The 63,353-nt window shown below is 49.8% G+C and overlaps 2 protein-coding genes across 3 annotated transcripts; both read left to right on the top strand.

Moving 5' to 3' along the window:
• Nucleotides 1-5,087: 5,087 nt before the first annotated feature.
• NSUN4 (NOP2/Sun RNA methyltransferase 4) lies at nt 5,088-15,176 on the top strand. 2 transcript variants are annotated; one of them, XM_038760282.1, is made up of 6 exons: nt 5,088-5,184; nt 10,009-10,382; nt 11,929-12,083; nt 13,429-13,589; nt 14,041-14,165; nt 14,626-15,176. In XM_038760282.1, exons 1-6 carry the CDS (start codon nt 5,089-5,091, stop codon nt 14,900-14,902), a joined length of 1,188 nt encoding a protein of 395 aa, XP_038616210.1. In that variant the 5' UTR covers nt 5,088; the 3' UTR covers nt 14,903-15,176. The 2 variants fall into 2 exon arrangements, with proteins under 2 accessions (XP_038616210.1, XP_038616211.1); XM_038760283.1 differs by having other exon boundaries at nt 5,109-5,180.
• A 9,875-nt stretch (nt 15,177-25,051) lies between these two features.
• FAAH (fatty acid amide hydrolase) lies at nt 25,052-53,624 on the top strand. The gene is made up of 16 exons (XM_038760144.1): nt 25,052-25,199; nt 25,352-25,488; nt 33,034-33,147; nt 39,143-39,286; nt 40,348-40,481; nt 40,567-40,773; nt 42,026-42,066; nt 42,716-42,840; nt 43,872-43,997; nt 45,668-45,765; nt 47,496-47,595; nt 48,790-48,830; nt 49,649-49,688; nt 50,650-50,758; nt 52,097-52,242; nt 52,694-53,624. The coding sequence occupies exons 1-16, from the start codon at nt 25,052-25,054 to the stop codon at nt 52,820-52,822; spliced, it is 1,839 nt and encodes a 612-aa protein (XP_038616072.1). The 3' UTR covers nt 52,823-53,624.
• Nucleotides 53,625-63,353: the final 9,729 nt, after the last annotated feature.

Raw genomic sequence — 63,353 nt, 5'->3', positions numbered from 1 at the left:
TCATGGGTTCTAATCCCGGCTCCGCCACCTGTCAGCTGGGTGACTTTGGGCAAGTCGCTTCACTTCTCTGGGCCTCAGTTCCCTCATCTGTAAAATGGGGATGAAGACTGTGAGCCCCACGTATCCCCCCAGCGCTTAGAACAGTGATTTGCACACAGTAAGCGCCTAACAAATGCCATCATTATTATTATATCACAATTATTATTATTAGTGTTAAATTGCCAAGTGCCCAGGGCCTGAATTCTTTATTCCTTTCCCCCAAGTCACCTCTCTGTGCCTCAGTTACCTCATATTTGAAATGGGAATTGCGGCTATGAGCCCCATATGGTACAGGGACTGTGTCCACCCTGCTTAACTTTTCCTACCCTAGTGCTCAATCAATCAATCGTATTTATTGAGCGCTTACTGTGTGCAGAGCACTGTACTAAGCGCTTGGGAAGTACAAGTTGGCAACATATAGAGACAGTCCCTACCCAACAGTGGGCTCACAGTCTAGGAGGGGGAGAGAGAGAACAAAACGAAACATATTAAAAAAATAAAATAGAATAGATATGTACAAGATAAATAAATAGAGTAATAAATATGTACAAACATATATACATATATACAGGTGCTGTGGGGAAGGGAAGGAGGTAAGATGGGATGGAGAGGGGGGAGAGGGAGAGTGGTTGACATAATAAGCTTTTAACAAGTACCATAATGATTTTATTATTATTTTTACTGACCCCCACCTTTACAGCTAGAGTAGAAGCACCTGCCAACAGGGTTGAGAAGCAGCGTGGCTCACTGGGTAGAGCACGGGCCTGGGAGTGAGAAGGTCATGGGTTCTAATTCTGCTCTGCCACATGTCTGCTGTGTGACCTTGACCAAGCCACTTCACTTCTCTGGGCCTCAGTTCCCTCATCTGTAAAATGGGGGGGCGAAGACTGTGAGCCCCACGTGGGACAACCTGATCACCTTGTATCTATCCCAGCGCTTAGAACAGTGAGTGGCACATAAGAAGCCCTTGACAAACGCTATGATTATTATTCTTGACCGTGAGCCCGTTGTTGGGTAGGGACCGTCTCTATATGTTGCCAACTTGTACTTCCCAAGCGCTTAGTACAGAGTACAGTACAGAGCACACAGTAAGCGCTCAATAAATATGATTGAATGAATGAATAGAAGGGGGAGAAAGAGAACAAAACCAAACATTAACAAAATAAAATACATAGAATAAATATGTACAAATAGAGTAATAAATATGTACAAACATATACAGGTGCTGTGGGGAGGGGATTTATTTGTACATATTCTATTTATTTTATTTTGTTAATATGTTCTGTCTTCTTGTCTGTCTCCCCCTTCTAGACTGTGAGCCCGCTGTTGGGTAGGGACCGTCTCTAGATGTTGCCAACTTGGACTTTCCAAGCGCTTAGTCTAGTGCTCTGCACACAGTAAGCGCTCAATAAATACGATTGAATGAATGAATGAATGAATGAAAGTATGAATGAAAATATGAGTGAATGAATGCTCTGCGCCGAGTAAGGACGTTGTCTGTCTCCCCCTTCTAAACTGTGAGCCTGTTGTTGGGTAGGGACCGTCTCTATATGTTGCCAACTTGGATTTCCCAAGCGCTTAGTCCAGTGCTCTGCACAAAGTAAGCGCTCAATTAATACGATTGAATGAATGAATGACAATGGACTGACTGACTGACTGACTGACTGACTGACTGACTGAATGAATGATGAGGTGGGCCAGTCCTGGCTGAGGGGATGTGCTCTATTACTCTATTTTATTTGTACATGCTTATTCTATTTATTTTATTTTGTTAATATGTTTTGTTGTCTGTCTCCCCCTTCTAGACTGTGAGCCCACTGTTGGGTAGGGACCGTCTCTAGATGTTGCCAACTTGGACTTCCCAAGCACTTAGTCCAGTGCTCTGCACACAGTAAGCGCTCAATAAATACGATTGAATGAATGAATGAAAATACGAATGAACGAAAATATGAATGAATGAATGTAAATATGAATGAATGAATGCTCTGCGCCCAGTAAGGACGTTGTCTGTCTCCCCCTTCTAGATTGTGAGCCCGCAGTTGGGTAGGGACCGTCTCTCTGTGTTGCCAACTTGGACTTCCCAAGCGCTTAGTTCAGTGCTCCGCACCCAGTAAGCGCTCAATAAATATGAATGAATGAATGAATGAGTGAATGAATGGATGGATGGATGGATATATGTTTGTAAATATTTATTACTCTATTTTACTTGCACATATCTATTCTATTTATTTTATTTTGTTAGTACGTTTGGTTTTGTTCTCTGTCTCCCCCTTTTAGACTGTGAGCCCACTGTCGGGTAGGGACTGTCTCTAGATGTTGCCAGCTTGTACTTCCCAAGCGCTTAGTCCAGTGCTCTGCACACAGTAAGCACTCAATAAATACGATTGATTGATTGATTTTGTCTCCCCCTTCTAGACTGTGAGCCCGCTGTCGGGTAGGGACCGTCTCTAGATGTGGCCAACTTGGACTTCCCAAGCGCTTAGTCCAGTGCTCTGCACACAGTAAGCACTCAATAAATATGAATGAATGAATAATAATAATGATAATGATGGCATTTATTAAGCGCTTACTATGTGCAAAGCACTGTCCTAAGCGCTGGGGAGGTTACAAGGCGATCCGGTTGTCCCTCGGGGGGCTCCCAGTCTTAATCCCCATTTTACAGATGAGGTAAGTGAGGCCCAGAGAAGTTAAGTGACTTACCTAAAGTCACACAGCTGACAATTGGCAGAGCCGGGATTCGAACCCACAACCTCGGACTCCAAAGCCCGGGCTCTTTTCCACGGAGCCACGCTGCTGAATGAATGAATATGAATGAATGAATGACGGAGAAGCAGCGTGGCTCCGTGGAAAAGAGCCCGGGCTTTGGAGTCAGAGGTCCTGGGTTCAAATCCCAGCTCCGCCACTTGTCAGTTGGGTGACTTTGGGCAAGTCACTTCACTTCTCTGGGCCTCAGTTCCCTCATCTGGAAAATGGGGATGAAGACTGGGAGCCCCGCGTGGGACAACCTCATGACCTTGTATCCCCCCAGCGCTTAGAACAGTGCTTTGCATATAGTAAGCGCTTAATAAATGCCATTATTATTATTATTATTATTATTATTATTATTATTATTATGATGATGATGATGACGATAGACTGACTGCTGAGGCGGGCCCGGCCCGGCTGAGGGGATGCGCTCCCCTTCCGGTGCGCGGCCCTCAGCCTTCCCCCGGAACTTCCGTGCCGGATTATGATCACCTTGGAGGCTCCCAGGCGCTTAATAAATGAAATTATTATTATTATTATTATTATTATTAATAAATGCGATTGAATGAATTAATGACTGATGAGGCGGGCCCGGGCCGGCTGAGGGGATGCGCTCCCCTTCCGGTGCGCGGCCCTCAGCCTTCCCCCGGAACTTCCGGGCCGGATTATGATCACCTTGGAGGCTCCCAGGCGCTTAATAAATGAAATTATTATTATTATTATTATTATTAATAATAAATGCGATTGAATGAATTAATGACTGATGAGGCGGGCCCGGGCCTGCTGAGGGGATGCGCTCCCCTTCCGGTGCGCGGCCCTCAGCCTTCCCCCGGAACTTCCGGGCCGGAATAATAATAATAATAATAATAATAATAATAATAAATGCGATTGAATGAATTAATGACTGATGAGGCGGGCCCGGGCCTGCTGAGGGGATGCGCTCCCCTTCCGGTGCGCGGCCCTCAGCCTTCCCCCGGAACTTCCGTGCCGGATTATGATCACCTTGGAGGCTCCCAGGAGCTTAATAAATGAAATTATTATTATTATTATTATTATTATTAATAAATGCGATTGAATGAATTAATGACTGATGAGGCGGGCCCGGGCCGGCTGAGGGGATGCGCTCCCCTTCCGGTGCGCGTCCCTCAGCCTTCCCCCGGAACGTCCGGGCGCCGGAACGTCCGCGCGCGGGGAGCGGTTTCCGGGCGCGCGGCCCCTTCTCCATCACCCGCGGGCCGGGCCGGGTAACGATCACCTTGGAACCTCCCCAGCGCTTAGAGCAGTGCTTTGCACGTAGTAAGCGCTTAGTAAATGCCATCGTTATCATTATTATTAATAAATCCGATTGAATGACTGACTGATGAGGCGGGCCCGGCCCGGCTGAGGGGATGCGCTCCCCTTCCGGCGCGCGGCCCTCAGCCTTCCCCCGGAACTTCCGGGCCGGATAACGATCACCTTGGAGCCTCCCCAGCGCTTAATAAATGCAATTATTATTATTATTATTATTATTATTGTTATTATTATTAAATACGATTGAATGAATGAATAACTGATGAGGCGGGCCCGGGCCGGCTGAGGGGATGCGCTCCCCTTCCGGCGCGCGGCCCTCAGCCTTCCCCCGGAACTTCCGGGCCGGATAACGATCACCTTGGCACCTCCCCAGCGCTTAATAAATGCCATTATTATTATTATTATTAATTATTAATGACTGATGAGGTGGGCCCGGCTGAAGGGATGCGCTCCCCTTCCGGTCCGCGGCGCTCTGCCTTCCCCCGGAACGTCCGTGCGCGGGGCGCGGTTTCCGGGGGGCGCGGTTTCCGGGCGCGCGGCCCCTTCTCCATCACCCCGCGGGCCGGGCCGGATAACGGTCACCTTGGAGCCTCCCCGGCGCTTAATAAATGCCATCATCATCATCATTATTATTATTAAATACGATTGAATGAATTAATGAGTGATGAGGCGGGCCCGGCCCCGCTGAGGGGATGCGCTCCCCTTCCGGTCCGCGGCGCTCAGCCTTCCCCCGGAACGTCCGGGCCGGGTAATGATCACCTTGGAGCCTCCCCAGCGCTTAATAAATGCTATCATCATCATCATTATTATTAATAAATACGATTGAATGACTGACTGATGGAGTGGGCCCGCCCCGGCTTGGGGGATGCGCTCCCCTTCCGGTCCGCCGTGCTCAGCCGTCCCCCGGAACGTCCGCGCGCGGGGCGCGGTTTCCGGGCGGCGTTTCCGGTCGGGCGCGCGCATGCGCGCGCGGCCCCTTCTTCCTCAGCCCGAGGGCAGGGAACAATGGCGGCCATGGCCGCCATGGCGGGGGTGGGCCTCAGCCGGCCCTGGCTGAGCCCCGCGGGGCCGGCGCTGCTCCTGCGCAGGCTCCGGCACAAGAAGAAGTGGGTGAGGAGCGCAGCGGAACCCCGGCAATCCATCCATCAATCAATTAATCAATCAATTAATCAATCAATCGTATTTATTGAGCGCTTACCGTGCGCAGAGCACTGGACTAAGCGCTTGGGAAGTCCAAGTTGGCAGCATAGAGAGACGGTCCCCACCCAACATTGGGCTCACAGTCTAAAAGGGGGAGACAGACAACAAAACAAAACATACTAACAAAATAAAATAAATAGAATAGATATGGACAAGTAAAGTAAATAAATAAATAGAGTAATAAATGTGTACAAACATATTTCGAAGGCCTTCCGCCCCCCTTCTTTGCATTTATTAAGCGCTCACTGTGTGCCAAGCACCGTCCTGAGCGCTGGGATAATAATAATAATAATAATAATAATATCATTTATTAAGCGCTTACTGTGTGCCAAGCACCGTCCTAAGCGCTGGGATAATAATAATAATAATAATAATGGCATTTATTAAGCGCTTACTGTGTGCCAAGCACCGTCTTATGCGCTGGGATAATAATAATAATAATAATAATGGCATTTATTAAGCGCTTACTGTGTGCCAAGCACCGTCTTATGCCTGGGATAATAATAATAATAATAATCATGGCATTTATTAAGCGCTTACTGTGTGCCAAGCACCGTCCTAAGCGCTGGGATAATAATAATAATAATAATGGCATTTATTAAGCGCTTACTGTGTGCCAAGCACCGTCCTATGCGCTGGGATAATAATAATAATAATAATAATAATAATGGCATTTATTAAGCGCTTACTGTGTGCCAAGCACCGTCTTATGCCTGGGATAATAATAATAATAATAATCATGGCATTTATTAAGCGCTTACTGTGTGCCAAGCACCGTCCTAAGCGCTGGGATAATAATAATAATAATAATGGCATTTATTAAGCGCTTACTGTGTGCCAAGCACCGTCCTAAGCGCTGGGATAATAATAATAATAATAATGGCATTTATTAAGCGCTTACTGCGTGCCAAGCACCGTCCTAAGCGCTGGGATAATAATAATAATAATAATAATAATAATGACATTTATTAAGCGCTTACTGTGTGCCAAGCACCGTCCTAAGCGCTGGGTAATAATAATAATAATAATAGTGGCATTTATTAAGCGCTTACTGTGTGCCAAGCACCGTCCTAAGCGCTGGGATAATAATAATAATAATAATAATCATGGCATTTATTAAGCGCTTACTGTGTGCCAAGCACCGTCCTAAGCGCTGGGATAATAATAATAATAATAATGGCATTTATTAAGCGCTTACTGTGTGCCAAGCACCGTCCTAAGCGCTGGGATAATAATAATAATAATAATGGCATTTATTAAGCGCTTACTGCGTGCCAAGCACCGTCCTAAGCGCTGGGATAATAATAATAATAATAATAATAATAATGACATTTATTAAGCGCTTACTGTGTGCCAAGCACCGTCCTAAGCGCTGGGTAATAATAATAATAATAATAGTGGCATTTATTAAGCGCTTACTGTGTGCCAAGCACCGTCCTAAGCGCTGGGATAATAATAATAATAATAATAATAATGATAATATTAATAATGGCATTTATTAAGCGCTTACTGTGTGCCAAGCACCGTCCTAAGCGCTGGGATAATAATAATAATAATGGCATTTATTAAGCGCTTACTGTGTGCCAAGCACCGTCCTAAGCACTGGGATAATAATAATAATAATAATGGCATTTATTAAGCGCTTACTGTGTGCCAAGCACCGTCCTAAGCGCTGGGATAATAATAATAATAATAATGGCATTTATTAAGCGCTTACTGTGTGCCAAGCACTGTCCTAAGCGCTGGGATAATAATAATAATAATAATGGCATTTATTAAGTGCTTACTGTGTGCCAAGCACCGTCCTAAGCGCTGGGATAATAATAATAATAATAATAATAGCATTTATTAAGCGCTTACTGTGTGCCAAGCACCATTCTAAGCGCTGGGATAATAATAATAATAATAATAATGGCATTTATTAAGTGCTTACTATACGCCAAGCACTGTTCCAAGCGCTGGGGAGGTTACACGGTGATCAGGTTGCCCCATGAGGGCCTCACCGTCTTCACCCCCATTTTGCAGATGGGGGAACTGAGGCCCAGAGAAGTAACTTGCGCAGAGTCGCCCAGCTGACAAGTGGCGGGGCCGAGATTAGAAGCCATAATAATAATGGCATTTATTGAGCGCTTATTATGTGCTAAGCAGAGGTCATGGGTTCTAATCCCGGCTCCGCCACTTATCAGCTGTGTGACTTTGGGCAAGTCACTTCACTAGTGAGAAGCAGCATGGCTCAGCGGAAAGAGCCCGGGCTTTGGAGTCAGAGGTCATGGGTTCGAATCCTGGCTCCACCACATGTCTGCTGTGTGACCTTGGGCAAGTCACTTCACTTTTCTGAGCCTCAGTTACCTCATCTGTAAAATGGGGATGAAGACTGTGAGCCCCATGTGGGATAACCTGATCACCTTGTATCCTCCCCAGTGCTCAGAACAGTGCTTTGCACATAGTAAGCGCTTAACAAAATGCCAGAATTATTATTATTATTATTATTATTATTATTATTATTATTATTCACTTCTCTGGGCCTCAGTTACCTCATCTGGGAAATGGGGATTGAGACTGGGAGCCCCACATAGGACAACCTGATTACCTTGTATCTCCCACAGTGCTTAGAACAGTGCTTGGCACATAGCAAGCGCTTAAATACCAAAATTATAATTATTATTATTCTAAGTGTTGGCATGGACACAAAGGGCATCAAGTTGTCCCACGTGGGACTCACAGCCTTCATCCCCATTTTACAGATGAGGGAACTGAGGCTCAGAGAAGTGAAGTGGCTTGGCCAAAGTCACCCAGCTGACAGGTGGGGGAGCCGGGATTCGAACCCATGACCTCCGACTCCCAAGCCTGGGCTCTTTCCACTGAGCCACACTGCTTCTTCCTTCGAACCTCTTCCTCATTCATTCATTAGAGAACTCATTCATTCATTTATTCATTCTCCCCCTCCCAGACTGTGAGCCCCTTGTTGGGTAGGTACCGTCTCTATCTGTTGCCAACTTTTACTTCCCAAGCGCTTAGTCCAGTGCTCTGCACACAGTAAGCGCTCAATAAATATGACAATGAATGAATAAATGAGAAGCAGCGTGCTTCAGTGGCAAGAACCCGGGCTTGGGAGTCAGAGGTCATGGGTTCTAATCCCAACTCTGCCACTTGTCTGCTGGGTGACTTCGGGCAAGTCACTTCGCTTTTCCGGGCCTCAGTGACCTTATCTGTAAAATGGGGATGAAGACTGTGAGTCCCATGTGGGACACCTTGATGACCTTTGTGTCCATGCCAGCACTTAGAATAATAATTATTATAATTTTGGTGCCCCGTGTGGGACAACCTGATTACCTTGTATCCCCCCTCAGTGCTTAGAACAGTGCTTGGAACATAGTAAGCGCTTAACAAATGCCATCACTATTATTATTCAATCGTATTTATCGAGCGCTTACTGTGTGCAGAGTGCTGTACTAAGCGCTTGGAAAGTGCAATTCCGCAACAGATAGAGCGTCCCCAAAGTGCTCTCACCTCCCCCCCCCCCCGTCCCCTGAGGAGCCCGACTGTCCCTTCTGACTTCTTCCTCCCCACTCAGGGTCCCCAGAGTGCCTCCCCTCCCCTGAGGAGCACGAGTCTCCCTTCTAACCTCTTCCTCCCCACTCAGGGTCCCCAGAGTGCTCCCCCACCCCCCGAGGAGCACGTCCCGCCATCGACCCCCGGCCCACGTCCTCCCCCGGGCCCGGAATGCCCCCAATCCCTCTGCCCATCCGCCAAGCCAGCTCTCTTCCTCCCTTCAAGGCCCTACTGAGAGCTCACCTCCTCCAGGAGGCCTTCCCACACTGAGCCCCTTCCTTCCTCTCCCCCTCGTCCCCCTCTCCACCCCCCCATCTTACCTCCTTCCCTCCCCCACACCACCTGTATATATGTATATAGGTTTATACATATTTATTACTCTATTTATTTTACTTGTACACATCTATTTATCTTATTTTGTTAGTATGTTTGGTTTTGTTTTCTGTCTCCCCCTTTCAGACTGTGAGCCCACTGTTGGGCAGGGACTGTCTCTAGATGTTGCCAATTTGTACTTCCCAAGCGCTTAGTACAGTGCTCTGCACATAGTAAGCGCTCAATTAATACAATTGATGATGATGATGATTCTCCCTTCTAACCTCTTCCTTCCCCCCTCAGGCCCCCAAAGTGCACCCCCCCTTCAATCCCCACCTCCCGAGGAGCACATTTCTCCATTCTGACCCCTTCCTCCCCACCCAGGGTCCCCAAAGTGCCTTCCCCCTCCTCCCGGGGAGCACATTTCTCTCTTCCAACTCCCCACGGAGGGTCCCTGAAGTGCTCCCCCTTCCCTCATACCCTCCCCACGAGCAGCATGATTCTCCCTTCTCACCCCTTCCTCCCCACTAAACCTTTCCCTCGTCTCCCCCAGCACCTCCCCAACCGAGGAGCACGATTCTCCCTTCTAATCCTCGCCTTCCCACTGAATGTGCCCAAAATGTGTTCCTCTTCCCTAGTCCCCCCCGTCCACCCTGCACCGACAGAACTTGTCTCCCTTCCGAGAGTCTCTGTGATTTCCCTCTCCACCTCCAGTATCCTTTGAAGCCCCGTCCTTTCCCTCCAGTCATGGTCCCTCCTGCTCACATTAGGGAGGGCAGGTTGTGCTGCAACCCCAGGAAACCCCACACTACCTCCCCCCCCGACCCGTCCCGAGTCGCGGCCCTGAGCCCGATAACCTCTCCTCCGCAGGCGACCACGGATTTCAAGTTCCCCTCCACCAAGCTGGCGCTCCAGAACTTCGACATGAACTACAGCGTCCAGTTCGGGGACCTGTGGCCCTCCATCCGCGTGGGCCTTCTGTCCGAACAGAAGTACGGAGCGCTGGTCAACCCCTTCGCCTCGGGGGACCGCGTGGCCCTGCAGCTGGAGAGTCTCAACGCCAAGGACTTTGTGGGCGAGGCCCACCGCGCGTCCCAGCGGGAAGCCGGCGGCTCCCAGAGCGACCCCCAAGTCTCCCCTCCGGCCCCAGGGCAGGCCCCCGTAGGGACGGACCGTCCCGGCATCCCCAACCTCCGGTGCTACACGTTCGACAGAGGAGACGTCAGCCGGTTTCCCCCGGCCAGGTAGGGAGCAAAGCGGCGTGGGAAGCATTGTGGCCTAGTGGGAAGAGCCCGGCCTGGAAGTGGGAGGACATGGGTTCTAATCCTTGTTCCTCCACTTGTCCGTCCTGCGACCTTGGACAAGTCACTTCTCTGGGCTTCAGTTCCCTCATCCGCAAAATGGGGATTCAATACCTGTCCTCCCTCCTACTTAGACTGTGTGCCCCTTGTGGGACCTGATGGGCTTCTATCTACCCCAGCGCTTAGTAGAGTGCTTGTTACATAGTAAGCACTTAACAAAACCAGAATAAGGGCCAGGGCTCCAGGCCTCTCCTCTCTCTTTCTGCCAGCGGCGTTTCCTTGCTCTACCTAGAGCAAGTTTCCTTGTCCCCCTCTCCATCTCCCCCATCTTACCTCCTTCCCTTCCCCACAGCACCTGTATATATGTTTGTACATATTTATTACTCTATTTTACTTGTCCATATCTATTCTATTTATTTTATTTTGTTAGTATGTATGGTTTTGTTCCCTGTCTCCCCCTTTTAGACTGTGAGCCCACTGTTGGGTAGGGACTGTCTCTAGATGTTGCCAACTTGGACTTCCCAAGCGCTTAGTACAGTGCTCTGCACACAGCAAGTGCTCAATAAATACGATTGATTGATTGATAGAGGTCATCGGACTCTCCAGGAGGCCTTCCCCAAGGGACCTCTAATCTCTCCACTTCTTAAAAAAATAGTATTAAAAGTGGTTACCAGTTGTCCGGGACTGTTTGAAGAACTTGGGTAAATGCAAGTTTATCAGATTGGACGCGGTCCGTGTCCCACGTGGGGCTCACAGTTCATTCATTCAATCGTATTTATCGAGCGCTTACTGTGTGCAGAGCACTGTACTAAGCGCTTGGGAAGTACAAGTCGGCAACATATAGAGACGGTTCCTACCCAACAACGGGCTCACGGTCTAGAAGGGGGAGACAGGCAACAAAACAAAGCATGTAGACAGGTGCCAAAATCGTCAGAACAAATAGAATTAAAGCTATATGCCCATCGTTAACAAAATAAAAAGAATAGTAAATATATACTAAAAGTTGAAATCCCCATTTTACAGATGAGGTAACTGAGGCGCAGAAAAGTAACGTGACTTGCCCAAAGGCCTTAGTTTCCCCTAGGGGTCTCGGTCCCAGGGGGTTATTTACCCCCAACCCGGAGCAGGTGATCTCAAGCAGGTTAGACCCACTAAAAGGTACTTGGATTGGTTTGGTGGCACTTTGATGGTTTCCCAAGCGCTTAGTACAGCGCTCTGCACACAGTAAGCGCTCAATAAATACGATTGATTGATTGATCGATTCCCAGCATTTCCCTATTTTCTTTCCCACTGGAGCCTCACAACGCACCTGTGCCGTCGGAGGGAAGCAGAGGAGGACCCAGGCCCAGAGAGGTCGAATGAGTTGCCCGAGGCCACACAGCAGAGCAGCAGCCTGAGACTAGACTGCCATGTGCTCTCTCCACCTGCCCCCCCACCTGCCTCCCTTCCATGTTAAGGATCACCGTGGCCGGTCCTCTGTTTTTTCCAGGATGAGCCAGCTGGGCGTCCTGGAGTACTACCTGATGGACGCGGCCTCGCTCCTCCCCGTGCTGGCGCTCAGCCCGCAGCCCGGCGACGCCATCCTGGACCTCTGCGCCGCCCCGGGAGGGAAGACGCTGGCGCTCCTCCAGACCGGCTGTTGCCGTGAGTCAAAGCGGCCGGACGGGTGGGCCCCTCTTTCCCGAATCCCACCACCCCAGCCCGGCCGAGAGCCACCCGGCATCTGTGAGCCTCGAGCTCCAACCGTTGTTGTTGCGTTAAGGGCTTGCTCTCCGCCCAGCCCCTCTCTCAGCGCTAAGGTAGCAACCTGGTAGTAATAATCAATCAATCAATCGTATTTATTGAGCGCTTACTGTGTGCAGAGCACTGCACTAAGCGCTTGGGAAGGACAAGATGGCAAAAATGATGGCATTTAGTAAGCACTTACTATGTGCAAAGCGCTGTTCTAGGCGCTGGGGGGGGATACAAGGTGATCAGGTTGCCCCACGCAGGGCTCACAGTCTTAATCCCCATTTTACAGATGAGGGAACTGAGGCTCAGAGAAGTTCAGTGACTTGCTCACACAGCAGACATGTGGCGGAGTCGGGATTCGAACCCATGACCTCGCACTCCAAAGCCCGGGCTCTTTCCTTTGAGCCGTGCTGCTTCTATATAATAATAATAATGACTTCAATAATAATAACGACGGTATTTGCTGAGCGCTTACTGTGTGCCAGGCACCGAACTAAGCGCTGGAACGGATGCAGGCAAATCGGATCGGACGCGGCCCGTGTCCTCTGTGGGGCTCACGGTCTCAATCCCCATTTTACAGATGAGGTAACTGAGGCACGGAGAAGTGAACTGACTTGCCCAAGGTCACCCAGCAGGCGAGTTGCAGAGCCGGGATTGGGAGCCACGACCTTCCGACTCCCGGGCCTGTGCTCCGTCCGCTCCGCCGTGCTGTTTCTCTAAGTCAGGTTCTCAGATAGATTGGACAGGCAGTCCCTGTCCCACACGGAACCCGCGGTCGAAGAGGGAGAATTTATGAAGCTCCAGCAGTGAGAAGCACACTGTACTAAGCACCGGTAGAGAATAGACAGGTGGGAATTCAACACGGCTTAAGCGGGGAGAGGGGGTTGGAGGCAGACCCCTCCGGAGTGATGAAGCAGGGCGAGCGGAGTTCTCCCCATTTTACAGAAGAGGAAACCGAGGCTCAAGGAGGTCGGAAGACTTGCCGGAAGCCACTCGGCAGAGCCGGGATTAGAACCCGGGTCTCTTGACTCACAACCCCCTGTGTCATCCGGGGAATGTGCCACTTCAGGGCTGCCTCGACCTCCCTCCCGCCCCCGGGTGCGTAGGGAGGTGGCCGGGTTGGGGGCTCCTCCCCCGTGTCTGTGGGGTGTCGCTGCCGCCGCCACGGGCCCCAGGAGTCCCACCGTCTCTGCGCTTCGGGTGGGAAAGACCCTTCGTCAGCCCAGCCCGGCCCCTCAGCCCCCATCCCTCTCCTCAGAGCGCCTGACGGCCAACGACATCTCCACGTCCCGCACCGAGAGGCTGAGGAAGGTGCTCCGGAGCTACGTGCCCGCGGATGCCCGGGGTGACGGGCGCGTGCAAGTCACGTCCGGCGATGGCAGGCACTGGGGAGAGCTGGAGGCGGATGCGTACGACCGGGTCAGTGGGGTCTGGCGGGGATCGGGCGGGACCTCACGAGACTGTGAGCCCACTGTTGGGTAGGGACTGTCTCTATACGTTGCCAACTTGGACTTCCCAAGCGCTTAGCACAGTGCTCTTAAGCGCTCAATAAACATGATTGATTGATTGACCCTGGGGGCACATCCTGGGCGCTTAGATCCCGGAGCCACCGGTCCCACCCGCTGGATTCTGCACCTCCCGGCAGGTCGTTCATTCGTTCAGTCGTGTTTATTGAGCGCTTACAGTGTGCAGAGCACTGGACTAAGCGCTTGGGAAGTACAGGTTGGCAACATTTAGAGACGGTCCCTACCCAGCAGCGGGCTCACAGTCTAGAAGGGGGAGGCGGACGACGAAACAAAACACATTAGCAAAATAAAATGAATATGTACAAGGGAAATAGAGTAATAAATATGTACACGCATATATACAGGTGCTGGTGGATGTGCCCTGCACCACAGACCGGCACTCCCTGTCCGAGGAGGACAACAACATCTTCACGCGGGCACGGAACAAGGAGCGCCAGATGCTGCCCATGCTGCAGTCGCAGCTGTTGGCGTGAGTGAGGCGGGCCGGTTGGGGGCACGGAAAGCCAGCCGGGGGCTGGCAGGGCGAGGGCGGGCCAGTCAGAGTGCCACGTCTTCCTGGGTGACTTATAATAATAATAATAATGATCACATTTATTAAGCGCTTACTATGTGCAAAGCACTGTTCTAAGCGCTGGGGAGGTTTCAAGGTGATCAGTTTGTCCCATGGGGGCTCACAGTCTTCATCCGCATTTTACAGATGAGGTCGCTGAGGCACAGAGCAGTTACATGACGTGCCCAAAGTCGCACAGCTGACAGGTGGCAGAGCCGGGATTTGAACCCATGACCTCTGACTCCAAAGCCCGGGCTCTTTCCACTGAGCCATCTTTCAGGGGCCGAGGGGCCGGGGCGGGGGGTGATCCTCCGACCCTCTGGGGGTCCGGCCGGGTCTCCCCCTCACCCCCGTTTCTCCCTTTCCCCCTCAACTGTAGAGCCGGGCTGCTCTCCACCAGACCCGGGGGAGAAGTGGTCTACTCGACGTGCTCCCTCTCCCACCTGCAGAACGAGTACGTCGTGAGCGGGGCCGTCGAACTTCTGGCCGATCGGTACGGCATCGGCGTCCAGGTGGAAGACCTGAGCAGCTTCCGGCAGCTTTTCCAGAACACGTTTTCTTTCTTCCCCGAGTGTAGGGTGGGGGAACTGGTGGTACCCCACCTCACGGCCAACTTCGGGCCCACGTACTTCTGCAAGCTGCGGAGGCTGCGGTAGCGTGGGAGAGGCAGCGGCGGGACGGCTGGAACTCAAGCTGGGGCGGGACGGGAGTCCGGGACCCCTGGGTTCCACTCCCGGCTGGGCCTCGGGCCCGCTGGGTGACTTCAGGCTGGTCGCTGACCCTTTCTGGGCCGCCCCTCCCTCCCTCTTAGATGGCGAGCCCCACCGCGGGGACAGGGACCCGACGCGATCGCTGAGTATCTCCCTCCAGGCGTTTGGAGGACAGTAAGCGCCAAATAAACACCGTAAACCAAAACCCTCAAATCAATCAATCAATCAATCATATTTAATGAGTGCTTACTGTCTAGAAGACAATCAAGTCTGAGGCTGGGTGGGGTGGGGGGGGGTTTCCCCTAGGCAAGAGGGAGCAGACCCAAACGGCCAACTGAAGTGAACGTGCTTGAAAATCAGGTTTCATTGGCAAGGGGCCGAAAAGAGGAACCAGAAAGAGAGTCCAGTTCGGCTAAACTTGTCAGGCAGCATTTATTGAGCGCTAGCGCTGTACTAAGCGCATAGGAGAGTCCAGTACAGCGGTACAACAATAAACGGACACATTCCCTGCCCGCAGCAAGCTTGGTCTAGGGGGGAGACGGAAATTATTATAAATAAATGACAGACATGGACATACGAAGGGCTGGGAGGTGGGGGGAAATGAGAGCAAATCGGGAGTGGGAGGAGAGGAGGGCTTAGGGAAGGCACCTTGGAGGAGATGTGCCTTCGATAAGCACTTAGTACAGTGCTCTGCACACAGTAAGCGCTCAATAAATATGATTGAATGAATGAATAAGGCTTTGAAATGTGGGGAGAGTGTTTAGAACTACTGGACGAGAGAGCCAGGGGTGGCTAAACTAACGGACCGTTGAGGGCAGAGGACACGGCTGCTAGCTCTGTTGTACTCTCCCAAGTGCTCAGTACAGTGCTTTACTCCTAGTGAGTGCCTGACAAATACCACTGATAATCAATCAATCAATCAATCGTATTTATTGAGCGCTTACTATGTGCAGAGCACTGTACTAAGCGCTTGGGAAGTACAAATTGGCAACACATAGAGACAGTCCCTACCCAACAGTGGGCTCACAGTCTAAAAGGGGGAGACAGGTGGGGATAGGCACTGCCAGCCGCCCACAGGTGCCAAACCCTGTCTCAGGAAAGGCAGGTGCTAATTTACATGGTATTTTGTAGACGCGTCCCAGACTTCATTTCCTTCTGGTCAGGAGGCCGCAGAATACTCCCCCAGAGAGGCCTGTCTTGTGGGTTGGGGGTTTCAGGGTCCAAACAGATCCCTGAGCCAATTCTGGATATCCTGCCCTGCCCACCTGGGACCCACAGGGCACCCAAAAAGGCCTCGGGCAGGAGAAGCAGGGTGGATTAGTGGCTAGAACGCGGGCCTGGATTCTAATCAATCAATCAATCGTATTTATTGAGCGCTTACTATGTGCAGAGCACTGTACTAAGCGCTTGGGAAGTACAAATTGGCAACACATAGAGACAGTCCCTACCCAACAGTGGGCTCACAGTCTAAAAGGGGGGAGACAGAGAACAGAACCAAACATACCAACAAAATAAAATAAATAGGATAGAAATGTACAAGTAAAATAAATAAATAGAGTAATAAATATGTACAACCATAATCCAGACTCCACCTCTTGTCTGCTCTGTGCCCCAGTTACCTCATCTGTAAAATGGGGAATAAAGACCGTCCCTGTATTCATTTTCATTCATTCAGTCGTATATATGTTTGTACATATTTGTTACCCTTTTTATTTTACTTGTACATATCTATTCTATTTATTTTATTTTGTTAGTACGTTTGGTTTTGTTCTCTGTCTCCCCCTTTTAGACTGTGAGCCCACTGTTGGGTAGGGACTGTCTCTATATGTTGCCAACTTGTACTTCCCAAGCGCTTAGTCCAGTGTTCTGCACATAGTAAGCGCTCAATAAATACGATTGATGATGATGATGATGTTGCCAACTTGTACTTTCCAAGCGCTCAGTCCAGTGCTCTGCACACAGTAAGCGCTCAATAAATACGATTGATGATGATGATGATGATTTATTGAGCGCTTACTGTGTGCAGAGCACTGGACTAAGCGCTTGGGAAGTACAAATTGGCAACATACAGAGACAGTCCCTCCCCAACAGCGGGCTCACAGTCTAGAAGGGGGAGAGTGCTTAACGAATACTCCAATTATTATTATTATTATTATTATGACAGTGCACTGCACACAGTAAGCACTTGGCACACACTACCTGCTGTGACCCTGGGCAAGTCACTTAACTTCTCTGAGCCTCAGCTCATCTGTAAAATGAGGATTCAAAACCTGTTGTCCCTCCTATTTAGTCATCTTTATCTTCCCCAGCGCTTCAAAGAGTGCTTGATATATAGTAAGCACTTAATAGACACCGCAGTTATTTCAGTAGAATTGTTAATAGTCAATAACCATTGATTGATGGATCAATTCTCCCCAAGTCACACCCTCCCCCCCAGCACCTCAGCACTCACCTTGCACACTGCCACCACTGTTAATTATGCCTTCACAATCTCCTGCCTATTTTTTTATGGCATCTGTTGATAATAATTATGATTATGGCATTTTGTTAAGTGCTTATTATGTGCCAGGCTCTGTACTAATCACTGGGGTGGATACAAACAAATTGGGTTGAACACAGTCTTTGTTCCACACGGGGCTCAGCCTTAATCCCCGTTTTACGGACGAGGGAACCGATGCCCGGAGAAGTGAAATGATTTGCCAGACAATCAATCAATCGTACTTATTGAGCGCTTACTGTGTGCAGAGCACTGTACTAAGTGCTTGGGAAGTACAAGTTGGCAACATACATATAGAGACAGTCCCTACCCAACAGTGGGCTCACAGTCTAGAAGGGGGAGACAGAGAACAAAACAAAACATTAACAAAATAAAATAAATAGATATGTACAAGTAAAATAAATAAATAAATAGAGTAATCAATCAATCGTATTTATTGAGTGCTTACTGTGTGCAGAGCACTGTACTAAGTGCTTGGGAAGTACAAGTTGGCAACATATAGAGACGGTCCCTACCCAACAGTGGGCTCACAGTCTAGAAGGGGGAGACAGAGAACAAAACCAAACATACTAACAAAATAAAATAAATAGATATGTACAAGTAAAATAAATAAATAGAGTAATCAATCAATCAATCGTATTTATTGAGTGCTTACTGTGTGCAGAGCACTGTACTAAGTGCTTGGGAAGTACAAGTTGGCAACATATAGAGATGGTCCCTACCCAACAGTGGGCTCACAGTCTAAAAGGGGGAGACAGAGAACAAAACAAAACATATTAACAAAATAAAATAAATAGAATAGATATGTACATGTAAAATAAATAGAGTAATAAATACGTACCAACATATATACAGGTGCTGTGGGGAAGGGAAGGAGGTAAGGCGGGGGGGTGGAGAGGGGGAGGAGGGGGAATACAGTACTCTGCACACAGTAAGCGCTCAATAAATACAATTGAATGAATGAATGAATAAATGCGATTGATTGAATGAATGAACAATAAATAGACACATTCCCTGCCCACAGTGAGTTTACAGTCTAGAAGGCTTTGGGGCAGGTGGGAGCCTTTGGGGAAGCTGGAAGCTGGGGGGTGGGATGGGGTTTCCCTGGTGGGGAGGGGTGCCAGCCTCACTGGGGGAGGGGGCTGGGTATTTTGGGGCCACAAGGACCCCCAGCCCCTCTAGTCCTCCATTCATTCATTCATTTAATCATATTTACTGAGCGCTTATTGTGCGCAGAACACTGTACTAAGCTCTTGGGAAGTCCACGTTGGCAACATCTAGAGACGATCCCTACCCAACAGCGGGCTCACAGTCCAGAAGAGGGAGACAACAAAACAAAACATAGTAAAATAAATAAATAGAGTAATAAATAAGTACAAACATATATACACAGTCCCTTCTGGGACCGTCTCCATATGTTGCCAACTTGGACTTCCCAAGCGCCCAGCACAGTGTTCCGCACACAGTAAGCGCTCAACAAATACGATTAAATGAATGAATGAATGAATGAGGCACGGTGAAGTGACTCACAGTCTAGAAAGGGGAGACGGACAACAAAACATATTAACAAAATAAAATAAAATAAATGGAGTAAATATGTACAAGTAAAATAAATAGAGTAATAAATATGTACAAACATATATACACAGTCCCTTCTGGGGCCGTCTCCATATGTTGCCAACTTGGACTTCCCAAGCGCCTAGCACAGTGCTCTGCACACAGTAAGCGCTCAACAAATACGATTGAATGAATGAATGAATGAGGCACGGTGAAGTGACTCACAGTCTAGAAGGGGGAGACGGACAACAAAACATATTAACAAAATAAAATAAAATAAATGGAATAAATATGTACAAGTAAAATAGAGTAATAAATATGTACAAACATATATACACAGTCCCTTCTGGGACCGTCTCCATATGTTGCCAACTTGGACTTCCCAAGCGCCCAGCACAGTGCTCCGCACACAGTAAGCGCTCAACAAATACGATTAAATGAATGAATGAATGAGGCACAGTGAAGTGACTCACAGTCTAGAAGGGGGAGACGGACAACAAAACATATTAAGAAAATAAATGGAATAAATATGTACAAGTAAAATAGAGTAATAAATATGTACAAACATATATACACAGTCCCTTCTGGGACCGTCTCCATATGTTGCCAACTTGGACTTCCCAAGCGCCCAGCACAGTGCTCCGCACACAGTAAGCGCTCAACAAATACGATTGAATGAATGAATGAATGAGGCACGGTGAAGTGACTCACAGTCTAGAAGGGGGAGACGGACAACAAAACATATTAACAAAATAAAATAAAATAAATGGAATAAATATGTACAAGTAAAATAGAGTAATAAATATGTACAAACATATATACACAGTCCCTTCTGGGACCGTCTCCATATGTTGCCAACTTGGACTTCCCAAGCGCCCAGCACAGTGCTCCGCACACAGTAAGCGCTCAACAAATACGATTAAATGAATGAATGAATGAGGCACAGTGAAGTGACTCACAGTCTAGAAGGGGGAGACGGACAACAAAACATATTAAGAAAATAAATGGAATAAATATGTACAAGTAAAATAGAGTAATAAATATGTACAAACATATATACACAGTCCCTTCTGGGACCGTCTCCATATGTTGCCAACTTGGACTTCCCAAGCGCCCAGCACAGTGCTCTGCACACAGTAAGCGCTCAACAAATACGATTAAATGAATGAATGAATGAGGCACGGTGAAGTGACTCACAGTCTAGAAGGGGGAGACGGACAACAAAACATATTAATAAAATAAATGGAATAAATATGTACAAGTAAAATAAATAGAGTAATAAATATGTACAAACATATATACACAGTCCCTTCTGGGACCGTCTCCATATGTTGCCAACTTGGACTTCCCAAGTGCCCAGCACGGTGCTCCGCACACAGTAAGCGCTCAACAAATACGATTGAATGAATGAATGAATGAGGCACGGTGAAGTGACTCACAGTCTAGAAGGGGGAGACGGACAACAAAACATATTAATAAAATAAATGGAATAAATATGTACAAGTAAAATAGAGTAATAAATATGTACAAACATATATACACAGTCCCTTCTGGGACCGTCTCCATATGTTGCCAACTTGGACTTCCCAAGCGCCCAGCACAGTGCTCCGCACACAGTAAGCGCTCAACAAATACGATTAAATGAATGAATGAATGAGACACGGTGAAGTGACTCACAGTCTAGAAGGGGGAGACGGACAACAAAACATATTAAGAAAATAAAATAAATGGAATAAATATGTACAAGTAAAATAGAGTAATAAATATGTACAAACATATATACACAGTCCCTTCTGGGACCGTCTCCATATGTTGCCAACTTGGACTTCCCAAGCGCCCAGCACGGTGCTCCGCACACAGTAAGCGCTCAACAAATACGATTAAATGAATGAATGAATGAGACACGGTGAAGTGACTCACAGTCTAGAAGGGGGAGACGGACAACAAAACATATTAAGAAAATAAAATAAATGGAATAAATATGTACAAGTAAAATAGAGTAATAAATATGTACAAACATATATACACAGTCCCTTCTGGGACCGTCTCCATATGTTGCCAACTTGGACTTCCCAAGCGCCCAGCACAGTGCTCCGCACACAGTAAGCGCTCAACAAATACGATTAAATGAATGAATGAATGAGGCACGGTGAAGTGACTCACAGTCTAGAAGGGGGAGACGGACAACAAAACATATTAAGAAAATAAATGGAATAAATATGTACAAGTAAAATAAATAGAGTAATAAATATGTACAAACATATATACGCAGTCCCTTCTGGGACCGTCTCCATATGTTGCCAACTTGGACTTCCCAGGCGCCCAGCACAGTGCTCCGCACACAGTAAGCACTCAACAAATACGATTGAATGAATGAATGAATGAGGCACGGTGAAGTGACTCACAGTCTAGAAGGGGGAGACGGACAACAAAACATATTAAGAAAATAAAATAAATGGAATAAATATGTACAAGTAAAATAGAGTAATAAATATGTACAAACATATATACACAGTCCCTTCTGGGACCGTCTCCATATGTTGCCAACTTGGACTTCCCAAGTGCCCAGCACGGTGCTCCGCACACAGTAAGCGCTCAACAAATACGATTAAATGAATGAATGAGGCACGGTGAAGTGACTCACAGTCTAGAAGGGGGAGACGGACAACAAAACATATTAACAAAATAAAATAAAATAAATGGAATAAATATGTACAAGTAAAATAGAGTAATAAATATGTACAAACATATATACACAGTCCCTTCTGGAACCGTCTCCATATGTTGCCAACTTGGACTTCCCAAGCGCCCAGCACAGTGCTCCGCACACAGTAAGCGCTCAACAAATACGATTAAATGAATGAATGAATGAGGAACGGTGAAGTGACTCAGTCTAGAAGGGGGAGACGGACAACAAAACATATTAATAAAATAAATGGAATAAATATGTACAAGTAAAATAAATAGAGTAATAAATATGTACAAACATATATACACAGACCCTTCTGGGACCGTCTCCATATGTTGCCAACTTGGACTTCCCAAGCGCCCAGCACAGTGCTCCGCACACAGTAAGCACTCAACAAATACGATTGAATGAATGAATGAATGAGGCACGGTGAAGTGACTCAGTCTAGAAGGGGGAGATGGACAACAAAACATATTAATAAAATAAAATAAATGGAATAAATATGTACAAGTAAAATAAAGCCAGGGGCCTGGCGGGAAAGCCTGCAGAACTGGGACTGGATCTCCGGGGGCCCAGACGGGGAAGGGGCTGTTCTTTCCCCCCGGGAGGAGGGCCGGGGGTCCCTGAGCTGGGAGGAGGGGAGTTGACCGGTGCCCCTCGACCACCTTTGATGGGGTCCACCGGCTTTAGTCCCCGTTGGGTGGGTTGCCACCCCATTGAGAAGCAGCATGGCCTAGTGGAGAGAGGATGGGCCTGGGCGTCAGAATCAATCAATCAATCAATCGTATTTATTGAGTGCTTACTATGTGCAGAGCACTGTACTAAGCGCTTGGGAAGTACAAACTGGCAACATACAGAGACAGTCCCTACCCAACAGCAGGCTCGCAGTCTAAAAGGGGGAGACAGAGAACAAAACCAAACATACTAACAAAATAAAATAAATAGGATAGATATGGACAAGTAAAATAAATAAATAGAGTAATACGTGGATTCTACTCCCAGTCTGCCACTTGTCTACCGTGTGACCTTGGGCAAGTCACGTCACTTCTCTGGGTCTCGGTTCCCTCATCTGTAAACTGGGGGTTGAGACTGGGAGCCTCAAGCGGGCCAGAAACCGCCTCTAACCCCATTCGCCCGTATCCTCGTAGAGAAGCAGCGTGGCTCGGTGGAAAAGAGCGTGGGCTCTGGAGTCAGAGGTCGTGGGTTCAAATCCCGGCTCCGCCACGTGTCAGCTGTGTGACTTTGGGCAAGTCACTTCACTGCTCTGGGCCTCAGTTACCTCATCTGGAAATGGGGGATTAAGACCGTGAGCCCCATGTGGGACAACCTGGTCACCTTGTAACCGTCCCAGCGTGCTTTGCACATAGTAAGCGCTTAATAAATGCCATTATTATTATTATTATTATTATTATCCTGCCTCTGCCACTTGTCTACTGTGTGTCCTCAGCGAGTCCTTTCACTTCTCTGTGCCTCCGTTACCTCATCTGTAAAAATGGGGATCGAGACGGTGAGCCCCACGTGGGACGGGGCAGGGTCCAACCCAATTTGCTTGTATTCACCCAGTGCTTAGTGCAGTGCCTGGCACATTCAATCATTCAATCACATTTATTGAGCGCTTACTGTGTGCAGGGCACTGTACTGAGCGCTTGGGAAGTACAATTCAGCAACAGAGACAATCCCTACCCAACAACGGGCTCACAGTCCAGAATGGGGGAGACAGAGAACAAAGCAAAACAAGTACACGTAAACAGGCAAGTACAATGATGATGATGGTGTTTGTTAAGCGCTTACCATGTGCCCAGCACTGTTCTAGGCGCCCTGGGGTAGATACAAGGTAATCAGGTTGTCCCACGTGGGGCTCCCAGTCTCAATCTCCATTTTACAGATGAGGTAGCTGAGGTGCAATAAGTGAAGTGACTTGCCCAGAGTCACACAGCTGATAATAATAATGATGGCATTTATTAAGTGCTTACTATAATAATAATAATAATAATAATAATAATGATGGCATTTATCAAGCGCTTACTATGTGCAAAGCACTGTTCTAAGTGCTGGGGAGGTTACAAGGTTGTCCCACGGGGGGCTCCCAGTCTTAATCCCCATTTTACAGATGAGGTAGCTGAGGTGCAAGAAGTGAAGTGACTTGTCCAAAGTCACACAGCTGATAATAATAATAATAATGATGGCATTTATTCAGTGCTTACTATGTGTGAAGCACTGTCCTAAGTGCTTGGGAGGATACAAGGTGATCAGGTTGTCCCACGTTGGGCTCACAGTCCCATTTTCCAGATGAGGTAACTGAGGTCCAGAGAATAATAGTAATAATAATAATGGCATTTATTAAGCACTTACTATGTGCAAAGCACTGTTCTTTCTAAGTGCTGGGGAGGTTACAAGGTGATCAGGTTGTCCCATGGGGGGCTCACAGCCTTCACCCTCATTTCCAGATGAGGTCACTGAGGCCCAGAGAAGTGAAGTGACTTGCCCCAAGTCACCCAGCTGGCAATGGGAGGAGCCGGGATTTGAACCCGTGACCTCTGACTCCAAAACCCGTGCTCTTTCCACTGAGCCACACTGCTGAGAAGAGAGGGGGAAAAGAAATGGGGGGAAAAAGAAGAGGGGGGAGAGAGAAGTGGAGGGGAAAAGAAGTGGGGGGAAAAGAACAGGGGGGAGAGAGAAGAGGGGGGAAAGAAGTGGGGGGGGAAAAGAATGGGGGAAAGAGAAGAGGGGAAAAATAAGTGGGGGGAAAAGAAGGGGGGAGAGAGAAGAGAGGGGGAAAAGTGGGGGAAAAAGAAGTGGGGGGAGAGAAGAGAGGGGAAGAGGGGAAAATAAGTGTGGGGGGAAAGAAGTTGGGGGAGAGAGAAGAGAGGGAGAAAGAAGAGAGGGGGAAAAAGAAGAGGGGGGAAAAAGAAGGGGGAAAAGAAGTGGGAGGAAAGAGAAGTGGGAGGAAAAAGAAGAGGGGGGAGAGTGGAACAAGCCCGGGCTTTGGTCATGGGTTCAAATCCCGGCTCCACCAACCGTCAGCTGTGTGACTTTGGGCAAGTCCCTTCACTTCTCTGGGCCTCAGTTCCCTCATCTGTAAAATGGGGATGAAGACTGTGAGCCCCCCCCCCCCCCCCGTGGGACAACCCGATCCCCTTGTAACCTCCCCAGCGCTTAGAACAGTGCTTTGCACGTAGTAAGCGCTTAATAAACGCCAACGTCATTACGATCATTATTCTCCAAATACCATTATTAATAACGGATATATTATTATTATTATTAATAATAACAACAATAACGGATCCCGTCGTTGTTATTCTTTTAAGGGCCCTGCCGTCGCCAGTTGGTGCTCCTGCCCTCCCCGCGGAGGATGGAGGCGGGGACCCGTTGCCAGGGCAACGGCGGTGTCGGTCTTTCTCCTCCTCCCGGTGCCGGCGGCTCCCTGCCGGTTCCCGCCCCCGTCGGGGCTCCGGTGCGGGTTTGGCGGCGGTGGCCGGTCGGTGGCCGGTCGGTGGCCGGTCGGTGACCGGTCGGTGGCCGTTGTGGGCGATGGTGGGGCTGGGCGCGCCGTCGGTGTCCTGGCCGGAGCCGGCCGCGCTGAGCCCCGGGGGCTGCTGCCTGCTGCTGCTGCTGCTGGCGGTGGGCTGGGGCTGGGGCTGGGGCTGGGGCCGGGGCCGGGGCCGGGCCCGGGACCCCGGTGACCGTGCCCGGAGGGCGTGGGACCGGCCGGCGGCCTTGGCGGCCCAGGCCCGGCAGGCCGAGGCCCTGCAGCGGATGGCCCAGGTGGCGCACAGAGGCCTGCACCAGGTCAGTCGGCCGGGGGCCCGGCCAGGTGAGGGGAAAGCCCCACACCCCTAACCATTCTTCTTTCTCTCCTTCTCTCCCCCCCCCTCCCCCTTTTCTTTCTCCCCCTCTCTTCTTTCTCCCCCTCTTCTTTTCCCCCACTTCTTTCCCCCTCTCTTTTTGTCCTCTCTCTTCTCGTCTATCTCCCCTTCTCTCTCCCCCCTCCTCCCTCTACTGCCCCTTCCTTCCTCCCTCTTCTTTTTCAGTCTCTTCTTTTCCCCCACTTCTTTCCCCCCTCTCTTTTTGTCCTCTCTTCCCTCTCCCTTCTCGTCTATCTCCCCTTCTCTCTGCCCCCTCTCCTCCCTCTACTGCCCCTTCCTTCCTCCCTCTTCTTTTTCAGTCTCTTCTTTTCCCCCACTTCTTTCCCCCCTTTCTCTCCTCTTCCCCCCTCTCTCCCCCTTTTCTTTCTCCCCCTCTCTTCTTTCTCCCCCTCTTCTTTTTCAGTCTCTTCTTTTCCCCCACTTCTTTCCCCCCTCTCTTTTTGTCCTCTCTCTTCTCTCTCCCTTCTCGTCTCTCTCCCCTTCTCTCTCCCCCCTCTCCTCCCCCTACTGCCCCTTCCTTCCTCCCTCTTCTTTTTCAGTCTCTTCTTTTCCTCCGCTTCTTTCCCCCTCTCTTTTTGTCCTCTCTCTTCTCGTCTATCTCCCCTTCTCTCCCCCCCCCTCTACTGCCCCTTCCTTCCTCCCTCTTCTTTTTCAGTCTCTTCTTTTCCCCCACTTCTTTCCCCCCTCTCTTTTTGTCCTCTTTTCCCTCTCCCTTCTCGTCTATCTCCCCTTCTCTCTCCCCCCTCTCCTCCCCCTACTGCCCCTTCCTTCCTCCCTCTTCTTTTTCAGTCTCTTCTTTCCCCCCTTCTTTCCCCCCTTTCTCTCCTTCTCTTCCCCCTCTCTCCCCCTTTTCTTTCTCCCCCTCTCTTCTTTCTCCCCCTCTTCTTTTTCAGTCTCTTCTTTTCCCCCACTTCTTTCCCCCCTCTCTTTTTGTCCTCTCTCTTCTCTCTCCCTTCTCGTCTCTCTCCCCTTCTCTCTCCCCCCTCTCCTCCCCCTACTGCCCCTTCCTTCCTCCCTCTTCTTTTTCAGTCTCTTCTTTTCCTCCGCTTCTTTCCCCCTCTCTTTTTGTCCTCTCTCTTCTCGTCTATCTCCCCTTCTCTCCCCCCCTCCTCCCTCTACTGCCCCTTCCTTCCTCCCTCTTCTTTTTCAGTCTCTTCTTTTCCCCCACTTCTTTCCCCCCTCTCTTTTTGTCCTCTCTTCCATCTCCCTTCTCGTCTATCTCCCCTTCTCTCTGCCCCCTCTCCTCCCCCTACTGTCCCTTCCTTCCTCCCTCTTCTTTTTCAGTCTCTTCTTTTCCCCCACTTCTTTCCCCCCTTTCTCTCCTTCTCTTCCCCTTCTCTCCCCCTTTTCTTTCTCCCCCTCTCTTCTTTCTCCCCCTCTTCTTTTTCAGTCTCTTCTTTTCCCCCACTTCTTTCCCCCCTCTCTTTTTGTCCTCTCTCTTCTCTCTCCCTTCTCGTCTCTCTCCCCTTCTCTCTCCCCCCTCTCCTCCCCCTACTGCCCCTTCCTTCCTCCCTCTTCTTTTTCAGTCTCTTCTTTTCCTCCGCTTCTTTCCCCCTCTCTTTTTGTCCTCTCTCTTCTCCTCTATCTCCCCTTCTCTCTCCCCCCCTCCTCCCCCTACTGCCCCTTCCTTCCTCCCTCTTCTTTTTCAGTCTCTTCTTTTCCCCCGCTTCTTTCCCCCTCTCTTTTTGTCCTCTCTCTTCTCCTCTATCTCCCCTTCTCTCTCCCCCCTCTCCTCCCCCTACTGCCCCTTCCTTCCTCTCCCCCTCGTCCCCCTCTCCATCCCCCCCATCTTATCTCCTTCCCTTCCCCACAGCACCTGTATATATGTATATATATAGTGAGCCCACTGTTGGGTAGGGACTGTCTCTATATGTTGCCAATTTGTACTTCCCAAGCGCTTAGTACAGTGCTCTGCACATAGTAAGCGCTCAATAAATACGATTGATGATGATGATATATATATACCCCTCACCCTGGGCTTCAAGGCTGTCCATCACCTCGCCCCCTCCTACCTCACCTCCCTTCTCTCCTTCTCCAGCCCAGCCCGCACCCTCCGCCCCTCTGCCACCGCTAATCTCCTCACCGTTAGGCCTCGTTCTCGCCTGTCCCGCCATCGACCCCCAGCCCACGTCATCCCCCGGGCCTGGAATGCCCCCAATCCCTCTGCCCCTCCGCCAAGCTAGCTCTCTTCCTCCCTTCAAGGCCCTGCTGAGAGCTTACCTCCTCCAGGAGGCCTTCCCAGATTGAGCCCCCTCCTTCCTCTCCCCCTCATCCCCCCTCCATCCCCCCCATCTTACCTCCTTCCCTTCCCCACGGCACCTGTATATATATATATGTTTGTACATATTTATTACTCTATTTATTTATTTATTTATTTATTTTACTTGTACATATCTATCCTATTTATTTTATTTTGTTAGGATGTTTGGGTTTTGTTCTCTGTCTCCCCCTTTTAGACTGTGAGCCCACTGTTGGGTAGGGACTGTCTCTATATGTTGCCAATTTGTACTTCCCAAGCGCTTAGTCCAGTGCTCTGCACATAGTAAGTGCTCAATAAATACTATTGATGATGATGATGATGAGAGCTCACCTCCTCCAGGAGGCCTTCCCAGACTGAGCCCCCTCCTTCCTCTCCCCCTCGTCCCCCTCTCCATGCCCCCCCGTCTTACCTCCTTCCCTTCATCATCATCATCATCATCAATCGCATTTATTGAGCGCTTACTATGTGCAGAGCACTGGACTAAGCACTTGGGAAGTACAAGTTGGCAACATAGAGAGACAGTCCCTATCCAACATTGGGCTCACAATCTAAAAGGGGGAGACAGAGAACAAAACCAAACATACTAACAAAATAAAATAAATAGAATAGATATGTACAAGTAAAATAAATAAATAAATAGAGTAATAAATATGTACAAACATATATACATATATATAGGTGCTGTGGGGAAGGGAAGGAGGTAAGATGGGGGGGATTGTCTCCCCCACTCTTCTTTCTCCCCCCTCTCCTCCCCCTACTGAGAGCTCACCTCCTCCAGGAGGCCTTCCCAGACTGAGCCCCCTCCTTCCTCTCCCCCTCGTCCCCCTCTCCAGGCCCCCCGTCTTACCTCCTTCCCTTCCCCACAGCACCTGTATATATGTATATATGTTTGTACATATTTATTACTCTATTTATTTTACTTGTACATAGCTATTCTATTTTATTTTGTTAATATGTTTGGTTTTGTTCTCTGTCTCCCCCTTTTAGACTGTGAGCCCACTGTTGGGTAGGGACTGTCTCTATATGTTGCCAACTTGGACTTCCCAAGCGCTTAGTACAGTGCTCTGCACACAGTAAGCGCTCAATAAATACAACTGATTGATTGATTCTCTCTCCCTCTTCTTTTTCCTCCCACTTCTTCCCCCCCACTTCCTTTTCAAACCCCTCTCTTCTTTCTCCCTCTCTTCTCTCTCCCCCCTCTTCTTTTTCCTCCCACTTCTTCCCCCCCACTTCCTTTTCAAACCCCTCTCTTCTTTCTCCCTCTCTTCTCTCTCCCCCCACTTGTTTCCCCCACACTTATTTTTCCCTTCTTCCCCTCTCTTCTCTCTCCCCCGACTTCTTTTTCCCCCCACTTCTTTTCCGCCTCTCTTCTCTCTCCCCCCTCTTCCTTTCCCCCCCACTTATTTTTCCCTTATCTTCTCTATCCCCCCTCTTCTTTTCCCCCCCACTTCTTCTCCCCCTTCTAGACTGTGAGCCCACTGTTGGGTAGGGACCATTTCTACATGTTGCCAACTTGTACTTCCCAAGCACTTAGTACAATGTTCTGCACACAGTAAGCACTCAAATACAATTGATTGATTCCCCCCTTCTCTCTCCCTCTCTTCTCTCTCCCTTCTATTCTCTCTCCCCCTCTTCTCACTCTCCCCCTCTTCTTCCTCCCCTTTTCCCCTTCTTTCTCCCCCCCTCCTTCCTTCCCCTTCCCCCTTATCTGTCCATCTTCCTTCCCCCCCATCTTTCCCTTGTTTGCTTTTCCCCATCCTCCCAACTATCCCTTTATTGCTGGGAGTGGAGGGGTGGGGGCTCACTGGGCAGAGTTGCCAGGCCCTTCTTCGCTCCTTGTACTTCAGAACCACCTTCTGGGAAATGGAGAGAAGTAGAAGGGAGCACCCCGCAAACACACATACACGCATCTCTCCCGTAATGTCTCTGCCTGTCTGGGCATTGGAGCTGGGCTCTAGAAAACCTCCTCCCCTCTACCAACCAGACACACACACACAATAATTCTTACTGGGGCAAGAGGGGAGGGTGACAAACATTCTGGGCCCCCCAAGAAGAGAGCAGAGGGAAATCAAAACCAAACTGGCTGAGCTTGGGGCGGGTGGGAGGGAAGCAACTCTACTCATTTTCCCGGCATGCCAGAGGACGAGATCTGTTGTCTTCCTTTTGACAGAGGAATGAGAGGTCCAGAGAGGTCAAGTGGCTCCCCTGAGGCCACACAGTGAGTCAGGAGGAAGAATCACTGATTCCCCAAGCCACCTCTCGGGCTCAACCCCTCCTGTGACATTGGCGAATGATACCCCCAGTGGGTTTTTCGGCCCAGAATTCGGGCTCCTGGGGGCTGGAGAAGAATGGAGAAGACCCGGAGACTGGAGACGCGGTTAATTTGTTTCCAGATCCACCCCCTCTTTGAGTTCTGCAGGGTGACCCCAGTCCCCATCCCTGTCTCTTTGCACCTCCTCTTCCAGGGAGGCAAAACAGTGCCCCTGCGGCCCATTGTGTGGATCCCCGAGGGGCGGCTCCTGAAGTAACCAGCCCCCTTCGCTCGACAGCCCCATCTGAGGCAGAGGGTACCCTTATTTTCCCCAAAAAATCTTGATGCGGGTGGACCTCCCTTCAGGCTAGTCCTGAGAAGCAGCATGGCCTAGTGAGAAGAGCCCGGTCTTGGGAGTCAGAGGACGTGGGTTCTAATCCCGGCTCTGCCACTTGTCTGCTGTGTGATTTTAGGCAAGTCACTTCACTTCTCTGGGCCTCAGTTACCTCATCTGGAAAATGGGGATTAAGACTGTGAGCCCCATGTGGGACAGCCTGATCACCTTGTAAAGTGGGCGTTAAGGCTGTGGGACTGTGACCAGCCTGATCAGCTTGAATCTGCCCCAGCGCTTAGAACAGAGCTTGGCACATAGTAAGCGCTTATCAAATATCATAATTATTATTATTGGCATTGAGGATGGGGAGGTTTCCCCATCCTCTGCTGCTTTCACCTGCTATTTCTTTCCTTCAAACTCCATGGCCTGGAGAGCCGGGCCCGGCGGGAGAGAAAGGGGAACTCCCAGCCCCCCATCGGGTTCACAGGAGGTGAATTCGACACGGGTGACGGGGCCGGGGGGGAGGTCGGAGGGGTATCCAGGACAGAATAGCAGCAGCAGGCATCTGGTGCCAGGCTGTGCGGGCAGCTTCCAATAAACACGGCCTGATGGTGTGGATGGGTGGGTGTTTTCTCAGGAACAGAAACGCAGTTCCAGATGTTCTTGATTTGTCAGAGGACGTGGGGGTGTAACTTGGGGAAGCATCCAGACCCAACCCTCGGGGAGTTCCATCCTCTTTATCTTCTGCTCACCTCCACAGCCCTCTCCCACCACACTCAGAAAAAACAGTGTCTCATTCAATCATATTTATGGAGCGCTTGCTGTGTGCAAAGCACCATATTAAGCGCTTGTCCCCTCGTCCTACCAGGCGCGTTTCACCACCCCAAAAGGGGAAACTGAGGAATGGCAAGGGGACAGGAGAGGCAGAGGGGGTGGGAATCGGGCTTGAGGAGGTTGTCCAGATCCCTTTTCATTCATTCATTCATTCAGTCGTATTTATTGAGCACATGCTGGGTGCAGAGCACTGTACTGAGCACTTGGGAAGTACAAATTGGTGACATATGGAGACAGACAACAAAACAAAACATGTGGACAAGTGTCAAGTCATCAGAATAAATAGAATTAAAGCTAAATGCCCTTGCCCTTTCTCTATCTCCTACTCTTGTGAAACTGGAGATGCCAGCTGATCTTAATCTCCGCCTGAAAGAGCTCAGAGGGGAGCTCAGTGTTTCCCCGACTAATTTGAGGGTTCGGTAGGGTGTGGGGCCAGACTCACCCCGACATTAAGCCCTAGGGAAATGTCCTTCCCCCTGGCAACCTTGAAAACTGAGCTACCCGACCTGGATGGAGGTTTGGCATCTCCACCTCTGTCCCTTTAAAGACATTTATTCCGTTTTGGAATCCGACCGAGGGATTATAGGATTCCGTTGAAGCAGTAGCCCTGCGTGTCCGCACCCTTGGGTCCCATTTCTCAGGAGCCTCCCCTTGGGCTGTCGCTCCTCAGCCCTTCCCCCTGGACCATTCTGGGCCATCGCCAAGCGTAAGAAGAGATGGCGGCCTTCCCAGGCCCCTGGGACGTCCCTCTCCAGAGAGAAGAGATTCAAGAATTTGGCAACGTCCAGCTCTTCTGTGTTGTGTCTGACTTCAATCCCTCCTGCTGCAGCTCCTCCCCCATTTGGTCAAGCTTTTCCTGGAGCTTGCGTGGCCTGTTTGCAGCCTGCCCTGTCCACTCTCACCCTCCCAGGAGGCTGACTTAGAACCCCAAGCCTCAGTTTTTCCATCTGTACAATGAGCTGGGGGGGATCTGCCCCTTTGTCACTGCCGGCTACTTGACTGAGAAGCAGGGTGGCCTGGTGGCCTCCCCCTTTTAGACTGTGAGCCCACTGTTGTGTAGGGACTGCCTCTATATGTTGCCAACTTGGACTTCCCAAGCGCTTAGTACAGTGCTCTGCACACAGTAAGCGCTCAATAAATACGATTTATTGATTGATTGGTGGAAAGAGCCCAGGTTTGGGAGTCAGAGGACCTGGGTTCTAATCCCGGCTCCCTCACTTGTCCGCTGTGTGACCCGGGGCAAGTCACTTCACTTCCCTGCACCTCAGTTCCCTCATCTGCAGAATGGGGATTCAATACCTGTCCTCCCTTCTCCTTGGACTGTGAACCCCATGTGGGGCAGGGACTGTATCCAACCGGATGATCTTGGATCTACCCAGCGCTTAGTTCAGTGCTTGGCCCATAATAAGAAGCAGCATGGCACAGTGGAAAAGAACACGGGCTTTGGAGTCAGAGGTCATGCGTTCAAATGCCGGCTCCGCCACTTGTCAGCTGTGGGACTTTGGGCAAGTCACTTAACCTCTCTGTGCCTCAGTTACCTCATCTGTAAAATGGGGGTGAAGACTGTGAGCCCCCCGTGGGACAACCTGAGCACCTTGTAACCTCCCCAGCGCTTAGAACAGTGCTTTGCATATAGTAAGCACTTAATAAATGCCATTATTATTATAATAAGCCCTTAACAAGTAGCATAATAATAATGAGTATTATTATTATGACTGGTGCTCTAATACCAGAAGAAGCCACTTACCAGGGCCCCAGGAAAGTGAGTATTGGCTTCTTTGTCCCCCAGAATCAGAGCGTGGACTCAGAGGGCATCCTCTCCATGCCCCTGTCTGGGCTGGCCCAGGGCCTGCGGAATGGGTCCCTGGCTCCTGAAGCTGTCCTCCACACCTACCTAAACAAGGTAAGTTGTCCCTGCCTTTTGACCCCTTTTGATTCCCCAACAGGTCCCTATCTTTCCATGGAAATTGTGCAAATATAGAGCAGGAGGCTGCTCGGAAAGCCCGGCGTAGGATGCCGCTCCGGGAATCCAGCTGGAGCAGACTTCCAACTCCACACATCCACCCCCCTGCACAACCACACACACTCTGTGCCTCTGGGTCATCCTGCCCCTCTCCCTGCTCCTCGAGCCAGACAAATCCATGGGAAAACAAGGATTCAAGATCCAGGGGCCCAGAGGATTCATTCATTCATTCAGTCGTATTTATTGAGCGTCGGAACAAATAGAATTAAAGCTATATGCACATCATTAACAAAATAAATAGAACAGTCAATATGTACAACTAAAATAAATAGAGCAATAGGTCTGTACAAATATATATACAGGTGATGGGGGGAGGGGAAGGAGGTAGGGCAGGGGGGATGGGGAGGAGGAGAGGAAAAAGGGGGCTCAGTGTGGGAAGGCCTCCTGGAGGAGGTGACCTCTCAGTAGGGCTTTGAAGGGAGGAAGAGAGCTAGCTTGGCGGATGTGTGGATCCAGTGAGGGGTGGGATGCAGTAGGAACAGGAGAAGCAGTGTGGCCTAGTGGAAAGAGCACAGACTTGGGAGACAGAGGACCTGGGTTCTAATCCTCCCCCCCACAAGACCGTGAGCTTGTTGTGGGCAGGGAGCATCACTGTTTATTGTTGTATTGTACTTTCCCTAGTGCTCAGTGCACTTCTCTGCACACAGTAAGTGCTCAATAAATACAGTTGAATGAATGAATGAGCCCCGGGTCTGCCCCTTGTCTGCTGTGTGTCCTTGGACAAGTCACTTCACTGGGCCTCAATTTCCTCATCTGTAAAATGGGGATTAAGATGGTGAGCCCCGGTGGGAGAGGTGACTGTCTTGTATCTACCTCAGCACGTTATACAGTGCTTCGTGTATTAAGCGGTTAACAGATACTGTAATTATCATTCATTCAATCGTATTTATTGAGCGCTTACTGGGTGCAGAGCACTGTACTGAGCGCGTGGGAAGTACAAGTTGGCAACATTATTATTAGGAATGTCTGACAGGCCCTGCTGAGAGCTCACCTCCTCCAAGAGGCCTTCCCAGACTGAGCCCCTTCCTTCCTCTCCCCCTCGTCCCCCTCTCCATCCCCCCATCTTACCTCCTTCCCTTCCCCACAGCACCTGTATATATGTATATATGTTTGTACATATTTTTTACTCTATATTTATTTGTTTATTTTATTTGTACCTATCTATTCTATTTATTTTATCTTGTTAGTATGTTTGGTTTTGTTCTCTGTCTCCCCCTTTTAGACTGTGAGCCCACTGTCGGGTAGGGACTGTCTCTGTTGCCAATTTGTACTTCCCAAGCGCTTAGTCCAGTGCTCTGCACATAGTAAGTGCTCAATAAATACGATTGATGATGATGATGATGGGCCTCAATTTCCTCATCTGTAAAATGGGGATTAAGATGGTGAGCCCCAGTGGGAGAGGGACCGTGTCCAACCTGACTGTCTCGTATCTACCTCAGCATGTTATACAGTGCTTCGTGTATTAAGCGGCTAACAGATACTGTAATTATCATTCATTCAATCGTATTTATTGAGCGCTTACTGTGTGCAGAGCACTGTACTGAGCGCGTGGGAAGTACAAGTTGGCAACATTATTATTAGGAATGTCTGACAGGCCCTGCTGAGAGCTCACCTCCTCCAAGAGGCCTTCCCAGACTGAGCCCCTTCCTTCCTCTCCCCCTCGTCCCCCTCTCCATCCCCCCATCTTACCTCCTTCCCTTCCCCACAGCACCTGTATATATGTATATATGTTTGTACATATTTTTTACTCTATATTTATTTGTTTATTTTATTTGTACCTATCTATTCTATTTATTTTATCTTGTTAGTATGTTTGGTTTTGTTCTCTGTCTCCCCCTTTTAGACTGTGAGCCCACTGTCGGGTAGGGACTGTCTCTGTTGCCAATTTGTACTTCCCAAGCGCTTAGTCCAGTGCTCTGCACATAGTAAGTGCTCAATAAATACAATTGATGATGATGATGATGGGCCTCAATTTCCTCATCTGTAAAATGGGGATTAAGATGGTGAGCCCCAGTGGGAGAGGGACCGTGTCCAACCTGACTGTCTCGTATCTACCTCAGCATGTTATACAGTGCTTCGTGTATTAAGCGGCTAACAGATACTGTAATTATCATTCATTCAGTCGTATTTATTGAGCGCTTACTGTGTGCAGAGCACTGTACTGAGCGCGTGGGAAGTACAAGTTGGCAACATTATTATTAGGAATGTCTGACAGGCCCTGCTGAGAGCTCACCTCCTCCAAGAGGCCTTCCCAGACTGAGCCCCTTCCTTCCTCTCCCCCTCGTCCCCCTCTCCATCCCCCCATCTTACCTCCTTCCCTTCCCCACAGCACCTGTATATATGTATATATGTTTGTACATATTTTTTACTCTATTTATTTGTTTATTTTATTTGTACCTATCTATTCTATTTATTTTATTTTGTTAGTATGTTTGGTTTTGTTCTCTGTCTCCCCCTTTTAGACTGCGAGCCCACTGTCGGGTAGGGACAGTCTCTGTTGCCAATTTGTACTTCCCAAGGGCTTAGTCCAGTGCTCTGCACATAGTAAGCGCTCAATAAATACGATTGATGATGATGATGATGATGACAGGCCCTAAGGGTTTGGGGGACTGGTTGTTCTGAGCCCCAGGAACACCTGGTCATACTAGTGTTTATTCCACACCAGCGGAGAGAGGCACCTCCTCTTTGCCTCTGTCCGCCGTACGGATCCGCTCTCCTCTCCCACCTCTCCCCTGCTCGCACTCTTCACTCCTCCCTAGCCTGCTGCCTGGCTCTGTTGTTTCTCACTCAAGACTCTCCCCCTCCTCACCATCCTGGAACTATCAGTCCCCCCCATTATCAATCACTGATATTAATTGAGCACTTACTGTGTGCTGAGCACTGTTCAGTATGTGAACATGTGAACAAGCGCTTAGTACAGTGCTCTGCACATAGTAAGCGCTCAGTAAATACGATTGATGATGATGTTCTAGGCCCTTGGGAAAGTACAGTATAATAGAGTTGGTAACGGCAGTCCCTGCCCACAAGGAACTTACAGTCTACGGGGGGAACTAGACATTAAATTATATGTCCGTCAGCCTTCAGTCAGTCGTATTTAATGAGGGCCTACTGTGTGCAGAGCACTTGGGAGAGTACGATATAACAATAAAATTTTATAAATTTAATATAAATTTATATTATAAATAATTATAAATATTTATTTTATTTTGTTAGTATGTTTGGTTTTGTTCTCTGTCTCCCCCTTTTAGACTGTAAGCCCACTGTTGGGTAGGGGCTGTCTCTATATGTTGCCAATTTGCACTTCCCAAGCGCTTAGTACAGTGCTCTGCACATAGTAAGCGCTCAGTAAATACGATTGATGATGATGTTCTAGGCCCTTGGGAAAGTACAGTATAATAGAGTTGGTAACGGCAGTCCCTGCCCACAAGGAACTTACAGTCTACGGGGGGAACTAGACATTAAATTATATGTCCGTCAGCCTTCAGTCAGTCAGTCGTATTTAAAGAGGGCCTACTGTGTGCAGAGCACTTGGGAGAGTACGATATAACAATAAAATTTTATAAATTTAATATAAATTTATATTATAAATAATTATAAATATTTATTTTATTTTGTTAGTATGTTTGGTTTTGTTCTCTGTCTCCCCCTTTTAGACTGTGAGCCCACTGTTGGGTAGGGGCTGTCTCTATATGTTGCCAATTTGCACTTCCCAAGCGCTTAGTCCAGTGCTCTGCACATAGTAAGCACTCAGTAAATACGATTGATGATGATGTTCTAGGCCCTTGGGAAAGTACAGTATAATAGAGTTGGTAACGGCAGTCCCTGCCCACAAGGAACTTACAGTCTACGGGGGGAACTAGACATTAAATTATTTGTCCGTCAGCCTTCAGTCAGTCAGTCGTATTTAATAAGGGCCTACTGTGTGCAGAGCACTTGGGAGAGTACGATATAACAATAAAATTTTATAAATTTAATATAAATTTATATTATAAATAATTATAAATATTTATTTTATTTTGTTAGTATGTTTGGTTTTGTTCTCTGTCTCCCCCTTTTAGACTGTGAGCCCACTGTTGGGTAGGGGCTGTCTCTATATGTTGCCAATTTGTACTTCCCAAGTGCTTAGTCCAGTGCTCTGCACATAGTGAGCGCTCAATAAATACGATTGATGATGATAAAAAGTGTGAAGCAGCGTGGCTCAGTGGACAGAGCACGGGCTTTGGAGTCAGAGGTCATGGGTTCTAATCCCGGCTCCACCACTTATCAGATGTGTGACTTTGGGCAAGTCACTTCACTTCTCTGTGCCTCAGTTCCCTCATCTGTAAAATGGGGATTAAAACTGTGAGCCCCCACATGGGACAACCTGATCACCTTGTAACCTCCCCGGCGCTTAGAGCAGTGCTTTGCACATAGTAAGCGCTTAACAAATACCATCATTATTATAAAAATCACATTCGCTGCCCACAATGAGCTTACAGTCTAGAGTCCTCCCCCACTTTCCACGCATCCTGAAATTCCTCCTCCTCCGACAAGCATTCCCCATATCTGTAATTTATTTCTATAAGTACCTAATTTATTTATATTAATGTCTGTCTCCCACTCTAGACTGTAAGTTTGTGGGCAGGTTACGTGTCTGTACCAACTCTGTTGCCCTGTAATAATAATAGTAATAATGATTATGGTATTTGTTAAGTGTTTACTTTGTGCCGGGCACTGTACTAAGCGCCAGAGTGGATACAAGCAAATGGAGTTGGACACAGTCCCTGCTCCGCAAAGGGCTCACAGTCTTCATCCCCATTTTACAGATGAGGTAATTGAGGCGCAGAGAAGTGAAGGGACTTGCCCAAGGCCACACGGCAGACAAGTGGTGGAGCCAGAATTAGAACCCATGACCTTCTGACTCCTAAACCCGGGTTCTCTGCACTATGCCATGCTGCTCCTCTGTAGTCTGTAGTCTCCCAAGCACGCAGAAACCGCTCAATAAATACCATTTATTGATAGATAACTCCTCCAGATGCCTCTTGCGCTCATTGCTCAGAGAAGCAGCGTGGCTCAGTGGAAAGAGCGCGGGCTTGGGAGTCAGAGGTCATGGGTTCGAATGCCGCCTCCCCCACATGTCTGCTGTGTGACCTTGGGCAAGTTACTTCGCTTCTCTGTGCCTCAGTTCCCTCATCTGTAAAATGGGGATTAAGAGTGTGAGCCCCACATGGGGCAACCTCATCTCCTTGTGTTCCCCCCAGCGCTTAGAGCAGTGCTTTGCACACTGTAAGCGCATAACAAATACCGACATTATTATTATTATTATTGTTTGTTGGTTTATGCCCAGTTTCAGTGCCTGTGTACCTCTGTATTCAGAAGATGTTCCATTTCACTTCCTTGGATTCCACTGCTTGTGTATAAGTTTATATGTGTCTTCCCCCATTACGATATAAGTGCTTTTGTTGTATTTCACCTCCTCCAGGAGGCCTTCCCAGACTGAGCCCCTTCCTTCCTCTCCCCCTCGTCCCCCTCTCCATCCCCCCCATCTTACCTCCTTCCCTTCCCCACAGCACCTATATATATGTATATATGTTTGTACATATTTTTGACTCTATTTTATTTGTACATATCTATTCTATGTATTTTATTTTGTTAGTCTGTTTGGTTTTGTTCTCTGTCTCCCCCTTTTAGACTGTGAGCCCACCGTTGGGTAGGGACTGTCTCTATATGTTGCCAATTTGTACTTCCCAAGCGCTTAGTCCAGTGCTCTGCACATAGTAAGCGCTCAATAAATACGATTGATGATGATGATGATTTCCCAAGCGCTTAGTACAGGGCTTGATCTGTACTGTTTCTACTGCTCCTGGCCCTGAGGTTAGTGCCCTGCCGCCCCTAGGCCTGGCAGGTGAATAAAGACATTAACTGTGTGACCGACTACCTGGACGAGTGCGAGAGCCAGCTCGAGGAAGTGAAGAAGCAGAAGGCCCGTGGCTTGCTCTACGGCGTGCCCGTCAGCATCAAGGAGTGCTTTGCCTACCAGGTATGGCCAGCTGGGCCCTGACCACTCCCTCACATCCCATCTCTCCTATCCCCGACTGGAAAAAGGGCTGGTTTTGGGAGAGTGGGCCGAGGGGAGGAAGAGGGGGAAAGGATGTAGCAGATGAGGGGGTGACGTGGCCCCTCAGCTGAACTGTGACTTCTGGGGAACGATCGGGAGTAGCTAACCTCTAACCCACATCCTGCTTCTGGCCTGGAACGCCCACCCTCCTCACGTCCGCCAGACAATGACTCTCCCCCGCTTCAAGGCCTTATTAATAATAATAATAATGATGATGGTATTTGTTAAGCGCTTACTAGGTGCAAAGCACTGTTCTAAGCGCTGGAGAGGTTACAGGGTGATCAGGTTGTCCCACCGGACGCTCACAGTTTTAATCCCCATTTTGCAGATGAGGTAACGGAGGCCCAGAGAAGTGAAGTGACTTGCCCAAAGTCACACAGCTGACGGTGGGTGGAGCCGGGATTTGAACCCATGACCTCTGACTCCAAAGCCCGGGCTCTTTCCACTGAGCCACGCTGCTTCTTATTGAAGGTTCATCTCCTCCAAGAGGTCTTCCCTGACTGAGCCCTCCTTTCCTCTTCTCCCAATCCCACCCTGACTTGCTCTGTTGATTCCTCCCCAGCCCCACAGCACTTATATCCGTATCTGTAATTTATTGATTTCTCTTAGTGTCGGACTCCCCCTCTCACTGTGGTGAGGGAATGTGTCTGTTTATTGTCCCGTCGTACTCTCCCAAGTGCTTAGTAGAGCGCTCTGCGTACAGTCAGAGCTCAGTAAATAGGACCGAATGAACGAACGAATGACCATCCATTCGTTCATTCAATCGTATTTATTGAACGCTTACTATGTGCAGATCACTGTACTAAGCGCTTGGGAAGTACAAGTTGGAGGGTTCAGGAAGTAGTGCAAGGACGAGGGAGGGCATGTTGTAGGGATACAGTGTAATGCCGGCGGAGGTCAGGGGGAGAGGTCACTGAATAACTCCTTGGCCGTATGGGTCGGGACCTCTTCGATTGACTCGTCTGTGTCTCCCCCCGCCCCAGGGCCACGACTCCACACTGGGCCTGTCCAAGTACCTGGGGGAGCCGGACACAGAGGACAGCGTGGTGGTGCAGGTGTTGAAGAAGCAGGGGGCCATCCCCTTCGTCAAGACCAACGTCCCACAGTCCATGTTCAGGTGCCCTCTCCCCGTTTCCCTGGACCCCCGGGATCCCCCGAATCCCCCCGAGCCCATCCGACCGCCTGCCGTTGTGCCCCTCCAGCTTCGACTGCAGCAACGTGCTCTTCGGCCGCACGCTGAACCCCTGGAACCCGGCCAAGACTCCGGGCGGCTCGTCGGGCGGAGAAGGGGCCCTCATCGCGGCCGGGGGCTCCATCCTGGGCCTGGGCACGGACATCGGCGGCAGCATCCGCTTCCCCTCCTCCTTCTGCGGCATCTGTGGATTCAAGCCCACCGGGGACCGGATCAGGTGAGAGGCCGGGAGGCGGGGCTGAGAGTATCCTTTGGGGTCCTGGGAGTGAGTTCGAACTTCACCTCTGGATGGCTGAGAGGCGTGGGGTGACTTAGCACACCCAGCACCTCCCCTTGGTGCCTCCCTGTCATTCCTTCATTCATTCAGTGGTATTTATTGAGTGCTTACTGTGTGCAGAGCACTGGACTAAGCGCTTGGGAAGTCCAAGTCGGCAACATCTAGAGACGGTCCCTACCCGACAACGGGCTCACAGTCTAGAAGGGGGGAGACAGACAATAAAACAAAACATGTGGACAGGTGTCATCAGAGTAAATAGAAATAAAGCTAGATGCACATCATTAACAAAATAAATAGAATAGGAAATATGTACAAGTAACACACACACATATATAATATATATCATCATCATCATCAATCGTATTTATTGAGTGCTTACTATGTGCAGAGCACTGTACTAAGCGCTTGGGAAGTACAAATTGGCAACATATAGAGACAGTCCCTACCCAACAGTGGGCTCACGGTCTAAAAGAGTGGGCTCACAGTCTAAAAGACTGTATACAAGCATATATACAGGTGCTGTGGGGAGGGGAAGGAGGTAGGGCGGGGGGGATGAGGAGGAGAGGAAAAAGGAGGCTCAGTCTGGGAAGGCCTCTTGGAGGAGGTGAGCTCTCAGTAGGGCTTTGAAGGGAGGAAGAGAGCTAGCTTGGCGGATGTGCGGAGGGAGGGCATTTCAGGCCCGGGGGAGGACGTGTATATGTTGCCAACTTGTACTTCCCAAGCGCTTAGTACAGTGCTCTGCACACAGTAAGCGCTCAATAAATACGATTGATTGATTGATTGACGTGAGCCGGTGGTCGATGGCAGGACAGGCGAGAACGAGGTACAGTGAGGAGGTTAGCGGCAGAGGAGCGGAGGGTGCGGGCTGTCTCCATTGGCACCCCGGACTGGGTCCCCCAGAGGGACTGCTGAAGTAGCGTGGGCTAGTGGCTAGAGCACGGGCCTGGGAGTTGGAAAGAAGTGGGTTCTAATCCCAGCTCCACCACCCATCTGCCACGTGACCTCAGACAAGTCACTTCCCTATGCCTCGGTTACCTCACCTGTAAAATGGGGATGAAGACTGTGAACCCCGTGTGGGAGAGGGACTGTGTTCAACCTGATTAGCTTGCCTCTGCCCCAGCACTTAGAGCAGTGCCTGACACAAAGTAAGAGCTTAACAAATGCTACTGTTATTATTTTTATTCCCTTGCAGCCGACAAGGCCTGAAGGGCTGCGTTTACGGGCAGAAGTCAGGTGGGTACAACTTTTCTCCCCCGCTGGAGTGGCGGGTGGGTCTCTGGGCCAGGCAGCGGTGGCACGCCGGGTTAAGCGGGGGTGGTGGCGGGGAGGAGCAGTGGTCCCTGCCCCTTTCCTGGGGGAGTCCTGACCTCCGGAGACCACCCCCCAGGCCCATCCTCCCCGCTTGTCCATCGGGGTGATGGCGGGATGAGAGTTGCGGGGAGGGGATCCCCCTCTAATAATAATAATGATAGTATTTGCTAAGCGCTTACCATGTGCAAAGCACTGTTCTAAGCGCTGTGGGGATACAAGGTGATCAGGTTGTCCCACATGGGGCTCACAGTCTTCATCCCCATTTTACAGACGAGGTAACTGAGGCCCAGAGAAGTGAAGTGGCTTCCCCGAGGTCACACAGGTGACAATTGGCGGAGCCAGGGTTCGAACCCATGACCTCTGACTCCCAAGCCCGGGCCCTTTCCACTGAGCTACGCTGCTTCTCTAGGCTGCAAACTCACTGTGGGCAGGGAATGTGTCTGTTCATTGTTCTAGTCTACTCTCCCAAGCGCCTAGTACAGTGCTCTGCACCCAGTAAGCGCTCAGTAAATACGATTGAATGAATTGGTTGAATGAATGGGTGGATTCAGCCCTGCCCTCTGCCTTCCAGTCAACCTGGCCGTAGGGCCGATGGCCAGAGACGTGGACAGCCTGGCCCTGTGCATGCGTGCGCTGCTCTGCGAAGACATGTTCAGTCTGGACCCCACCGTGCCCCCCGTCCCCTTCAACGAGAAGGTGAGGAGGGTCCCGGAAGCTCAGGCTCCGTCCGGCTGAACGGGGAGGCTCCCGGGAAAACGGGGGTGGCGGGGAAGAGGCAACCGAGAAGAAAGGGCGGGAAAGGCGGAGGGCGTTGGAATTCCCTGGCTCCGGGAAGAGAAGACTGAGGTGAGACTTACGCCGGTCCCGGAGACTCTGGAAGTCTCCTCCTGGGGGGTGGAGGATGGGGGTGGGTTACCCCTCTAGACTATGAGCTCACTGTGGGCAGGAATGTATCTGTTTATTGTTATATGGCGCTTAGTACAGTGCTCTGCACACAGTAAGCGCTCAATAAATACGATTGAGGATGATATGGTATTCTCCCCAGTGCTTAATACAGTGCTTTGCTCCCCACAAGCGCTCAGTAAATATGATTGAATGAATGGACTGTAAGCTCGTCCTCTAGACTGTAAGCTTGTTGTGGGTGGGGATCATGTATGTTTATTGTCGTATTGTAATAATGATGATGATGGTATTTGTTAAGCGCTTACTCTGCGCGAAGCACTGTTCTAAGCGCTGGGGAGGTAACAAGGTGATCAGGTTGTCCCACGGGGGGCTCACAGTTTTGATCCCCATTTTACAGATGAGGTAGCTGAGGCCCAGAGAAGTGAAGTGACTTGCCCAGAGTCACACAGCTGACAGTTGGCGGAGCCGGGATTTGAACCCATGACCTCTGACTCCAAAGTCCGTGCTCTTTCCCCTGAGCCACGCTGCTTGTACTGTCCCAAGCGCTTAGTACGGTGCTTTGCACACAGTAAGCGTTCAGTAAATACGGCTGAATGAAGGAATGAAGTTCCAGGAAGAGAGGGTTTGGATTGGAAAGGCGGGGGCTGCGGACAGTCCTCGAGTCGAGTCCTGGGCAACTGACACTCCCATGCTTCCCCGTCGTGGGGTGCCGGCCCCCAGCCCCGTCCTCCGAGATCGTCCCCTCGGGGGTCCTGGCTCCCCCGCCGCCCCACCGAATGCCCCTCTTCCCGGGCCCCCGCCCATCTGCCCTCACTCCCCTCCAGGTGTACGCCAGCACTCAGCCTCTGCGCATTGGCTACTATCAGTCGGACAACTTCACCATGCCCAGCCCGGCCATGGAGCGAGCTGTTCTGGAGACCAAGCAGCGGCTGGAGGACGCCGGCCACACGGTGAGAAGGTGTCCGCTCCCCAAATAGGCTGAGCCGACCCGTCTTCCCACACCGCCCGTGCAGAGGGACTGACCTGTCCCCCTCATTGCTACACACACAATCTCTCTCTTTCTCTCCCTGAAAGGGGAGAGTCAGTGGTACGGGACCCCCACTTTCCACAGACTCCCCCTGCTTTCCACACCCACCCCCAACTCCCCCCCTCATCACTACACACACACAGTCTCTCTCTTCCTCTTTCTCTCTCTCCCTGAAAGGGGAGAGTCAGTGGTACGGGACCCCCACTCTCCACAGACTCCCCCTGGTTTCCACACCCACCCCCGACTCCCCCCCTCATCACTACACACACAATCTCTCTTTTCCTCTTTCTCTCCCTCCCTGAAAGGGGAGAGTCAGTGGTACGGGACCCCCACTCTCCACAGACTCCCCCTGGTTTCCACACCCACCCCCCACTCCCCCCCCATCACTACACACACAGTCTCTCTCTTCCTCTTTCTCTCCCTCCCTGAAAGGGGAGAGTCAGTGGTACGGGACCCCCACTCTCCACAGACTCCCCCTCGTTTCCACACCCACCCCCGACTCCCCCCCTCATCACTACACACACAATCTCTCTTTTCCTCTTTCTCTCCCTCCCTGAAAGGGGAGAGTCAGTGGTACGGGACCCCCACTCTCCACAGACTCCCCCTGGTTTCCACACCCACCCCCGACTCCCCCCCCATCACTACACACACAGTCTCTCTCTTCCTCTTTCTCTCCCTCCCTGAAAGGGGAGAGTCAGTGGTACGGGACCCCCACTCTCCACAGACTCCCCCTGGTTTCCACGCCCACCCCCAACTCCCCCCCTCATCACTACACACACAGTCTCTCTCTTCCTCTTTCTCTCCCTCCCTGAAAGGGGAGAGTCAGTGGTACGGGACCCCCACTCTCCACAGACTCCCCCTGGTTTCCACGCCCACCACCGACTCCCCCCCTCATCACTACACACACAATCTCTCTCTTCCTCTTTCTCTCCCTCCCTGAAAGGGGAGAGTCAGTGGTACGGGACCCCCACTCTCCACAGACTCCCCCTGGTTTCCACGCCCACCCCCCCGACTCCCCCCGAGATCCCACTCTAGGAGGGGCTTGAGAGGAGCTGGGCCTTGTTCTTCCACGGCCTAGTGGTTCTCCTCTCTATCCGAGACACCGGCTTGTGTTTCTTCCACGCTGCCAGGGCTTCTGGGGTCTTTTCCCCACACTACCACCCGAGGAACTAGACTCCCTCCATCATACAAAATCCAGTAGCAGGAAAGTTTTTCCAGCTGCAGGGACAGTTTCTCTTTTTCCAGACAGGGGAGAACTAGCTCACTTCCCCGCTTCAGCGCTTAGTACGGTGCTTTGCACATAGTGGTACGGGATACTCCACGCTGGGGAGAGTTAGGGATGGAGAGGGGAGAATCAGGGGTGTTAGATGGTCCATGCTGGGTCACTGGGGGAAAGTCCAGGATGGAGAGGGTTGGGGTTTTAGGTGGAGAGACAGACCACACCCTGCTCCTACATCAACTCCAGCTGAAGAACACTCCCAGCGTTTGTCGGGTGCTTGCCCAAAGTGCCTCCCCCTCCGTTGCTCTGCACCCAGTAAGTGCTCAATAAATACGATTAACCGACTCCTTACCCGCCGTCCGGACTCTCTGTAGCTGGTGCCCTTCCTGCCCGAAGACGTCCCCTCCGTCATGCAGGACCTGGCCCCCAGCGGATTGTTCAGCGACGGGGGCGAGACCTTTCTGGAGAACTTGTGAGTGATTCCCGGTGCCCCCGGTGTCAGATGCTCCTGCCAGGGGGAGGGGATCCTGCCACCGGTCAGCCTAGTGGATGGAGCCCAGTCTGGGGAGTCAGAGGACCCGGGTTCTAATCCTAACTCCTCTACTTGTCTGCTTTTGACCCTGGGCGAGCCATTTCTCTGTGCCTCCGTTTCCTCGTCTGTAAAATGGGGATTCGATCCTACTCCCTTCTGTTTAGACTGGGAGCCCCGTGTGGGACAGGGACTGTGTCTAACCTGAGCAGCGTGGCTCAGTGGAAAGAGCCCGGGCTTTGGAGTCAGAGGTCATGGGTTCAAATCCCGGCTCCGCCAATTGCCAGCTGTGTGACTTTGGGCAAGTCACTTCGCTTCTCTGTGCCTCAGTTACCTCATCTGTAAAATGGGGATTAAGACTGTGAGCCTCCCGTGGGACAACCTGATCACCTTGTCACCTCCCCAGCGCTTAGAACAGTGCTTTGCACATAATAAGCACTTAATAAATGCTATCATCATCAATCGTATTTATTGAGCGCTTACTATGTGCAGAGCACTGTACTAAGCGCTTGGGAAGTACAAATTGGCAACATATAGAGACAGTCCCTACCCAACAGTGGGCTCACAGTCTAAAAGACAGTGGGCTCACAGTCTAAAAGAGTCTAAATGCTATCATTATTATTACCTTTAGTACTAGTGCTTGGCACATTGTAAGAACTTAACAAGTATCATTATTATTATTATTATCTTCCTGCCACCTCAACCGAGCACTAGCTCACGTCTTTCACCCCTGGAAGAGGCATCTGTGGAAAATGAGGGGCGGTACGTGAGAGTTAGGAGTAGCAGATGGAGGTGGAGAGAGAGGGCAACAGGTGGAAGTGGAAGAGGGATGTTCTGTTTTCCCTCACCCAGCCGTCCGCTGCATAATGAAACACTTTCCAAGCGTGCAGGGCATTCATGCCACAAATGAAAGCCAGGTGCCCACGTGCCCAACTTCCCGGGCCTGTTTTAGTTGGTTGGCATCAGCGTCTACTCTGACAAGGCAAGAAACAGGGCTTAGAGAAACAGCGTAGTTTAGTGGATAGAGCACAGGCCAGGGTGTCAGAAGGACCTGGGTTCTAATCCTGGCTCTGCTACATAATAATAATAATAATGGTATTTATTAAGCACTTACTATGTGCAAAGCAGTGTTCTATGCGCTGGGGAGGTTACTAGGTGATCAGGTTGCCCCACAGGAGGCTCACAGTCTTCATCCCCATTTTACAGATGAGGTCACTGAGGCCCAGAGAAGTGAAGTGACTTTCCCAAAGTCACACAGCTAACAATTGGCGGAGCTGGGGTTTGAACCCGTGACCTCTGACTCTAAAGCCCACGCTCCTCCCACGGAGCCACGCTGCTTCTCCGTCTGCTGCGTGAACTTGATCGAGTCACTTCACTTCCCTGGGCCTCAGTTCCCTCATTTCTAAAATGGGGATTAAGAGTGTGAGCCCCGTGTGGGACAGGGACTGTGTCCAACCTGATTAACTTGTATTAACTTGTAGAACGGTAGTTGGCATATAGTAAGCACTTAACAAGTACCATAGTGATCATTATCATTTATCCTGGGCCCTTCCAGAACCTTAGCCCAGGGATCCCCCAGGCTGGCTGGAAAACCCAAAAGAGTTTGGGGATGGGGATGGTCATTGGGGCTGAATCCTGCTGACCCCACGGGAGCTCTGCCTTCTGTCCCTCAGCAAAGGAGATCAGGTGGACTCCTGCCTCAGTGACCTGGTCCTCATACTGAAGATACCGAACTGGCTGAAATGGCTCCTGGCGTTGTTCATCAAGCCGCTGGTAAGCTCCCTCCGCAGCGGGGTTTAAGGGAAGAGGGTGTCACCCATCACCTGGGGATGGGTTCGAAGATCAGCTTGGCGAGAGTGAGAGACCAGAATCAGAAAGGCTGAGCCACGCAAAATTTATTCTGGGTGCCGGATTGAACTTCTGTTTCGGGAGGAATACACTTATTTTAGTTACTCACACGTGGCGAATTGAACTTTCCTCTCAGGAGGAATTCACTTACACGTTACATGTGGTGAATTGAACTTTCCTCTCAGGAGGAATTCACTTACACGTTACTCACATGTGGCGAATTGAAGTTTCCTCTCAGGAGGAATTCACTTATATGTTACTGGCACAAGGCAAAGCGCCTAGTTTCCTGTCCCACGGCTCCTCACTTGGTGCAGACAGAGCAAGCATCCCACGCTCTGGGCAGAGGTGACAACGCAGCCGGCTGCTGCAAATCTTGATCCGCTGCCCAGAACGCTTTAGGCGGCGGGTATTTATCACCTGTCCTCCCGGGCTGTTTGAGTCTCCGGTTTCTGCTTGTCCAATCTCTGTCCCCGGCCCCGTTCCTCCGTATCTTATTTGTTTGGCAAGTGGGCGAGGGACACCCTCTGTATTCCTAGCCTGGGATGACTAACAAGTTTCAGTTTCGACGGTGGTGTCCCACCCACGCTTCCAAGTTGGCTTGGCTGGCTCAGGCGATCGGGAGATAGTGTTTGACCTTGAGATGGAAGGTGCTTCCGTTCATCTTGGAGCAGGATGGTGAGGGGCTGCGCACTCCCAGGGAGCATTAGGGCTTTGGCCCCGGTGACTGTGGGAGAAGCTGCATGCTTCCAGAGTGGGAACTGTGGCTCCTTGATTTGTTTCCACCCCCTGGGAATGTCATGACATGTCTCTAGTCCTTGGGAGGCTCCACCCAGGGTCCAAACATTCCAATCTACAGCCTGACAGGAATTCAACCCTGCTACTTGGAAGTGATCCAGCTCTGCCGCCTGGAGAAATTCAACCCTATGCCTGGGGTAGTCTCAGCTCTGCTGACCCCTGAGAGTGAGAATAGTGGACACCCGATTTTCCCACACCGTTGGCCTCTCCCACGTCCCACCATGAAAGCCCCTCCTCCAGAGCGAGGAGCGGGGGCAGAACGGGGGTCAGTGTTGGGGGAGTTGCTGCTTGGTAGTTGACTGACGGCCACTCTTTCCTCATCAGGCCCCGAGGATGTCCAGCTTCCTGAACAACATGAGGGCAAGGTAGGGCCTGCCCTTGGGCTTCGGGGTTGGGGACCAGCAACGCTCCACCTCCCGGCTGCGTCGTCCATCCCGGTCCTCTGGCCGCAGCCAGGTCTGACCCATCCTAGGGTCGGGGGCGTCGTTTCCGTCCCTCCCAGCTTCGGGAAAGGCGAGACGGAATGAGAGGCCAGCCCAGCAGTGACCCCAAGATGAACCCTCTAGACTGTAAACTTGTTGTGGGCAGGGAATGTGTCAGTTTATTGTTATATTGTACTCTCCCAAGTGCTTAGTACAGTGCTTTGCACACAGTAAGCGCTCAATAAAGAACGATTGAATGAATGAATGAATGAAATGTCCAAGTGGGCCAGAGAAAGAACTGCATTGAGCTTGAGGAGGGATCGTAGGAGAGGGCTGCACATCTCAGAGGGTTCCCTCTAGACCATAAGCTTGTTGTGGGCAGGGAACGCGTCACCACCTCTGTTATATTGTATTCTCCCAAGCACTTAGTACGGTGTTCTGCACACAGTAAGCACTCAATAAGAATGACTGATTGAGGGAGAACAGCCATCTCATCCCCATTTTACAGACAAAGAACCCGAGGCCCATAACGGTTAGGTGACATGCCCAAGGTTGCACAGCAGGGCAGTGGTGCGGGCGGGACACAGGTTCCCAGCCCTGGGCTCTTTCCTCAGGTCCAAGCTGGCTGGGAGCCCAGGGCAAAGGGAAGCATTGGAGTGGATTCATATGCTGTTGAAGTAACAGGAAGAAGAAAAGGAGCATTGTTTGATCTGCCACCCCTGGGCTCTGATGTCAGTTGTTTGCCTTGTTCTCCACGTTAGGTCTGCCAGGGACCTGTGGAAGGTGCACCATGAGATTAAGGTGAGTGAGTCTGCCCAGAGCAGACCAAGTCCCCGGTCCCCTACCCGGCCTCCAGGCGGGACCAGACTGGGCCATCACGGAGGCTCCAAGAGCGGCAGGAAGCACCAGAAGAAGCAGAGGAGTCCGGGTGATTCGCTCCGGTGGGCTCAGGGCCTCGGCAAGGCAGCAAGGGAAGAAGCGGAGGAGTCTGTGTGATTCACTTCGGTCCTGCCCGGAGCTGAGCCTCTCCCTTGGTGGGGGTGGGCTCTGGCCCCTTTTGTCACGGCTTCTGCAATCCTGGGGATTGCAGCGTCTCTGTCACTGTCGGGCCTCCTGGTTGTCATCAAGCGTGCTGGCCCTGTGCCTCAGGTCCCCCTCTGCTTTCTCTCCAGCACCCAGGGGGGAGGGTCTCTTCTTCCCTTAAGGATCTCTTCCACAGGGGCCCTTCAGTGGATGGGTCTGTCTGGAGCTCCTCAAGACTCAGAAGTACGAGACACTGAGGCCTGGTTGAGGTGGTATTCATTCATTAAATCGTATTTGTTGGGCGCTTTTGTGTGCAGAGCACTGTACCAAGCTTGGGAGAGTACAATACAAAAATCAACAGACACATTCCCTGCCCACAACAAGCTTACAGGGCCAGACTACAATATTATAATAATAGCAACAGTAATAACAGTGGTATCTGTTACGTGCTTATAATGTGCCAAGCACTGTACTAAACCCTGAGGTAGATACAAGTTAGGTCGGACGTAGTCCCTTTTCCATATGGGGCTCGTTGTTTAAGTAGGAAGGAGTAGAATTGGAGATTTTGCAGATGAGGAAACTGAGGCCCAGAGAAGTCAAGTGACTTGCCCAAGGTCACACAGCAGACAAGTGGCGGAGCCAGGATTAGAACCCAAGTCCTTCCGACTCCCAGGCTTGTGCTCTATCCACTAGGCTGCACTGCTTCTCTTTCTTTCTGACCTTTTTGGCTTCCTCCTAGGAGTATCGTCACAGCATCATCACTCAGTGGAAGAAGGAGAATCTTGACGTGGTGTTGTGTCCCATGCTGGGGCCCGCTCTGAGCAATAACTACCCTGGGAAAGCAACAGGTAACACAGTCCACTGCCCCACCTGAACAATAACTAAAAATAATAATAATAATTATTGTGGTATTTGTTAAGCGCTGACTATGTGCCCAGCACTGTTCTAAGCATTGAGGAAGATACAAGCTAATTAGATCAGACACAGTCCTTTTCCCACGAAGGGCTCACCTTTTTATTACTATTATTAATAATAATAATGATGATATTTGCTAAGTGCTTACTATGTGCCAAGCACTGTTCTAAGCACTGAGGGAGATACAAGCTAATTAGATCAGACAGTCCTTTTCCCACACAGAGCTCACCTTTTTATTATTATTATTATTATTATTATTAATAATAATAATGATGATATTTGCTAAGCGCTTACTATGTGCCAAGCACTGTTCTAAGCACTGAGGGAGATACAAGCTAATTAGATCAGACAGTCCTTTTCCCACGCAGGGCTCACCTTTTTATTATTATTATTATTAATAATAATAATGATGGTATTTGCTAAGCACTGTTCTAAGTACTGGGGCAGATACAAGCTAATCAGGCTGGACACAGTCCCTGTCCCCCATGGGGCTCACACTCTTAATCCCCATTTTACAGATGAGGTAACTGAGGCCCAGAGAAGTGAAGTGACTTGCCCAAAGTCACACAGCAGACAAGTGGCAGAGCTGGTATTAGAACTCAGGACCTTCTGACCACCAGGTCCTTGTTCTTTCCATTAGGCCACACTGCTCCTCGGGAAAGCAACAAATAACACAGCCCACTCCCCACCTGAACAGTAAATTCTTCGGGAAAGCAATAGATAGCACAAATCCCTCCCCACCTGAACAATAACTACTCTGGGAAAGCAACAGAGCAATAACTACCCTGAGGAATTAACATGTTGCCCCACTTACTGTCCCACCTGAACCAATCAATCAACCGTATTTATCATTCGTTCATTCAATCGTATTTATTGAGTGCTTACTGTGTGCAGAGCACTGTATTAAGCACTTGGGAGACGACAGTATAGTCGAGTTGGTAGTCTAGAGGGGGAGATAGACATTAATATAAAGAAATAAATTACAGATATGGAAGTGAGTGTTATGGGGCTGAGAGCGGGGTGAGTAAAGGGAGTAAATTAGTGTGCAACTATGACACAGAAGGAAAAAGAGGAAATGAAAGCTTAGTCGGGGAAGGCCTCTTGGAGGAGATGAGCTTTAAATAAGGCCTTGAAGGTGGGGAGAGTGATCGTCTTATCGGATATAAAGAGGGAGGGCATTCCAAGCCAGAGGCAGGATGTGGGCGAGGGGTCGTTGGCAAAGTAGGTAATAGCAAGTCCCGGAGTCCCTCTTTGCTCCCCTTGTACCCCAGGTGCCGTCAGCTACACCATGCTCTACAACTGCTTGGACTTTCCCGCGGGAGTGGTGCCAGTCTCCAATGTGACCCAGCAGGACGAGGACAAGCTGGCTCAGTGCCGCGGCTACTTCCTGGACATCTGGGACAAGATGTTCCAGAAGGTGAGGAGGGGTGGGTCCCACCGGCTCCCCTCGTCTTCCTCGCCTGCGTCTGTCCATCCAGGGCCCGGGGGCACCCTCCGGGGTCATCCCATCCCTACCTCTGCCTCCAGTCCAGGTGGACAGAGAGCCAAGGGAACCATCCTCCCCCTTTTCCGCTGGAAGGCCACACTGTCAGGAAGTTGCCCCTACTGTCTACCCTAGATCCTTCTTCTCCGAGAGGAATTGGAGAGCAGCAGGCCCTGCCCCCCTGGATGGCAGTCCGTTCTGCCTCCCCTCAGCCTTCCCGTCTCCAGACCGAATGATCCCAAGCCCCCATGCTGCTATGATCGGTGGGGTTGTGGGGGCAGACGGATGAATCCTGGGGATTTGTGGGGTGCTAGTGGAAGCGTCCAGTGGGAGGGGCTGTCCCTGGTCCCCCTTCCTCAGCCCTCACTCCCTTCTGTGCCCGTAGGGCCTGGTCGGCTCGGTAGGTCTTCCCGTGGCCGTGCAGTGCGTGGCCCTGCCCTGGCATGACGAGGCTTGTCTGCGACTTATGAGGGAGGTGGAGCGACTGAGCCCGAAGATAAAGCCGAGACCCTAGCCGCCATCCACAGGCCGCCCTCACCGTCCTCAGGCTGCCCTCATCGTCCGCAGGCCGTCCCACCATCCTCAGGCCGCCCCCACTATCCTCAGGCCCTCCCTCCAGCCCCTCAGCAGGAGCCACCCGAGAAGCTGCTGCTGCCACATCCCCTTCCACCCATCTGTCTGTCCAGTGCTTGTCGCCATGGCCCCTTTGAGATGGTGAGCTTGGAGTGGGGGGGCCCTTCCTCCCTGCTCTCCCCGTCCCAGAGGAGGAGGCTCTGTTGACCTGAGACTTGATCGAGGGGCTCTTCTGGAGCTGGAGGGGGTCAGGGGGGTGGCCCTGGGACCAGACTGACCTTAGATTTAGAACCCCCAAAGGGGTCAAGCTACCAGGGCCTGCGTCTGGAGATTCTGGAGGGTCTGGAGATGGGACTGGATGGCAAGTGACTTTCCAGCCATGATGGGTTCAGGAGGCACCGGGAAAGATCTGGGAGTGCTTTTCCGAAGCAGACTCCTAAGCCCCACAGTGCCATCCCAGGGGCTACTACTTCCTGCTTCCTCTCATTCCCCCTAGCCCTCACACCCAGCTCCCTCTACTTCCCACGAGTCCCAGGGCTTTCCGCTTCCCCATCTTGCTTCTGGTAACAGTAGGTGCCATGGCCCCTCAGATGTGACCCTTCTCTGTCCCCCTACACCCACCCACCATTCCCCGCCCGAGTGTCAGAAGGCCTGACAGGAAACCAGTTGTGCTTGTGGTTATTAAAAGACAGACATGTGGAAATATAATTTATGTGCCTTGAAAAAAGCACTCAAAATCTCTCCGGGCCAGCCTCTTCCTTTGGAGACAGGGGAGGCTGATGGGGGGGTGGGCCTGGGCTGGTGGGGGGCTTGGAGGCCTTAGGAAGAGGCATGAAGACTCCCTGGGGTTACTGGTGCCATTGCAGTGAACCACACTATCCCTAACTGCCACCTTCCGCCCCACCCCAACTCAGCCCAACAGCTGGATGATCAGCGACGTGTGTGTGTGTGTTACTTGTTAAGCGCTTACTATGTGCCAGGTATTGTACTGAGCACTGGGGTAAAGGCAAACTAATCAGGTTGGACACAGTCCATATCCCACATGGGACTCACAGTCAGAATCACCATTTTACAGAGGAGGGAACTGAGGCACAGAAGAAGTGAAGTGACTTGCCCAAGGCCACACAGCAGACAGGTGGTGGAGCCAGGATTAGAACCCAGGTTCTACTGACCCCCCAGGCCCGTGCCCTTTCCGCTAGAAACAGCATGGCGTAATGGGTAGAGCAAGGGTTTGGGAATCAGGACTTGGATTCTCATCCCAGCTCTGCCACTTGTCAGCTGTGTGACTTTGGGGAAGTCACTTCACTTCCTTGAGCCTCAGTTCCCTCATCTGTCAAATGGGGATTAAGACGGTGAGCCCCCATGTGGGACGTGGATTGCATCCAGCCTGATTACTTTGTATCTACCCCAATGCTTAGAAGAGTCCCTGGCTTATAGTAACCGTTTAATAAATACCATAAAAAAAAGAGTTGGCAGATACATTCCGCCACCAGGGCTGGGTTGATCGGTGGTGTTCCCTGCAGCCTACCCTGGCCACGTAGACAGGGTCAATCAGTTGTGAGATGCTGGCACGGTGGGGAGGAGAGACATACGGACCACGCCAACTCCCCGAAGAGCTTACTATCTCAGGACCATCTGCTCGTCCCAGGACATGTCCGCCTGAACCCCCGTTCTTGGGGACCGGCCCAGCCACATTCTCCCCCCAAACCCCCTTCATCCAAATTCACAGCTACTCCCTTCCCTTCCCAGACTCAGGGAGAATTATCTCACACAAACACACACGTGTCCGTGCACCCTTTCTCACGCTTGTCCTGCCAAACACACACACTACCTCAGTTGTACATGGAGAAAACACTATAATAATAATAATGGCATTTATTGAGCGCTTACTATGTGCAAAGCACTGTTCTAGGCGCTGGGGAGGTTACAAAGTGATCAGGTTGTCCCACGGGGGGCTCACAGTCTTCATCCCCATTTTACAGATGAGGTAACTGAGGGCCAGAGAAGTGAAGTGACTTGCCCAAAGTCACACAGCTGGCAATTGGCGGAGCTGGGATTTGAACTCATGACCTCTGACTCTAAAGCCCGTGCTCTTTCCACTGACCCACGCCGTCAGACTATCTCGGTTTCCCTCACATACACTTTTCATACACGCACTTTCTCACACTTTCACTGCCGAATACACGTCTCTATACGTTGCCGACTTGTACTTCCCAAGCGCTTAGTCCAGTGCTCTGCACACAGTAAGTGCTTAATAAGTACGATTGAATGAATGAATGAATGAATTCCCTGCCCACAATGAGCTTAGGGTTTAGAGGGGGAGACAGACAATATAAACAAATAAATTAAGGCTACAGACATGAGTGCTTTGGGACTGAGAGAGGGGTGAATAAAAGGAACAAATCCAAATATAAGGACGATGCAGACGGGAATGGGAGAATAGGAAATGAAGGCTTAGTCGGGGAAGGCCTCTTTCAATGGAATCATCTTGAATGACTCCATTGGGATCCATCGGGTTGTTTAAACATTGATCTTTACTCTTGGCGGGAGGGAAGCAGAAATTGGAGGGCAGATGCCGTGAGGCTCATATGTAGCTCAATTACCTAGCGATCTAGTTATCGCAAGTGATGGGAAGATGGACTGCCTGTATTATTAATATCAGTGTGAAATGCAGCAACAGAATCAGAATATTAATATTAATTAAGGATAATTAATTGAGCAAATCCATCTCTCTGGAGTGGGGACGGGGAACATGTCTGTTACATTGTTATAGCATACTCTTCCAAGCACTTAGGGCAGTGCTTTGCAAATAGTAAGTGCTCGATAAATATGGTTGATTGGGGCTGAAATAGGTTCTTCTAGGAGATCCTGACTTTGATCACGTGCCTGAACTCTGATTGGTGTCTCCTAGAGGGTTGCCTGTGGACCTCTGTGCCTGCACTAATAAAGGCCTGTACTAAGTGCCATGCACTGTACTAAGCGCCTGGGAGAGAGTATGATCGTATGTTTTGTTTTTTTAAAAATTGTATTTGTTAAGCATTTACTATGTGCCAGGCACTATACTAAGTGCTGGGGGTAGATAATAGAGAATCAGGTTGGAAACAGTTCATGTCCCACATGGGTCCACAGTCTTTTAATCCCTATTTTATAGATAAGGCAACTGAGACACAGAAAAGTTAAGTGATTTGCCCTAGGTCACACTGCTGACAAGTGATGGAATTCAATTAGTCTTCTAGACTGTGAGGTACGGATTGTCTCTATATGTTGCCAACTTGTACTTCCCAAGCGCTTAGTACAGTGCTCTGCACACAGTAAGCGCTCAATAAATATGATTGAATGAATGAATTAGAACCCAGTTCCTCTGGTTTTCAGGCCCATACTCTTTTCACTAGGCCACTGTGGGTATGCATTATAATAGTAACAATAATAGTATTAAGCACTTACTACATACAAAACACTGTACTAAACACTGGGGTAGATTAAGAATAATCGGGTTGGGCACAGTCCCTGTCCCACATGAGGTTTGCTTTCTAAATAGGAGGGAGAAAAATGGGGAGACTGTGAGCCCCATGTGAAACATGGACTGTATCCAACCCGATTTGCTTGTAAGTACCACAGCACTTAGTAGGAGAAGCAGCATGGCTCAGTGGAAAGAGCCTGAACTTTGGAGTCAGAGGTCATGGGTTCAAATCCGGGCTCTGCCAATTGTCAGTTGTGTGACTTTGGGCAAGTCACTTAACTTCTCTGGGCCTCAGTTACCTCATCTGTAAAATGAGGATTGACTGCGAGCCCCCCGTGGGACAACCTGATCACCTTGTAACCTCCCCAGTGCTTAGAACAGTGCTTTACACACAGTAAGCACCTAATAAATACCAAAATTATTATTAGTAGTAGTAGTAGTAGTACAGCACCTGGCACAAAAGAAACATTTAACAAATACCATTTAAAAAAAATATGCATTAAATAAGTACTGACGAATTAATAAATGACCTCACCCCTCAACTACCAGTTCAGAAGTGTAGATATAATACTCTTCCTTTAGCTTCTTTGATAAAGGCAGTGCATTTTCCCTTGGCATTAGCGCTTTCCTTCCCCTTACATTTGAAGGATTCAGACCAACTTGAATAGAGTGATTAGCATCTACTGCAATTTAGCATGAGATAATACCAGTCCTTTAGATATGAAGGATCTTTTTGCTGACTATGGTGTACTAGGTCACTCTGAAAATTAAGTACTATTATGCATTTTATATTATAAATTTATAAATCATTTATTGTAAATTATGTATTTATATTAAGGTCTTTCTCCCCCTCTGGACTGTAAGCTCATCATGGGCAGGGAACGTGTTCATTCAAAGAGAAGCAGCGTGGTTCAGTGGAAAGAGCACGGGCTTGGGAGGTCATGGATTCTAATCTCGGCTCTGCCACTTAGCTGTGTAACTTTGGGCAAGTCACTTAACTTCTCTGTGCCTCAGTTCCCTCATCTGTAAAATGGGGATTAGGACTGTGAGCCCCATGTGGGACAACCTGATTACCTTGTATCCCCCCCACCCCCCAGTGCTTAAAACAGTGCTTGGCACATAGTAAGCGCTTAACAAATGCTATTATTATTATTCAGCCTTATTGATGCTTAACAAATGCTGTTATTATTATTATTATTATTCAACCTTATCGAGCACTTTCTGTGGAAAACACTGTACTAAGCGCTTGGGAGAGCACAGTATAACAACGAACACGCACATTCCTGTCCACAACGAGCTCACAGTTTACCAACTCTGCTGCGTCTACCACCTCTCCCAAGCGTTTAGTCCAGTGCTCTGCACACAGGAAGCACTCAATAAATATCAGTGATTCATTACCCTTTTTAGATGGGTACCCAAGAACGCTAATGCAGAATCTTCCACCACTGGTACTTTCACACTGTTTTTCGATCAAGTAACTGTTCGCTGGGAGGTTCTGCTGAGCGGGATGGAGCAGCGCTTAGAGATGAGACCAGGGACATCATGCTAAATCCTCCCAACGTTTCCCTCATCCCGATCCGTCAAGGCCGAGGAGGATGGAGAGGGAGGATTGAATGAGGGGGGATTGAATGCGATTGAATGAGGGAGGATAGAGCCACAAGAGAGCGTGGTTGCTCTGTGAAAGTCGATTTTTTGTTGAGGTTGGTGAAAGTCGATTTAGTGTTGAGGTTGGTCGTTGCAGGCCTTCTCCACGCGGATACAGACATGATTTCGGAGGTGGGGGCCGTCCTGTTTAAACAGAGGTCGTTGTCTTTTTATGCATCATGTGCCCTGCACTGTACTACACTCTGGGCTAGATGCAAGATAATCCCGTTGGACACAGTCCCCGTCCCCCGTGGCTCCCAGTCTAAGTAGGAGGGAGTGAGATTTAATCCCCATTTTACAAACGAGGAAACTGAGCTCCAGAGAAGTCAAGTGACTTGCCTAGGGTCACACAGCAGGCAAAGTGGCGAAGCCAGGTCATCATCATCATCAATCGTATTCATTGAGCGCTTACTGTGTGCAGAGCACTGCACTAAGTGCTTGGGAAGTACAAGTTGGTAACATATAGAGACAGTCCCTACCCAATAGTGGGCTCACAGTCTAAAAAGGGGAGACAGAGAACAAAACCAAACATACTAACAAAATAAAATAAATAGAATAGATATGTACAAGTAAAATAAATAGAGTAATAAATATGTACAAACATATATACATATATATATAGGTCCTCTGGCTCTTTCCTCTAGGCCATATTGCTTCCCTGTTGTTTTGTTTGTTGTTTGTTTTATGGCATTTATTAGGCGCTTACTATGTGCAAAGCACTGTTCCAAGCGCTGGGGAGGTTACAAGGTGATCAGGTTGTCCCACGGGGGGCTCACAGTCTGAATCCCCATTTTACAGATGGCATAACTGAGGCACAGAGAAGTTAAGTGACTTGCCCAAAGTCGTGTTGTTATTAAGCTCACTCTGTGCCAGGCATTGTGCTAAAGGGCTGACGTGGTACAAGAGAATCTGATGGGGAATAATTCCTGCAGGGGCACAACAATGGAAGCACTTAGAACAGTGCAAGCGCTTAGAACAGTGCTAAGCGCTTAGAACAGTGCTTTGCACATAGTAAGCACTTAACAAATGCCAACTTATTATTATTATTATTACCAGCCAAGATAAAAATGCAGAGTGCTTTTTATTTTAAATGTTTCTCTGAAGCGCTTACTTTGTGCCAGGCACTGCACAAAGCGCTGGGGTAGATACACCTAATCAGGTTGGACACAGTCCGTGTACCACATGGGGCTCACAGTCTTCATCCCCATCTTACAGATGAGGTAACTGAGGCATAGAGAAGTTAAGCGACTTGCCTAGGGTCACCTGGAAGACAAGTGGCAGAACTGGGATTAGAATCCTCGGTCCTCTGATTCTCAGGCTGGTGATTTAAATAATGATGATAGCATTTTTATTAAGCGTTTACTATGTGCAAAGCACTGTTCTAAGCGCTGGGGAGGTTACAAGGTGATCAGGCTGTCCCACAGGGGCCTCACAATCTTAATCTCCATTTTCCAGATGAGGTAACTGAGGCACAGAGAAGTTAAGTGACTTGCCCAAAGTCACACAGCTGACAGGTGGCGGAGCCGGGATTTGAACCCATGACCTCTGACTCCAAAGCCCAGGCTCTTTCCACTGACCCACGCTGCTTCTCTGTGGATTTATCTTCTAGGCTGCCCTGCTTCCCAGTCTTAGGACAAACGACATGATGGGAACCCAACTTTCTGCCAATCGCAAGGCAGGGAGCATTTGCCTTTAGGGTAAACGGAGAGTTTTAGGGTAAAGGGGGAGTCTAAGCGAGGTCGGGAGGAAATACATAGCTTTCTCCCAGTGAATCAGGGAAGCCCTCCTGGAAGAGGAGAAAGAGGGGAGCAGGAGTCCTCATTGGGCAGGCAGTACCTGCTCCAATCGTGAAAGGTTGCATGGAGCCCAATTCATTCATTCAATCGTATTTATTGAGCACCTACTGTGTGCAGAGCACTGGACTACTCCATTTTACTTGTACATGTTTACTATTCTATTTATTTTATTTTGTTTTGTTGTCTGTCTCCCCCTTCTAGACTGTGAGCCTGCTGTTGGGTAGGGACCATCTCTACATGTTGCCAACTTGTACTTCCCAAGCGCTTAGTACAGTGCTCTGCACCCAGTAAGCGCTCAATAAATACGATTGAATGAATGAACTAATGAAGTACTCTGTTTATTTTGCTTGGACATATTTAGTCTATTTATTTTATTTTGTTAATATGTTTTGTTTTGTTGTCTGTCTCCCCCTTTTAGACTGGGAGCCCACTGTTGGGTAGGGACCACCTCTGTATGTTGTCAACTTGTACTTCCCAAGCGCTTAGTACAGTGCTCTGCACACAGTAAGCGCTCAATAAATACGATTGAATGAATGAATGAATTACTCTGTTTATTTTACTTGTACATATTTAGTCTATTTATTTTATTTTGTTAATATGTTTTGTTTTGTTGTCTGTCTCCCCCTTCTAGACTGTGAGCCCGCTGTTGGGTAGGGACCGTCTCCATATGTTGCCAACTTGGACTTCCCAAGCGCTTAGCACAGTGCTCTGCACACAGTAAGCGCTCAATAAATACGATTGAATGAATGAATGAATGAATGACTAAGCACTTGGAAAGTACAATTCGGCAACAGAGACAATCCCTACCCAACAACGGGCTCACAGTCTAGAAGGGGGGAGACAGACAACAAAACAAGTAGACAGGCATCAGTAGCATTAATATAAATAAATAGAATTATAGATATGTACACATCATTAATAAAATAAATAGAATAATAAATATGTCCATATTGTGCAATATCGTGCTTTGCACAATAATAATAATAATAATATAAGCAATATTGTGCTTTGCACAAGTGCTGTGGGGCGGGGAGGGGGGTAGAGCAGACGGAGGGATTCGGGGCGATGGGGAGGGGAGGAGGAGCAGAGGAAAAAGGGGGCTTAGTCTGGGAAGGCCTCCTGGAGGAGGTGAGCTTTCAGTAGGGCTTTGAAGGAGGGAAGTGTGCAATTTATGGCTCTGGCGAAGAGTTTCAGTCTCCTCTGCCTGTCTCACTCGACTCGGGTGACCTTCAGGTAGCTATTCCTTTGATCTAGCCCCAATCCCTCCTGTTGCAATGGTCCATTATCCCCGTGGAGACCCGCCCCGGTTTACTGCCGTCCCGCCCAAGGGACAGGGTCTCCACCCTGCAGACCCTGGATGCGGGAAGGCCCTGGGGATGGGCTGAGGGAGGGGGACAGTCCGGGTTAGGCCCCCTCTAAGGCTCCCCTCAACTCCTCATTCTAGTGGGGTTATTCATGAGCGCGAGCCGTTCCGTTAATTACTCAACACTCTTCTTCTCCGGAAGGGCGGGCTCTTGAAATTCCTACCCGGTGGGAAGGGTTTTAATTAAAAGCGGGAGGACGAGAGTGACACACGCTGGTTTGTTCAACACGGGGGTGGAGAGAGACCGATTTGGCCTTGGAGGATTACATAATCGGCCAGGTTTGGGGGCGCTGGGGACTTCTGCTCGCCCTGCAGAGCAAGCTGGGGATTCAGGGCTGGGAGGCAGCGTGGCTCAGTGGAAAGAGCCCGGGCTTTGGAGTCAGAGGTCAGGGGTTCAACTCCCAGCTCCGCCAATTGTCAGCTGTGTGACTTTGGGCAAGTCACTTCACTTCTCTTTTATTACTCTATTTATTATTTATTTTACTTGTACATTTCTATCCTATTTATTTTATTTTGTTGGTATGTTTGGTTCTGTTCTCTGTCTCCCCCTTTTAGACTGTGAGCCCACTGTTGGGTAGGGACTGTCTCTATGTGTTGCCAATTTGTACTTCCCAAGCGCTTAGTACAGTGCTCTGCACATAGTAAGCGCTCAATAAATACGACTGATTGATTGATTGATTGATTCTCTGGGCCTCAGTTACCTCATCTGGAAAATGGGGATTATGACTGTGAGCCCCCCATGGGACAACTGGATCACCTTGTAACCTCCCCAGCGCTAAGAACAGTGCTTTGCACATAGTAAGTGCTTAATAAATGCCATTATTATTATTATTATTATTACCCTCTACCTTCCTCCCCCCTAGCCCCCCCCCCCAAATCTGGGAACCCTCTCAGCCTGTGTTACTACATTGTGTCTCCTACAGATAATAATAATAATGATATCTGTTAAGCGCTTACTATGTGCCAAGCACTGTTCTAAGTGCTGGGAGAGATACAAGGTGATCAGGTTGTCCCACGTGAGGCTCACACTCTTAATCCCCATTCTACAGATGAGGGACCGGAGGCACAGAGAAGTTAAGCGGCTTGCCCAAGGTCACACAGCAGACAAGTGGTGGAGGCGGGATTAGAACCCACGTCCTCTGACTCCCAAGCCCGGGGTCTTGCCATTAAGCCACACTGTTTCCCCATGACACATCTGTGTTACCTGGGATGCCCTGACCTGAGTTATCTTCTAGACTGTGAGCCCACTGTTGGGTAGGGACTGTCTCTATATGTTGCCAACTTGTACTTCCCAAGCGCTTAGTACAGTGCTCTGCACACAGTAAACGCTCAATAAATACGATTGAATGAATGAATGAATCTGGGGTGCTCTGACTCGTTTTGGGCAGGGAATGTGTCTACTGTTAAAGCATTCTCTCCCCAGCACTTTGTACAGTGCTTTGCACAGAGTAGGCGCTCAATAAATACGATTGACTGACCCTCACCGTCTGCTGGGTGGCCTTGGGCAAATCACTTAACTTCTCTGCACCTCAGTTCCCTCATCTGTAAAATGGGGATTAAGAGTGCGAACCCCATGGGGGGATCAGGGACTGTGTCCAACCTGATTAACTTGTATCTGCCTCAATTTTTAGAACAGTGCTGAGAGAAGCCGAGTGGCTCACTGGAAAGAGCCCGGGTTTAGGAGTCAGAGGTCGTGGGTTCTAATCCCGGCTCCTCCACTTGTCAGCTGTGAGCCCCACAGCTGTGGACTGTGGGACAACCTGATCGTCTCGTATCCTCCACAGCGCTTAGAACAGTGCTTTGCACATAGGAAGCACTTAACAAATGCCATCATTGTTATTATTATTATTATTACCTAGTAAGCGCTTAACAAACACAATTATTATTATTATTATTCCCTGGCGCTTTGGACCAGAGAGATTCCCTAAGGTTGGGGGGGGGGGGGGGCAGGAGGAACCGGGGTTCCTGTACAGCTTTTTGTCCCCTACCCCAACACCTACCGTTTCCCAAGTTCTTTTGGGGGGCACCCGGGAAGCCTGGGGACCCCGATTGCTCTGCCCTGAAAAATTACTCCCTCTGAAGCTCCCCAGCCCCTCACCTCCTCCCCATCCCGCCGCTGGAAGACTCTCCCCCGCCCCGGCTCTGCTCCCCAAATAATAATAATAATTTTGGTATTCGTTAAGCGTTTGTGTCAGGCACTGTACCGAGC

This window comes from Tachyglossus aculeatus, chromosome 18 (genome assembly GCF_015852505.1).
Source record: "Tachyglossus aculeatus isolate mTacAcu1 chromosome 18, mTacAcu1.pri, whole genome shotgun sequence".
Taxonomy (NCBI): Eukaryota; Metazoa; Chordata; class Mammalia; order Monotremata; family Tachyglossidae; genus Tachyglossus; species Tachyglossus aculeatus.
The sequence above is the reverse complement of the archived record's forward strand: the minus strand, read 5'-3'. Positions and strand labels throughout refer to the sequence as shown.

Bases quoted from the DNA above. Each gene is read 5' to 3' on its own strand.
- NSUN4 (XM_038760282.1), top strand. From the start codon at position 5,089: ATGGCCGCCATGGCGGGGGTGGGCCTCAGCCGGCCCTGGCTGAGCCCC. The intron at 12,084-13,428 runs GTGAGTCAAAGC...CCCTCTCCTCAG, and splicing joins CCTCCAGACCGGCTGTTGCC to AGCGCCTGACGGCCAACGAC. The intron at 14,166-14,625 runs GTGAGTGAGGCG...CCTCAACTGTAG, and splicing joins CTGCAGTCGCAGCTGTTGGC to AGCCGGGCTGCTCTCCACCA.
- FAAH (XM_038760144.1), top strand. From the start codon at position 25,052: ATGGAGGCGGGGACCCGTTGCCAGGGCAACGGCGGTGTCGGTCTTTCT. The intron at 33,148-39,142 runs GTAAGTTGTCCC...TGCCGCCCCTAG, and splicing joins TCCACACCTACCTAAACAAG to GCCTGGCAGGTGAATAAAGA. The intron at 50,759-52,096 runs GTAACACAGTCC...CTTGTACCCCAG, and splicing joins CTACCCTGGGAAAGCAACAG to GTGCCGTCAGCTACACCATG.